Source organism: Zingiber officinale, chromosome 3B (assembly GCF_018446385.1).
Source record: "Zingiber officinale cultivar Zhangliang chromosome 3B, Zo_v1.1, whole genome shotgun sequence".
Classification (NCBI taxonomy): domain Eukaryota; kingdom Viridiplantae; phylum Streptophyta; class Magnoliopsida; order Zingiberales; family Zingiberaceae; genus Zingiber; species Zingiber officinale.
Window position 1 is genome coordinate 34,239,666 of NC_055991.1, and position 72,089 is coordinate 34,311,754.

The 72,089-nt window shown below is 37.9% G+C and overlaps 1 protein-coding gene and 1 long non-coding RNA gene across 5 annotated transcripts; one reads left to right on the plus strand and one right to left on the minus strand.

Moving 5' to 3' along the window:
- Nucleotides 1-18,286: 18,286 nt before the first annotated feature.
- On the plus strand, nt 18,287-20,812 carry LOC122054799. Its single transcript, XM_042616230.1, has 7 exons — nt 18,287-18,548; nt 18,597-18,874; nt 19,243-19,312; nt 19,373-19,634; nt 19,733-19,908; nt 19,996-20,014; nt 20,101-20,812. The coding sequence occupies exons 1-7, from the start codon at nt 18,287-18,289 to the stop codon at nt 20,810-20,812; spliced, it is 1,779 nt and encodes a 592-aa protein (XP_042472164.1).
- Nucleotides 20,813-40,494: 19,682 nt separating this feature from the next.
- Nucleotides 40,495-41,543, minus strand: LOC121968195. 4 transcript variants are annotated; one of them, XR_006107990.1, is made up of 5 exons: nt 41,241-41,543; nt 41,083-41,175; nt 40,885-40,991; nt 40,733-40,798; nt 40,495-40,538 (listed from the first exon to the last, which is right to left on the minus strand). It is a non-coding gene; the product is annotated as an uncharacterized LOC121968195 (long non-coding RNA). The 4 variants fall into 4 exon arrangements; XR_006107991.1 differs by having other exon boundaries at nt 40,510-40,538; nt 40,733-40,809; XR_006107993.1 differs by having other exon boundaries at nt 40,512-40,538; nt 40,880-40,991.
- Between the last annotated feature and the right edge of the window lie 30,546 nt (nt 41,544-72,089).

Below are 72,089 nucleotides of genomic sequence, written 5' to 3' on the forward strand. Positions count from 1 at the left end.
AGAGTTATTTTTGTAAATAAACACAAATAAAAAAAAAACTAAAAAACAATTCAACTCCTCGTTATGTTTTCTAAATGATACCTTTTACATAAAAATTTATATATTTAATTAAAACTATTTAAAAATTTAAAAAAACATAAAATAATAAACAAAAATTTAATTATATATATTACTATTAATAATATAATATTATCATTATTAAATCAAGGGTAATATGATAAAATATCACATTAGGTTATGTACTAAAACCTCCAAACAAACGAAATTTTACTGGATTACCTAAATTGAACCAAACAACCAATGGTTATGTTTTATTCCCTATAACCTTGGTTATATGATTACTTGATAATTACATACCTAGGGTGCGTTTGGTTCAAGTCATCATCTATAACCTTGGTTATAAAATTACCAGGTAATCATATAACCAAGGTTATGGGAAATATAACATAACCTAATGTCGTTTGGTTTAATTCCAAGTAATGTAACACAAATTTATTTGTTTGGAGGTTCTAATGCATAACCTAATTTTATATTTACGGTATTATCCTTTGTTCCATCAAAGATATTTTATAACTAAATCAATTTAATATTTGATTATTTTTTAAAATAAATTAAATTAATAATACTAATATTCAATAATTTAAATAAAAAAAAATTAGATAATATTTTATTTTTTATTTTATAATCTATTTAAATAATTTATTAAAGTTAATAATGAAGTTTTACTTACAATTTGTTTTCATTTAATAAAGTTTTAATTAAAATAGTAACATTTAACTTAAAATAGCAAAGTAAAAAAAAGGTTGTAGATAAAAGTAAAGTTGTTCTTCTTCCTCGCCTCGCGTTGCCCACCGCCGCAAGCCGCTTCGTTCCCCCCAAGCCGCCTTCGCTGCCCACCGCCCGCCCATCTCCCCTTGCCTACCGCCCACTGCTTGCCTCCCGCCGACCTTTTCCCACCGCCACAAGCCGCTTCGTTGCCCACAAGCCACCTTCACTGGCCACCGCCCGCCCGTCTCCCTTTGCCTGTCGCGCCGCCATCCAACGATCTGTTGCCACGTCCGACGACGCCGACCGCTGCCCACCGATCGCACCCCGACGCCTATTGCCTGCCGCCCACCGCTGACCTCCTGCCGATCTGCAATCTGCTGCCACCTCCGACGAAGCCGACCGCTGCCCACGCCGCCCGACGCCTTTTACTGCAGCCTACTACCGCCACCTTCGTGCTCTGGTCATATCGAAGGATAATTTCGGACAAAAAATTTCATAACCTCAGGAATCAAGAAAAACCAAGGCAGCCAAAGGTATTTCTATTCCGGGTTGGATGCCCCAATTGATGACGTGTGCTGACGTTTCGGAATCGAGGAAAACTTAGGAATTCAAAAAAACCTCGAACCAAACATGGTTATCGTAAATAACCATAGACAGATAACCAAGGTTATCCACGATAACCCCGAACCAAACACGCCCCTAAGGTTATGTGTTATAACTTGAATCAAACACACCCTTAGGGTGCGTTTGGTTCGGAGTTATTCTTGATAACCTTGGTTATCCATCTAAGGTTATCAACAAAAACCTTGTTTGGTTTAGGTATTTGATGATTCCCAAGTAATGTTACATACTCGACACGTCAGCAAAAGGGTCATGCAGCCCGGAATCGGAAAGCCTCAGAAAACTAAGGGTGCGTTTGGTACGCGCGTTTTCCATTTTTATTTTTTGAAAAACGCGCGTTTTTTAGAAAACAGAAAACGACTTTTTGTCGTTCTCTGTTTTCCTAGAAAACGTTAGCTATTTTTTTAGAAAACAAGAACGAAAAATGCAAACCAAACACCATTTTTAAGAAACGTGCGTTTTTCATAAAATGAAAACGAAAAACGTACGTACCAAACACACCCTAAGGTTTTTCTTGATTCCGGGATTAACAAATTTTTTTTACCAAAAATATTCTCCGATAAGAAAAAACATGAAAAAAAGAGAAAAAATGTAAAAAAAAATATTAAAAAATGTAAAAAAAATAAAAAAATGTTTTAAAAATTTTAAAATTTTAATTTTTTTTTAAAAATAAATAATTTTAAAAATAAAAAAATATAAATTTTAAAAATAAAAAATAAAAATTTTAAAAATAAAAAATAAAAAATTTAAAAATGTTAAAAAATTCTAAAATTTTTTTAAAAAATAAAAAAAAAATTATAAAAATTTAAAATTTAAAAAAAATAAACATTTTTTTAAAATTTTTAAAAAATTTAAAAAATTAAAATAAAAAAAATGTAAAAAAATAAAAAATATAAATATAAATAATATAAAAATATAAAAACATTAAAAAAATAAAAAAAACACATTAAAAAGTAAAAAAATATACAGGAAAAAGAAAAATAAAAAAACATTAAAAAAAAAATAAATAATAATAATAATATTATGTATAATTAGTTTTGTAACTGAGGGTAATACGGTAAAATATTGAACTAGAGTATTCATTAAAACCTTCAAACAAACAAGTTTTTGTTACATTACCTAAGTTGAACCAAACAACATTTGGTTATGTTTTATTCCCTATAACTTTGGTTATGTGATTACCTTAGTTTTGTTACATTACCTGGTAATCACATAACCAAGGTTATACATGATGACTTGAACCAAACGCACCCTTAGGATTATAGCTGGCGAAGAGGAAGAGGGCGGTGAGAAGGTCATGTGATTAAGAGAAAAGAAGAAAATGAAAAATAGCAAAAAAAAAAGAAAATTAGTATAAATAAAATTAAGAAAAAAAATTAATGAAGATAAAAATAGGAAAAAATAATATAAATAAAATAAAATTTTCATAATTTAATTATTAGTTAATAATTAATTTATAAATTAATTTTTATTTATTATAATAATTATCTACTAAATTTTTACCGATAATCTTATTAAACTTTATCATAAAATTTTAAAAATTAAAAAAAATAAATGATCAAAATTTCATAATTTTTAAAAATAATATTTTAAATTTTTTATTGGTTATAATAAAAATAAGTATTGACTATTGATAAATTATTTTATATTTATTATAATTACTGATTAATTATTTTTGTTAATAGTTTTATCAAATCCTATCATATTTTTTAGTTAAAATAAAAAACATTTTTGTTAATAGTTTTATCAAAATCTATCATATTTTTAGTTAAAATAAAATTAACACAGTGAGAAAATTTTGCAATAAAATAAAAATCAATTTATATCATATTTTAATTTTTTAGATTATTGGTTATATTGTAGGTTAGGGGTGTAATCGAGTCGAGCCGAGCCGAGCCGAGCCGAACTCTTGGATGTTTGAATTTATCTCGTTTATAATCGAGTCGAGCTCGAACTTTATTTAACGAATATATTCATGGCTCACGAACTTATTCGAACTTTTATCAAGCCTAAACGAGCTTAATAAATATAAATTATAAATTTAAATATTCATTAAAAACTAAATTATATATTTTTAAAAAATTATAATATTATTGTTAAAATTTATAATTTTATTCTAATAAATAAATTTAATATATTTATTTATGTTTTTATAAGTAGAGTGTGAAATCTATAAATTTAATATCAAAACTATTATTTTTTTATTTAAAAGTTGATTCATGAGTTTAACGAACATGTTCACGTGCTAACGAGCCGAATATTGTGAAGCTTGAGCTTAGTTTGTTTATCTTAACGAGTCTCATTAAACGAGCCCAAATGAACTTTTATCGAATCGAACTTCGAATAGCTCACGAGCGGCTTGGCTCATTTACATTCCCATTATAGGTGAAAAAAAAGAATGAAAGATATATTATTTATTATAATAATCCTGATAAATATTATTACAAAATCAATTATCTAATTCTAAATATATTTCATCTAACTCAATCAAATAAATATTCATATCAATTCAATCAATATGATATTGAAGAAAAATATTATGAAGATTTAGGCTCAGGATATTATTGTATGATAATTATGTATTAATTTTTTTTTTATGAATTCATGTATTTTATATTTTATTACTAATGTAATTTATATATTATTCAAAATATTTTATTATTCTCCCTATTTTTTTTTTATATAAATTTGTGTTCTATAAAATGATATTTAAATTGGAAACGTTTCTTTTTTATCTTCACGTTCTCCCATTTTATTTTGGGCGCACATGGTGACGGCCAACATATCATATTTCATTTTTATAAAGTCTTTATTTCTCTTTTATTTGTACTATAACTAATCTCTTATTTAGTTTTGTTTCTCTTTTATCTTCCCGTTTCCCCATATTATTTTGGAATATTTCATCTGCGGATAAATTTAGAAAGTGCAGATGCCCACAATTTGATGATCAACATCATTAGTAGTTCAAGCACCGCTGTGTGAGAATCAACCTCTCTTGTTTGGGTTATCTTTTTTGTTGTTTTGCTTTTATTAACTTTTAATTATTATTATTTTTTCCAAATATTTGGTGCTTTTACATGTGTTTTTTCTTCAAGTTAAAAGGTCTCCGTCTCGTTGCTTAGCGCCCAGTGCAAGTTGAACCATTCTGAGCGCAGACTCGACATCCATTCACCGCTGCAGCAGCAGCAGCAGATCATACGACTCGTTTCTCACCATCGACCATCTCACAAACCTCCTCGTCGCTTGCAATCTCACCCGACCCTCGAATCCAAACCATGCCCACCAGATCCACTCCCTCCTCCTCACGTCCAAACCTCCTCCCCTCTCCACTCCTCCACGCCCAGCTCCGACCTGTCATTCCTGCCTGCGCAGCCACCGGCGCAGACTGCTTCGGCCGCCAGGTCCACGCCCTTGTGCTCCGGCACGGTGCCGCAGCAGCCGTCTATGTCGCCGGCGACTTGACCGACATGTACGCAAAGTGCGGCCGCGTCGAGGATTTCCGCAAGGTGTTCGATGAAATGGCTGTGAGGAGCCTCGTCTCTTGGAACGCGTTGATTGTGGAGCTCGTCCGCAACAAGCTGTACTGCGACGCGATGGATGCTTTTCGCTAGTTGAACGATGATGGGTCCTTGACCACGAATCAGGTGAGCTTGTCCAACGTGCGTCCTCAAATGCGTGCAGCATCGGCTTCAGGAGAGCGACCACTATAACAAAAGTGACCTTCCGCAGCGCATCATCAACGGCACGCAGTTAAAGCACGCCGTTAATAATAGTTTTTACGGCGCACCTAATTATATGCGCTGCTAATAATATAATATTTATACAAATGACGGCGTGCAGAAATAGTACGCTGTCAATAAATTTTTCTATGACGTGCAAAGTGCGCTGTTAGAACGTAATATTAACGGCGCGCGGAGCGCGCTGTTAATAATTATTATACACATATAAATGACGGCATGCAAAACTGCATGTTGCTAATAAATATTATAAAATATTAATAGCATATAATATGCACCGTTAATAATCTTCAAACTTTTTTAATACTTTCCGCTGAAACAACTCCCCTTCCTAATTATTTTTCGCCAAACTTTTTATGCAAAAACACTTCCACAATTATTTTTCCACCAAAGCACTTCACTCCCGAACCAAACTCCTCACCTATGAAAACCCTCGTGCGAACCTCTCTCACGCAAAACCTAAATCGCGCCCTCCTCACGACAACTCCCTCCGCCGAAGCTTCTTTGCCGCCAACCCTAAGCTTCTCCGCCGAACATCTCTGCCCATCCTCTCTCAGCCGAAGCCCTCTTCAGCGAAGCCCTCTCCACCGAAGCCCTCCACTAAATTGAAGAACACCTACTTCCTCCCCGTCGCTGACGAGCCTCCGCTTCCTTCCAAGTACGCAAGCTACATAACCTTCATCTATCAAATTCGAGCTCATCTGCCACTATTCGATCTATCGTTGCCAATTCCTTCCAGGTAACCTTCATCTATCAAATTCAAGCTCATCTGCCACTATTCGATCTATCGTTGCCAATTCCTTCCAAGTACTGCTTTCTCCCCCTCAGTCCATGAAGATACCAACTTTTCCTTAGTAAGCGATAGTCGCATTGTTTCCGATCAAGTTGTATTACAAAGATGTGTTTTTTTTGTGCCACCATGTTTGAAATTGATCTATTTCTGATTTTTTTAATGTTTCTTATTCATTTTGGGAATCTCCTACAGAAGAGGATAAACGAAGGCAGAGAAGCGATATGTTGTTAGGGTTTTTAAAATTCACCATCATTTTTTGATTTAGGGATCCATCTTAGTCTAATCCTTCGACCTCTATTTGCAGTTAAAGGCTATTGCTTTTGGAATTGTTTCTTCACAATTCAATATGCATATTCTCTTGTGAGCATGTTCCAAGCACATAGATATGTGGTTACTTGAAACATCTATTTTCTTGTGAGCATCTTCGTGAACCGTTTTTCTCTTGCACTCGTCTCTGTTCTCTCCTTCCACAGCGAAGATTTCTTGCGCTCTCTCCTTCAGCGGCAACAGATTTCTGCGCTTGTCATCAACAAACCGCCAAATCCCTAAAATCCCAAAATCTCTCGCGCCCCTCTCTTTTCTCTTCTTTAGAAATCGCGTCGATCTTTTTTCTCTCCGCGTACCCCTTTTTTCTCTCCTTCAACGGCGAAGATCATGCCTCCAGCCTTGCAAAGTAGGTAAGCAATGAATCTCTTTGATCCAAACAAAATTCTAGTCCCTCCTTGGTTTTCCATCTGTGGTCTGAAAGCATGCTTTTTCTTGTGCATGCTATCCTTTTAGTTCTTTGTGTGTGATTGTATAATGAATTTGGGAACCTGGTGATTATTTACTTTAGATAAGTATGTAATATTTCCAAGCTATCTTAGGAATTTAATTTCTTTTTGAGTTGGTACTAAATTTCAATACGCCTCTGAAAACTCTGCGTTTGAGGTTTCTTTGCTTCTAGACATGTTTTGGTTCTGGTTATTTGATGATTTGTGCTAGGGAGTCATGGAAACTATAATTTTTTTTACCTCACTTCTATTTACTAGCTACCTCTAATTCAACAAAAAATACTACTTGTGGCATATTACTTAGTATTCGTGAATTGATATTGTAATACCCTCATGTTTATGTATTCATGTAAACATAATTAAGATATTGGATGTGAATTTACACTTTGATTTACAACCTTTGGAAGTTGAACACAATTGGTTGATTTAGTATAAAATTTATTTACTAGGTTGCTGATACTTTTATTTATGTTTTTGAGTTGAGCAAAATATGTAAGTTGATAATACTGAAATATAATTTTTTTATTTTGTTGTATATCATTTTTTTTATAAGTCCATCTTTTCCAAAAATTTGATGGATTAAATATTGTAACACTAAAATTATTTATAAAAAAGGATAATTTTCTTTTATTTATTTTTTTCAGGTTATTTTATTAGTATCAAGGACCATTTTTTTACAAAATGGATAAGGAATGGATCCATCTTCCTTCAAGGCTTGTACCCCGAGTATGAAGAAGGAGTTCAAAAATTTCTTACACAAGCTAGGAACTATGCCAAAACACGTGAAGTAATCTTATGTCCTTGAAAACATTGCAAAAATAAGAAGTATATGAATTTGACCAAGTGTACGATCACTTAATTATTAACGGGTTCAATCCTTCTTACACAATTTGGGTCTTCCATGGTACTTCAAATTTTCAAGGTCAAAGTAGTTCAAGAGGAGTTCAGGAAGAGGAGGATGAAACTAGAGAGGCATATAACTTATATAAAGATGTCTTTTCCTCTGATGAAAGGGTTGGTCCCACTATGTCTGAGGCAAGAGATTATGAATTTGTTGATTTATTAGTAGATGCAGAAACTCCTCTCTTCCCTAGTTGTACAACTTACACGAAGTTGTCAGCAATCGTTTCATTATACAATTATAAGTCTACAAATGATCACACTGACAATAGTTTCAATGAACTCCTTAAGATCTTAGGTGACATGCTTCCCGAAAAAAAACACACTTCCAAAAGATGTTTACTCAATGAGAAAGTTGTTAAAACCATTTGATTTAGGATATGAGAAGATTCATGCATGCCCAAATAACTGTTGTCTATTTAGAAAGGAGCTTAAAGATTTGGACTCATGTCCAAAGTGTGGTTCTTCAAGATGGAAGGTAGACAAAGTCACCACCAAAGTTTGTAAAGGAGTTCCTGAAAAGGTGCTACGGTATTTTCCTGTGATACCAAGATTGAAAAGGATGTTTAAATCAAAACAAAAGGCTGAAGACTTGATTTGACACTCTAACCATAAAAGTCATGATCATATGATGTGTCATCCAGTTGATTCAATTGTTGGAGTGTATACTTAAAAGTTTAGCTTTTGTACACATTTATTTTGAAATAAAGAATCACATTGGTCAAATGTTTTCATTTATTTGTTAAATGTAATTGTTCAATTAATTTATATAGTAGATAACATGGAGTGTGGAGTCACACTTAGAAGATCATGTTGTCGGTTCTCTATAAATTATAAACAGTTGCTCACGACTAAGATGGAAAGGAACAAACCATCAGAATAGACGTAGTGTAATTAAGTATTAGTTTATCTTGACTAATAAATTACACTGATACACTTTAAGTGTATTGAGTAGGATCATTTAGGTAAGTTCTTTTTGTACTGACTTAGTAAAAGAACTAGACCTTAGTTATTATGGAAGTGTGTGCTCTTAATCCTAATATAATAACAAGCTTGTATATTTAATATTTATTTCTTTGACTTATCAAAGGGTGAGGTTTAGCACGATAAATCAATATGCCCGATAAGTTGGGAAATGATATTACTTATAGTATGTGTTGTTGATTATAGAAGGAATCTGTGTCCTAGTTATCTAGGTTGAGAATGTCCCCAAGAGGAGCTCATAAAGATTGCCATGTTAAACCCTGCAGGTGGACCTAGTCCAACATGACAATAAAGTTGAGTGGTATTACTCTTGGAGCTAGATATTAATTAAATGAGTTGTCAGTAACTCACTTAATTAATGGACATTCATAATCTTAAACACAGGGAGACTAACACACTCATGATAAGAAGGAGCCTATAATGTAATATAGGATTGGTGCGGTAGTGCGGTAATAACTCTCTAGTGGAATGAGTTATTATCGATGAACTTGAGTTGTGTGTTCGGGGCGAGCACGGGATACTCAAGCTCATCAGAAGGCCAAAACCAATTTCTCCTCTAGGTCCCTGTTGTAGCCTCAATAAAGCCTCAAGTCCATCCAAAGAAAAGCCTATCTTAGTGTCCAAGAAGGGGTCGGTTCATTGCTTGGTGACCAAGCAATGGCCGGCCACATATTCTCTAGAAATGGCCGGCCCTTGCCTTGGGCAAGGGGGCCGACCGTAATATTTAAATTAGGAATGTTGTTTTTGAATTTTTAAATTTCCTCAGATATTTACAATTTGTAAAAAGAGAGATTTAAAAAATTTATAAAATTTTCCTAATTTAAATTAGGCCACAAGGTTTTAAAAGAGAGTTGTAAAATTTATAAAAACTTTTTTTTAAAAAGAAATATTATTAGAGATGTTTTAAATTTTAAAACTTTCCTTTTAAAATCCACATTAGAAAAAAAAGAGAGAGTTTGTAAAATTTTATTAGAAGTTTTCTTCTTTTAAAATCTTATAAAATTTTTTTTTCTTTCTTTCCCTTTTAATAAGTGGTCGGCCACCTTGCTTGGTGCCCAAGCAAGGGGCCCCAAGCAAGGGGCCGGTCAAATAATTAAACATCAACAAATAGTTGTTTAATTAATAAATCAATCTAGGATTGATTAATTAAAAGGAAAGAAAAAGAAAAAAAAAGGAAATAGGAATGAGTCTAATTTTTTATAAAACTCTTTCCATAATTTTCCGTTGGGAAACTAATATAAAAAGGGGGGAAGGGGAGGCCTTGAATAACATAACAATTGATATTGTGTTGTTGGAGATCATCAAGTGGCCGTCCCCTCTCCCTCTCTTCCCTTTGCTCTCTTTTGCTCCTTTGTGGTGGTGGTGGCCGAATTCTAGAGAAAGAGGAGAAGCTTTCCGGGTGGTGTTCGTCTTAGAGGATCGTTGCCCACACGACGTCCAAGAGGAGGCGAGGGATACGGCAGAAGATCTCGAGGTTTTTAGCATACAAGGAAGAGGTACAACTAGTATTTAATTTCCGCATCATACTAGTTAATTTTTCTTTGTATAAATACCAAATACAAGAGGCATTCGATTCTTGTTTTTCGAATTTAATTTCGATGTTGTGTTCTTTTTCTTTTTTTCCTTGTGATTTGATTGTTCCTTTTGGTTAACCTAGAGTTATATAAGGAAATTAAATATTAACTTTCCTTAAAAGGCTTTGTCTAGTCGGTGGTGGTTGCTCCCATATCCAAGAAGGCCAAGTGCCTCACCATGCAGTACTGGAAGCCAATTTTGGAAACTAATATTTAATTGAATTTATAACCTAGGTGATTTGGATCAAACGTGTTAAGTTTCGCAGGAGATCCAAATCTAAACCTAAAAGAACATATAAGTTAAACTTGGAATTAAACGTGTTAAGTTCCGCAGGAGATAAAAGTTTAACTTAAAAGGACACATGATAGCTAGGAAAGGTTCAGATCACGTACAAAATTTTTGTACAGTGGAGCCATTGGGTTTTCCGAGTAGCAACCAACAAGTGGTATCAGAGCGAGGTTTTGCCTCTATGTATTTGGTATTAGTTTAATTATGCACATGTCATACATAATTTAGGCAGGTTAATAGTAGGATGTGCTAACTTTGTGGATGCAGGATTCAACTATTATGACTTATAGTTATTATGTGTGTGATTGGACCCTTGGACATGTCAAGGGCATTTATTATGTGTGCATGATTGTATTATGAATTACAGCAGGAGCTGTATTTAGTTTTATTAGGATTTTATTTTTGATCTAGTTACATGTACATTCCGTTTATGGAATATAGGATCGATGGATGTAAATTTTTATTTTATGTTCGATCTAGTTCACATGTACATTCCTTCGAGGAATATATGATCAAAAAATGTAAAATTATATTTATGTCGCGGATCAAATCTTGCAAGGCGTGGAACCTTTTTGAGGACCAGAGATGCAGCGGAACAAGGGGCAAGATGGATGTGACAACTAGACCCGGTGGCAGTGGCCAAAGATGACAGCAGCTAGGGTTGGCGACACACGGAGGACAACAATAGATAAAAGCCATAATAGTTGAAAATTAGTTTTTCTATTTATTGCTTTTTATGCTGTGACTGTGTGTGCTTGTTAGTATGCATGTTTAGTAGGCTAGCATAGTCAAAATTCATCGCTTTAAATAACTAAGTGGGAGAGGGATTTATTTTTAAACAAATTCCACGGTCTCCATTACTGGTTTATAAGTGATGCAACAAGCTTGCACGTTGGCTCTAAGTGCCTTCCTCCATATCGGATGAGCTTGTTTGCGGATCATTAGATTAAACTTCCATTCTTAGGATGACTATAGGAAGTTAATTAAGAGCGTGTGATCTTCCCCATCGGAAGGGGCACAATCTTATTAATGGACTTAGTGTCAAGTAATGGTACACACTTAGGCACGTCTAATAGTATCCTCCCCATCGGAGTCACTGCTATTATTCGTGTGACCAAAGTAAACCAACTATTAATTTTATTTGTCAAAAAGTTAGGTTGACAAGATAATAAAATTAATGGGTAAAACCCTCCTTTTACAAATGTTGAATTTGTATACGTCCACACTATCGTGGCATACAAAATTCACGGTGTTTTGAGGTGTTGGTTAATTTAAAATAATATTGTTTGAGGAATCAATATTATTCTAAATTTAGAGTTCTGACCAAAAGTTATTTGTGATTCTTAGGATGACTTTCAGCCCACTGGCCATCATATTAAAAGAGAACAGACTTACTGGTCCTAACTACATAGATTGGAAAAGGAATCTGGACATTGTTCTTACTACTGAGGGCTATAAGTTTGTACTGTCAGAGGAATGCCCAGAAACACCTAACAATGATTCTACCCCAGAGGAGATTCAGTATCATAGTAAATGGGTAAAAGCTGATGAGATGGCGCGGTGTTACATCTTGGCTTCGATGTCAAATGTATTGCAACATCAGCATCAGGACTTACCAACAGCCTATGATATAATGAACAATCTCAAGGAACTCTTCGGACATCAGAATCGGGCTGCTAGGCGAGAGGCAATGAGAAAACTGATGACAGCCACCATGACTGAGGGGACTCCCGTGAGGGATCATATTCTCAAGATGATGGCTTACTTAAACGAAATACAAGTTCTTGGAGGGGAAATTGATGGGGAAACCCAGGTCGATATCATCCTCCAAACGCTGCCCAGAAGTTTTGAGCATTTTCGCCTGAACTATAATATGAATAAAAGGATGTATTCATTGGCGGAACTTCTGACAGAACTTCAGGAAATCGAAGGGTTGTTTCGTCAACATTCTCAAATTCACTATGCTGAAAATGGTTCTACTTCTAAGCCGAAAGGCAAGAAGAAGAAGAAACAAAATGGCTCAGCAAAGAAGGTGAATAAACCTCAAGGTGCAAGATAAAAAGCTGGAATAAAGAAGCCGAAGGGCAAGTGCTTTATTTGCAAGCAAACTGGACATTGGAAGGCGGACTGTCCTCGTAGGAAACAGAACAATAAAGGTATATCTCATACTCTAGTTGTTGAAACATGTTTAGCGGTGTTATCTACCAGCACCTGGTGTGTAGATACGGGAGCCACTGATCATGTCTGCAATTCCTTGCAGGGGTTCCAGGAAACCCGACGACTATCTGAAGGAGAGATTACCGTCTACATGGGCAATGCTACTAAGGTGGCGGCTGTTGTAGTGGGAGATGTCTACTTATCTTTTAATAGGAATAGAAATTTGGTTTTAAGAAATTGTCTTTATGTACCTAGTTTTAGAAAGAATTTAATTTCAGTTTCTAAACTGTTTTTGGATGGATATTCAGTTTCCTTTAGTAACGATGTAGTTATTAAGAGAAATAAAGTGATTATCTGTTCTGGTGCATTAGTTGGCAATTTGTATACTTTAAATCCAATTTCTCCCACAAAGCATAATATGGAAATTAATAACACATCTTCTAACTCAAATAAGAGAAAAAAACCTTCAGAAATGAACCAAGCATATCTTTGGCATATAAGGCTTGGTCATATTAACTTAAGTAGGATTCAGAGGCTTATAGCCGATGGACTCTTGGGTTCATTAGAGTTGGAAAATTTTCCAACTTGTGAATCTTGCTTGGAAGGTAAAATGACCAAGAGGCCTTTTAAGGCCAAGGGGTATAGAGCCAAAGAAGTGTTAGAATTGGTTCATTCTGATTTGTGTGGTCCTATGTCTGTCCAGGTATGAGGTGGTTTTGAATATTTTGTCTCTTTTATAGATGATTATTTAAGATATGGATACATTTACCTAATGCGTCGCAAGTCTGAGTGCTTTGATAAGTTCAAAGAGTACAAGGCTGATGTGGAGAAACGTCTAGGTAAAAGTATCAAGACACTACGGTCTGATCATGGTGGCGAATACCTCTTAGGAGAGTTTAGGAATTACTTATCAGAGGCTGGGATTCAATCCCAATTATTCGCACCTGGTACACCCCAACAGAATGGTGTGGCAGAACGAAGGAATATGACTCTTATGGAGATGGTTAGATCGATGATGAGTTATTCAGAATTACCAAATTCGTTTTGGGGATACGCTCTGGAAACGGCAGTGTACATTCTGAACTTAGTACCTTCTAAATCAGTTTCTTCTACTCCCACAGAATTGTGGAATGGGCGAAAGCCCAGTCTAAGACATTTTCGGATTTGGGGTAGTCCAACACATGTGCTGAAACCAGATGCTGATAAGTTAGAATCTCGTACAGAAGTTCACGTGTTTGTGGGGTATCCCAGAGGAACGAAAGGTGGTTTATTTTTTAGTCCTAATGACCAGAAGGTCATTGTTAGCACCAATGCCCAGTTTTTAGAAGAAGACTATATAATGGATCACAAGCCCAGTAGTAAAATTGTTCTAGACGAACTTAGAGAGGACACGTCTACTTCAGTACCAACATTACAAGATGAAGTACCACAAGAGACTGCAACACGTGTCACACATGATACACAACCACAGACTGTGCCTCGTCGTAGTGGGAGGGTTGTAAGGCAGCCTGATAGATTCATGTTTTTGGGAGAGTCTTTGGACTTGATCCCGGGTAAATATGAACCTGATTCCCGAACATATGACGAAGCACTCCAAGATATAGATGCAGTATCTTGGCAAAAGGCAATGAATTATGAAATAGAGTCTATGTACTCTAATAAGGTCTGGGAGCTTGTAGAACCACCCGATGGTGTAAAAGCCGTTGGATGCAAGTGGATCTACAAAAGGAAAAGAGGGACAGACGGGAAGGTAGAAACCTTCAAAGCTAGGCTTGTTGCGAAAGGGTACACTCAGAAAGAGGGAATCGATTATGAGGAGACCTTTTCACCGGTAGCCATGCTTAAGTCTATCCGGATACTCTTATCCATTGCTGCTCATATGGATTATGAGATTTGGCAAATGGATGTCAAGACAGCTTTCCTTAATGGAAGTCTTGAAGAGAACATCCATATGAAGCAACCAGAAGGGTTCATTGAAAAAGGCAAAGAGCATCTAGTGTGCAAGCTCAATCGGTCCATTTATGGACTGAAGCAAGCTTCAAGGTCTTGGAACATCCGGTTTAATGAAGTAATCCAGTCATATGGATTTATTCAGTGTCCGGATGAGTCTTGTGTATACAAGAAGTGTAACGGAAACGTGGTGGTATTTCTTGTACTATACGTAGATGATATTTTGTTAATTGGCAACAATGTCAAGGTATTATCGGACGTAAGGGTATGGTTGTCCAAACAATTTGATATGAAGGACTTAGGAGAATGTGCACACATCCTTGGGATCAAAGTTATAAGAGATCGCAAGAAAAGAATGTTGTGTCTGTCCCAAGCTTCATATATAGATACAATCCTTGCTCGTTTTAGCATGCAGGATTCCAAGAAAGGTTTCTTACCTTTTAGACATGGAGTAGCTCTATCTAAAGAGATGTCTCCGAAGACATCAAAGGAGATAGAGGACATGAAAGCAGTTCCTTATGCTTCGGCTGTAGGAAGCCTAATGTATGCAATGCTATGTACGAGACCTGATATCTGTTTTGCTATGGGCATGGTTAGCAGATATCAGAGTAACCCTAGACAAGGACATTGGACTGTGGTAAATCATATATTAAAGTACCTGAGAAGGACTAGAGATTATATGCTAGTTTACCAAGCAGACGATTTGCTCCCTGTAGGTTACACGGATTCAGATTTCCAATCAGATAGGGACAACAGTAAGTCTACATCAGGCTATGTGTTTACTTTAGGAGGTAGAGCCATTGCATGGAGGAGTGTTAAACAGAAATGTGTTTCGGACTCAACCATGGAAGCTGAGTATGTAGCAGCCTCTGAGACGGCTAAAGAAGCAGTATGGCTCAGGAACTTTCTAATGGACTTAGATGTGATTCCTGGTTTGCCCAAAATCATCACAATTTATTGTGATAATAGCGGTGCAGTTGCAAACTCGAAGGAACCACGAGCCCATAAGGCAAGTAAACATATAGAGCGCAAGTACCACCTGATACGAGACATCGTCATGCGAGGAGAAGTTGTCGTCGCCAAGATAGCATCAGCAGATAACCTGGCAGATCCTTTCACTAAGGCCTTTCGGCGAAAGCTTTTGATCGGCATGTGGAGGGGATGGGAATCAGATGTATGACAACAGATATGGCAGCTTAGACTTTTAGTATAAGTGGGAGATTGTTGGAGTGTATACTTAAAAGTTTAGCTTTTGTACACATTTATTTTGAAATAAAGAATCACATTGGTCAAATATTTACATTTGTTTGTTAAATGTAATTGTTCAATTAATTTATATAGTAGATAACATGGAGTGTGGAGTCACACTTAGAAGATCATGTTGTCGGTTCTCTATAAATTATAAACAGTTGCTCACGACTAAGATGGAAAGGAACAAACCATCAGAATAGACGTAGTGTAATTAAGTATTAGTTTATCTTGACTAATAAATTATACTGATACACTTTAAGTGTATTGAGTAGGATCATTTCGGTAAGTTCTTTTTGTACTGACTTAGTAAAAGAACTAGACCTTAGTTATTATGGAAGTGTGTGCTCTTAATCCTAATATAATAACAAGCATGTATATTTAATATTTATTTCGTTGACTTATCAAAGGGTGAGGTTTAGCTCGATAAATCAATATGCCCGATAAGTTGGGAAATAATATTACTTATAGTATGTGTTGTTGATTATAGAAGGAATCTGTGTCCTAGTTATCTAGGTTGAGAATGTCCCCAAGAGGAGCTCATAAGGATTGCCATGTTAAACCCTGCAGGTGGACCTAGTCCAACATGACAATAAAGTTGAGTGGTACTACTCTTGGAGCTAGATATTAATTAAATGAGTTGTCAGTAACTCACTTAATTAGTGAACATTCGTAATCTTAAACACAAGGAGACTAACACACTCATGATAAGAAGGAGCCTATAATGTAATATGGGATTGGTGCGGTAGTGTGGTAATAACTCTCTAGTGGAATGAGTTATTATCGATGAACTTGAGTTGTGTGTTCGGGGCGAGCACGGGATACTCAAGCTCATCAGAAGGCCAAAACCAATTTCTCCTCTAGGTCCCTGTTGTAGCCTCAATAAAGCCTCAAGTTCATCCAAAGAAAAGCCTATCTTGGTGTCCAAGAAGGGGCCTGTTCATTGCTTGGTGACCAAGTAATGGCCGGCCACATATTCTCTAGAAATGGCCGGCCCTTGCCTTGAGCAAGGGGGCCGGCCGCAATATTTAAATTAGGAAGGTTGTTTTTGAATTTTTAAATTTTCTCAGATATTTACAATTTGTAAAAAGAGAGATTTTAAAAATTTATAAAATTTTCCTAATTTAAATTAGGCCACAAGGTTTTAAAAGAGAGTTGCAAAATTTATAAAATCTTTCTTTTAAAAAGAAATATTATTAGAGATGTTTTAAATTTTAAAACTTGGTTTTAAATTTTAAAACTTTCCTTTTAATATCCATATTAGAAAAAAAAAGAGAGAGTTTGTAAAATTTTATTAGAAGTTTTCTTCTTTTAAAATTTTATAATTTTTTTTCTTTCTTTCCCTTTTAATAAGTGGCCAGCCACCTTGCTTGGTGCCCAAGCAAGGGGCCGGTCAAATAATTAAACATCAACAAATAGTTGTTTAATTAATAAATCAATCTAGGATTGATTAATTAAAAGGAAAGAAAAAGGAAAAAAGGAAATATGAATGAGTCTAATTTTTTATAAAACTCTTTCCATAATTTTCCGTTGGGAAACTAATATAAAAAGGGGGGAAGGGGAGGCCTTGAATAACATAATAATTGATATTGTGTTGTTGGAGATCATCAAGTGGCCGGCCCCTCTCCCTCTCTTCCCTTTGCTCTCTTTTGCTCCTTTGTGGTGGTGGTGGCCGAATTCTAGAGAAAGAGGAGAAGCTTTCCGGGTGGTGTTCGTCTTAGAGGATCGTTGCCCACACGACGTCCAAGAGGAGGCGAGGGCTACGTAGAAGATCTCGAGGTTTTTAGCATACAAGGAAGAGGTACAACTAGTATTTAATTTCCGCATCATACTAGTTAATTTTTATTTGTATAAATACCAAATACAAGAGGCATTCGATTCTTGTTTTTCGAATTTAATTTCGATGTTGTGTTCTTTTTCTTTTTTTCCTTGTGATTTGATTGTTCCTTTTGGTTAACCTAGAGTTATATAAGGAAATTAAATATTAACTTTCCTTAAAAGGCTTTGTCTAGTCGGTGGTGGTTGCTCCCATATCCAAGAAGGCCAAGTGCCTCGCCATGCAGTACTGGAAGCCAATTTTGGAAACTAATATTTAATTGAATTTATAACCTAGGTGATTTGGATCAAACGTGTTAAGTTCCGCAGGAGATCCAAATCTAAACCTAAAAGAACATATAAGTTAAACTTGGAATTAAACGTGTTAAGTTCCGCAGGAGATAAAAGTTTAACTTAAAAGGACACATGGTAGCTAGGAAAGGTTCAGATCACGTACAAAATTTTTGTACAGTGGAGCCATTGGGTTTTTCGAGTAGCAACCAACATCAATAGCTTGGGATATGATAAATCATAAGTGGCCAGCTTTTGCATCAGATCCTAGAAATCTCCGGCTTGGTCTTGCAACAGATGGATTCAACCCTTTTGGTGATCTTTGTTATAGATATAGTTGTTAGCCAGTTATTTTGGTCAATTACAACCTTCCTCCGTTGATGTGCATGACGACGGAAAATCTTATGTTGACATTATTGATTCCAGGCCCGAAGCAACCAGGAAATGATATAGATGTATACTTGGAACCCCTAGTGGAGGATTTGAAGGAGTTATGGGGCATTGGTGTGGAGACGTATGATGCATTTAGCAAGTTAGTGTTCAATATGAAGGCTATTTTGATGTGGACAATCAATGATTTTCCAGCTTATGAAAACTTAGCTGGATGTGCCACAAAAGGGGAATTTGGTTGCCCAATATGTGGTGAAGGCATATCTTCTATGTGACTTAAGTATAGTAGAAAGTTTACATATTTAGGGCACAGGAGATTTCTTGCTCCTAATCATCCATTCCGTCAGAAAAAGAAGTGGTTTGATGGGAATAAAGAGACAAAAGGAAAACCTAGTCCTCTGAATGGATTAGAAATTCTTAATGTAGTGAAAGACATTGAAATTGACTGGGGTAAAAAGAAAATGGGTAAGGATATCAATAATACAAAGAAAAAGAGGAAGGAGTGTGATGGTTCAAAAAAAGTTCAAAAACTAGTTCAAATGTGGAAGAAGAAGTCAATATTTTTCAATTTGCCATACTGGAGTGTAAGTTATTTTGCACTCTATTAATTATCTTTTATAAATTTTTTATATTTTATGCACAATTTGTTTTGAATCTTGAACTAATATATGAAATGCGTTGATAGTTAAACTTGTAGGGGTTCCTGCTACGTCATAACTTAGATGTTATGCATGTTGAAAAAAATGTTTGCGAGAATATCATAGATACAATGTTAAACTTAAAGAAAAAAAAAAAAAAAAATCAAAAGATGGTGTTAACGCTCGCAAAGATTTGAGGCACTTAAATATTAGAAAAGAATTACATCCTTAAGAAAAAAAGGAGAAAACATGTATCACTTGCCTGTTGCACCTTACACATTGTCTAAAAAAGAAATGGACGTATTTTGTTCTAGGTTGAAGAAAAAATAAAGTTACCTGATGGTTATAGCTCAAATTTTGGTAACTGTGTTTCTTTAGAAAAACGTAAGCTTATTGGGTTGAAATCTCATGATTGTCATGTACTTACGCAATAATTGCTTTCAGTAGCATTGAGAAGTCTTTTACCAAAAGGTCCACGTAATGCTATATTTTTGCTTTATGCATTTTACAATGAGTTATGTCAAAGAGTATTAGATAGGAACCGTTTAGAACAACTCGAGGAGAATATTGCTGAAACTTTATGCATGTTGGAGAGGTATGTTCCACCTGCTTTCTTTACCATCTCTGTTCATTTGACAATTCATTTAGCAAGAGAGGCTCGCCTGTGTGGGTCAGTTCAATTCCGCTTGATGTATCCATTTGAAAGGTAATAAATAATAATCTATCTTTTTACTACTTTAATATCATACAACAACTTAGATTTTTCTATCAACATTTATTTCATGTGATTTTTTTATTATTTAGATTTATGAAAATGCTTATAGGCTATGTGAAGAACCGAGCAAGGCCAGAGGGTTGCATAGCTGAGTATTACCTTGCAGAAGAACGAATGCGGTTTTGTAGTGCTTATATAAAAAAAGCTGCTTGTATTGGTCTCCGATCTAATCGGAATGAGGATTTGGAAAATGGAGTAGTGGAAGGTCGTCCCATTTCTCAAGGAAAAGAAATTATTTTAGAAGAACATCTGTGACAAGCAGCATATCGATATGTGTTGTTTAATACTGCAGAAATTGATCCTTACATAAAGTGAGTATTAAATTGCAACCCTAATATTCTTGGTGTATTGCATGATTCGTATATTTTAACAATCACTTTTCAATGATTTTAAATAGGATGCACATTGAGGAGCTTAAACAAATAGATCGTCGTTTCTCAAGTAATGAAACATTGTTACAAAAACGACATATGGAAACATTTGCTCAATGGTTATCAAAACATGTTCTTGATAACTCTTCAGATCGGATTCAATGGCTAGCACATGGTCCAAGAAAGCATGTTATATCATATACAGGTAATATTATAAATGGACATCGGTTCCACACAATTGATGTTGGAAGATCGACACAAGATAGTGGTGTTTCAGTTGAAGATGATACTATTTGGCAATCTAGTTCTACTGATTCACATACAGTAGAAAGACTATCGTACTATGGGGTTATACGAGATATTGTGTTACTAGACTATTATTTTTTCAAAGTACCTGTTTTTAGGTGTGATTGGGCTAATCCTGGAACTGGTATCAAAATGGATGATGGTTTTACACTTGTTAACTTACACCAAGGACTAAGGACTTTTGAAAATGATCCTTTCATTTTAGCATCAAAAGCAAAGCAAGTTTTCTATTCTAGGGAAAATGATGAATCAAATTGGTATGTGTTGCTAAAAGCGTCACCTCGAGATATTCATAACATGGATTTGCTTGAAGAGGATGCATATACATCATCAAAACCTCTTGATGTGTCCAGACTTGATATTAACATTACTGAGAAAGAACCATATTCAAGAAATGAGTGTGAGGGAATTGATGTTATTGATATCCCATGACTGAACTTTTCAGATGTAGATTTATAGTTATTTATTTCAACAAATAAATGTTCTTTTCAAACTCCACTACTCTTTATTTACTTTTGCAATATATTTTTGTTCTAGTTTATAATCTTTCAGTGGTGCATCATGTCATATTATATATTTTATCAGGTCATTATATAGCATTCAAATGATGAAAAGAAGGGGCAAAAAACGCAGTAAAGAATCTATAGTTGAAGTTCAGGTGATATATTGTATCCTTTTTTAATTCTTGGTTTATTTTAATAAGTACACTTATGCATTTCAACATCTCTTTATGCTATTTTGTAGGAAAAAATTGTTAATCAACTATCGAGAATGGACTCTAACACTGCTCCTGATTCTTCACAACATTTGCATGGTAAAGAGTCGGTTGATGATAGTAAAATTGATGGGAAAAAGGGACGAGGTCCATCAAAGTTGATGTTGGTTAGTGGCCAACAAAATCCCAAAGTGCTAGATCGTAATGAGTTCGAACAATCAATTGGAGATAATTCGGTGAAGTATGCATCTTTTCTAGGTTGTATGGTAAAAGAATTTGTTCCATATACATTGGATGGATGGAATTACGTAGATGAAGATTTGAAAAGTAAAATGTGGAGTTGTCTTCAGGTAATGTCATCTGTCATTGAATTATTATTTTCCAATTCTATAACAAAATTTAGTCATATATTCATGCTTTATATTTTACAGCTACATTTTAATGTCGAGGAGTGGGAAAAGAAAATAATCTTTCAAAAGTTAGGTAAGTTGTGGCGTGATAGAAAGTCCAGGCTGCAGATACTTATACGAGAAGTTAATACTGGTCAAGTAGCTTCACGAGATCTTAGTCTTTTGAAGCCCAAATTTATGGACCAAAATCAGTGGGACATTTTTGTAAAGAAGACACTGTCACTTTCCTTTCAAGTAAGTATTAATTCACTGTTATGGACCAAACTCAGTAAGTAGTATCATAATTTACAATTTCTTCTTGGTTCGGAAGAAGATTATCATATCATGGTACGTTACTTAAATATGTGAATTTCCCAAGGTCAACCTTTTACTAGTTTATAAAGTAGGCAAAAGAATTACTCCCAGAAGTACTGAATGCTCTATTCTTTGCTAGCTTAATATTGGGTTTCTTTAGTCTTGAATCCAATTAACAACTGCTGAAGTATCATCATATTCTCACTCACTTTAATCATTTGTAGTAATTCTGGTTAACTATATATTCTAAACTCTCTTACATTGGCAGTGTATTAATCATCTTTAAGCTCTTTATTTTCCTTCAAAGAAGTTTTCTGTTACGGATTTGATTTTGCTCCATTTAGAATCTATCTCAAACTTGACTACTGCATTGTAATCCAAATGGGTGTTCTGTGGGCTGGTATCACTTGACACGGGATGCATGTGAAGTTTTTGTAGCATTAAACAATATCTTCCTTTTGTCTAAGGTGGTCAAAAAGGATTTTTTAAAGCATTGCAAAATAATACAGTGGTCATAATAATTGTATGTTTGAGTATTCATAGTTTCATATTCTAGGTGTGCCTTTCCTTTTATGTCAGAATTTTTCCTGTTAGTTTTGTTTCTTGGAAATCCTTTTGATTATCATTAATGGTTGCTATTTTCATGTTGGTTATGGTTTGTGTCCTATCATTTTATTGCTTGTAGTTTTTCCTTGATTATGCCTACTCATGGTTGTATTTTTCCTTGTTGGTTATATTTTAATTCTCAGGAGAAGAGCGCCAAATTTAGAGAAATGAGGGTAAAACAAGACCATAATCATACAATGAGCCAGAGAGCTTATGCCCGCTTGACCAACATGATGGTAAATATTATTATTTATACAACTTTATGGATAGTTTGTTTTAAAGTTTTCTTATTTAAGCAATGATACATCTTTTAAATTTCTTTTCTAATGATTTTTTATATATTCTATATGTTCCATACTTAAGGAAAAAAAAGTCTTACAGATACACCAATTACAAGATCAAAAGTTTGGATTGAGGCTCACAAGAAAAGAAATAGGCAACCTAGTAGTGAAGCTGTTGGAAAGAAAATGGTAATAAAACTATCTCTTTGAATTTTGTAAAAGGTTAGAAAAATTTGTTATTTACTAAAAAAATTATCTGTTTGTTCTATTTGATAGAGAAAAATAGAAGAATGTCCACCTGAATATCTAAATACAACTAGCATTGTCGATACGCAATTAGCATTGTATTTGGCAAGGAAGCTCGAGGTAGAGTGCGTGGGTTGGACTTTGGAATTACACCATCAAAAACTGGAGCATGCATTCAACAAAATGAAACTATTAAACAACTTTAAAGTATGATGAATAACTTTCAACAAGAAATGCAAGAAATGAAGTCCATATTTCTCCAAAGTATGAGGCAATGAAATGATGAAGAACAGGTTAGTAAATTAACCATCATTAGATAAAATAAGTTAAGTATGTATAGTTAAATTATTCGATTTAATTACATGATGACATTACTTGACATAATTTGTGTGTCAAATTAGGTTGCTAGTGGTGGCATTAGTAACGATATTGGGAATGATATTGTCAATGATATTGATATCAATGGTGCAAAAAAATTTCAGATAATTATATTTAAATTGTATGCCTTATAAACCAAAAGTTCATTGTTTAAGCATCATGTCATATTAATAATTTTATCTTGTTTAACTATATGTAGTCAAAGTCGAAGAATGTGAATAGTGAAGTTGTCCATGATAATTATAAATGTAAGTTACTTCATTGGTGTGGTGAGGGAGTTGTTGCAGAAGGTCGAGTTGCATCCACAAATCCGAAAGCAAAAGTGCATCACATTCCTCTTGGAGGATCTAGTTGGAAGGTTTGGGTTGATAAAGTTTTGGTGGAGAAGGTAGACTTGATATGACCAAATGATGAAATGTTTTATCTCGACGATGCAATAGGAAGCACAGTAGCATGACTGTCTAAACTTGTAGTTTTGTGTGAGTGAGAGAGATTCTACTTATTTGAAAGACATACATTTCTGTTGGATCCAAATCATGTTACTAAGTGAACTCTTGCTATGTTATGTTAAGTGTGGTGCATTTTATGTTTCTGCAAGTTATGTTTGTTTCTGCATTTTGTGTGTCTACATTTTGTGTTTTTGCACATTATGTTTCTGCGTTTTGTGTTTCTGCTACAAAAAAAAAAAATCAATTGCGGTGTGTATTATTGCACGTTGTTGATAACTCTAACGACATCATACATTGCATGCCGTGAATACTATCTATTGCGGCGTGCATTGCATGTCATTGATAATCCTAATGATAGCATGCATTGCACACCGCAAATACTATCTATTGCGGCGTTTATTGCACGCCATTGATAACACTAACAATAGCATGCATTGCACGTCACGAATACTTTAATCGCACGTTTATTGCACGTCGTTGATATCTTCAGACTTTCAACAGCTTATCATTGTACAGGACGCAATGCACGCCGCGGATAGCATATTTGCGCGCCGCGAAAAGCTATATTTGTTGTAGTGGGTGTTGTTTGGCGATTAAGCTTGCGGTGGATTTATCGTTGTCCTATGTAAGAAACTCGCTCATTGACATGTACTGCAAATGTGGGTGCCTGGAAGCAACTGCGAAGGTGTTCGACAGATGCTCCGACAGAGATTTGGACTAAATTCAATGTTATGATTATGGGTTAAATAAATGTGGTTGTTTTAAAGAAGCTTATGGTTGTTTGAATGCTAAACTTATTAAGTTTTGCAAATGCGAAACTAGATGAAAATCATAAAAAAAGAATTTTTTTTTTTATTTTTACAGCTTTCGCATTTCTTATATGTGAAAGCTATAGTTTCACATTTCAAATAGCTTTTACATTTAAGAAATGCGAATCTAGGGAAAAAAATGGAAATGCCAAATGTTCTGTAAACGTAGCAAAAGAATTTGTTATTTTTACATCTTTCGCATTTAGCTTTCACATTTAAGAAATGTGAATCTAACAAATGCAAAAAATGATGAAAATGACGTTCTGCAAATGAGAAAAAAGAATTTTTTAAAATATTTTTACAGCTTTCACAATAGGAATATAGATGGGGCTTGTGCAGGTTTAAAATCCAAGATAGCTCCATTTTCAAAACTACTACCAAACAAAGATGATCCTAGAATCATTGACATCGGATTTACTATCAGTCAAGAAGAAATTCCAACTGAGGCGCACCAGAAAGCAAGGCTTGGAATCACCGAAGCACCCAGGGCAACCAGACAAAGATTCATTAGGGCTTCCGAAGCAGAATGCATTTAGTTCTTTTTGCTCCATCTCTTGTGATATCTTATTCATCAAACGAGAGAAGAAGCATAAACAAATCTTTTAAAAAAAGCTAATCTTTGATTGCTAGAATAGCTGATGAGAGGTATCAGAGTTAACTTAAGATCATAAATAAGAACACAGGAGTACTTCGATTCAACTTTTTTTTTTAGTTCAATTCAGTACCATCATGAAATATTTGCAAGAAACAAATACCATAGTTTTAACTCAGATATACAAATGTTTAGATAAAAATATTTTTGATCACAAAATCAAACAAATGATCTCGTCTTCAAATGTACCCCATAAAAGCAATAGATCAACTGTCAAAAACACAGAGGCATAATCAACTACAATGTATATCTTTAGTACTACCAATTAACAATATCCTTTTGTAAACATATGCTAGGGAGTAAAGCATATAATTAGGCAGTTCCTTTAGAGCATTCTTTTCTTATACAACTTAAGAAGCACATTGCTACCAATTGAAACCATCCAACATAAGTTAATCTCATAATACATTATTTTCCAAAAAACAAATATATTTTGCTAAGTAATAATTAGTGTTTCATTGCTAACCTCCCATGTGTATCGCAACTGATATGTTTCACTGTTCTTTTTTGTTTGCATAGAGCTATGGGGAGATCGCCATGATCTTCGAAGGTAGCGTCATTTTGCTCATCCAGCTCATTATCATTTACTTGCAATTGACTAGATCCATAATTGTGTGCATTATCATTGGTTATGCCGGAATCAAATGTTTGATCAAAAAAGTGAATTGGAGTAATAAACAATGGACAAGTTGTGGGAGTCTGGGTTGGTAATGCATTATCAGAGTGACTACCATGTTCGAAATTACTTGAAGAACCCCCAAGACCAATATTTGAAAAATGAGATTGAGTAGGTTGAGTTTGACATCTCGTACCAACTTGTCTTCCTCGTTGAACATTTCTTTGTTCTTTATGAATCTTTTGTGTAAGTGGACTTTGGTGACCATTGACCAACTTGTTCAAGTACATGCGAATGCCTAATATCCAAATGTTGATGTCCTCTGGCATTGTGCATGTAGTGGCTAGCTATGTCTCGAATTTGTACAAAATATCTAGCATGTCTAGCATCACTGACAGCCATCAAGTCTAATGATGTGTAGAACACTCGACACATGCCATCTATCTAACAATATATATTATATGAATTAGTTAGTATGAAAATAATAAATGAGAATTAATAGATATTAATAAAAATTTAATATAGGAAAATAATACCAAATACTCAGTAGTCTCTCCATCACCCTGAAAGCTATTAGAAGAAAATCGTTGACTCAGATTTGTAATGTATATAACTGTCTACTACTAATACCAAGACATATATTCTAAGGAGACATGTATTGGATCATTCACTAACTCACCGTTTTCAACATGGTTAAGTGAATCATGCCAATGATCAATGTTCTATTGATGCGTCTCTATCCAATTAGTGTTGGTTCTACCACTGCATGTCATTTTATGCAATGCAACATGTTTATCTAACAGGCGAGGCGAGGGATAGAGATTGGTTGATGCATACCAAACTATCGTAAAACTCTGTTAGGTAAGTGAGCTTCAACAATCTCCCAACATATCAAATAGGTGACAGATCTCGAACATGCTCAACCTCTTGCACAATACGAAGGCAATAATTCAAAAGCATGTTCTTCATATGGAAGCTAGATAAACTGAAAAAATTATTGTAGAATTTTTATTTATATGAATGCTAAGAACCAATATTATTATATCATCCTAATAAAAAAAACATATAGCATATTATCGTTCATTTATACCTGATCAGGTTATAGACCGACAAATGCATCTCAATAGGCAAGCAAAACATGCATCGGAACTCTAGTCACTCCAAACTCTACATTCCACCTTAAATATATATGGATGGAAGGTTATTAAACTTAACGTTGCATATATAAAAAAATTTAATACATAATTTAATTCATTGTATTGAAGTAAACAAACCTCGATCCATAAGGGCGAGTGAAATCAATTTCATCAGTGCGTCAGATGGGTTGAATGGTGGGTAACCATTCCCAAGCCCACAACTAAAAGGAAATAATATGTATTAAAAGAATATAATATAATACAAGGCATCATTAAGTTATATTCGATTACCTACAATAATACTAGCAGACCACATATCTTATTCATCTTTGAATATGACGCTTTGCACAAACATTATATAAACAGGCCAAAATAGCACTCCCAAAACTCATACATGCACTAACAAATATATCGATCAAATTGATGAGGTGATGCATGTACACAACGCTACCAGATAAATTAGATAACAAATTACCACCCAACAAAAAAAAATACAAAATATAGACTCTCGCCCGTTGAATACATGATTTGTCTGATGCATTATGAGGTAGAGGTCTGCGATATCATACAAAACCTTAGTAGTATTCGATTATTTGATATGACACCATCTGGAGAAGTAAAATCCATCATAGTCTCACATATATCTATCCACTGCTCTAATGATTTGTTAATATCAGCAGCACACACAGGAGATCCTATAACTTGAAGGCCCCACAAAACCTCATCATCCTGTAGGGTAATTGTCACGTCATCAATAGGGAAGTGAAAAGTATGAGTTTTTGGACGCCATCACTCCACTAGAGCAGTAATAAGACCATGATCAAGTTGGATATATTCACATCGAATGACACCCTCAAATCCAACTTCTTGTATGTGATGCATTACACCCTCGGTATATCATCAACATGTCTCCAAAATCTAATGTCACATCTTCTTACTTTAAGTGGATCATCCTTGATTTTCTCATAAAATAGATCCGAAGATCTATGCTCCTTGTGTAAGAATAACAAGTCTGGTATCAATGGGTTGGATTTAAATTATAAATTGGAAGTGAAGTCATTTTAAACACCCTACAAAATTTAAAAATTAAACAAACAATATTTAATTTATTCACAGCAGCATAAAGAACTTACATTAAACAAACAATATTTGTAATGAAAAAACACAAATAAAGACAAAAGTACAAAGTCTTATATCACAGCAACAACATGAAATAGAGTATAAATAAAGTTGTATAAGGTTTAAAATCCCAAATAACATAAATGTACAAGACATAATCTTATAACTACAAAAATTAACAAAATACTAACTCCCATCACATGGTATTCACGTATTGAGATACACTATATTAAAAACATCAACTATCGACTTCATTATCAACCCTGGGGTGTGTATTTTGACAATTTCTCATATCGTGGCAAGTTTGGTGACACCTTCCACATCTACAAGGTTCATCAGGGTGCCTCAAATCCATCTCATTTTGTATTCGACTTTCACGTCGCCTACCCCACCCATGATTGATCAATCTTGAGTAATCTACTTGAATCTCCCAACTTAGATTTGTCCAATAATCCTTATGACAAATAGGATAAAAATTGCCAGAATATTATACCATGTAAGTCTTTGTGGTGTGAACTTCATCCACAAGGTCAATAGCATTACCTCCTCTATGTCGGCAAATAGTAATTGCATGTGAACATGGAAATCTATGCATTTGCCACTTTCCACATGTGCAATCATTTTCATAGTAAAGAACCGTATCTACATGACCACCTTTACCATTTAATTGTCTTATTATCACAATCTTGAACACTCCATCTGCATAGTTAAACTCATCAATGTGAAGTCCTTGTGCATGTCTTTCAGCCTCCTTGAATTTACTCCAATAATATGGCGGGACGACTGTATTACAATGATGGGCTACCTGTTTATACCTTTGAAAAAGTTGAACAATTCTATGAAATGACAAATCAATGCATGCCTTAATTGGAAACAATCTAGCCCCCGTAATACATTGCTCAAACTCTCATAACTATTTGTTGTGAGACATCACCATCGATAGTTACCATCGTAAGCAAGACTCCACCGACTTATGTCACTATCTCTCAAATATTGCCATGCCATTGAATCAAGTGCCATTATCTATCTCCTAAATTTGTTGAATTTTCATCTTTGAGTAGTACTTCCAATAGCCCAACAACAATGTTTCAAAGTGACATTCTTAAACTTTGTCATGAAATTAATTCGAACACGTCGAAGGAAAAATCTATGATCTGCAATTGGTTCCTTCCATTCCTCTAAATTTGACATAGCATGAATAATACCACGGTGTTTATTAGAAATAACACATAATTGTCTATCTTGTGCCACATAATACCTGAATTGTTCAAAAAACCAACACCAACTAGCTATAGTCTCCTCATCCACTATAACATAAGCGACATGTAACATACGATTGTTTGCATTCTTAGAAACAACTACAAGCATCTTTCCCTTATAAGATCCTAGCAAATGTGTACCATCAATACTGATAACCGGTCTACACATGTGGAATGCATCAAGTGTTGGTCCAAATATCCAAAATATATATTTGAAGACTTTAATATTTTTAGTGCTACTTGGGTGATGATACCACTTAACAATAGTATTGGGATTAGAATGCTCTAAGGCGGAAGGTACCTCAGCAAAATTACTTTCCCAATTTCCATAACCAATCTCTATGGCTTTTCTCCTCCCATGTCATGCCTTCTTGTATGAAACATCAACATGGAATGATTGTTTAATATCAGCCTGGAATTTTTTACAGGATATCCCAGGTTTACCTCAATTCGATGGATAAAATGAGACACAATAATAGATGGAGTCAAATTTCTATTATTATTACTGTTGGACAAACAATCTGTTGTCAGACATTTTTGGGAACTTAGCTGAATTTAAATACTCGAATTAAATTCAACTTACAGTTGAAATGACCTGAGCGGATAATCTAAGGCTGCCAGTAGGGGTTGGTTTCTGATACATGCTGAATAGTGGACTTAGTCGCCGAGCGGGCTAATCAGCTGAGTAGTAGGTCTGTATTATCGAGTGGGCAGGTCAGCTGAACAACAAGTCTGTGTTGCAGAGTGATAGGTCTGGCAGATTTGCGTTGCAGAGCAACATGTTTGGCATATCTACGTTGTAGAGTGGTAGAGCGACAGAGCGAGCAGATCTGTGTTGCAGAGCGACAAAGCGATAGATCTGTGTTGTAGAGTGGCAGAGCGAGCAGAGCGGGTAAAGCTGTGTTGCAGAGGGACAGATCTGTGTTGCAGAACGACAGAGCTATCAGATCCGTGTTACAGAGCGACAAAGTGAGCAGACCGGGCAGATCTGTGTTACAGAGTGACAAAGCTGTTAGATCTATGTTGCAGAGCGACAGAACGAGCAGATCTATGTTGCAGAGTGACAGGTCTGCCAAGTGGACGGTTGGGTTTTAAGCTGCGGACCAAGGCTTGCGATTGACGCAGTTTCCTTGAAACAGATTCGCCCCACCACCGGCTATGCTTCGAGGCTTACTAGGTTTGTCTATTTCCTAGGATACAATGGCTGACCATGATTCCCACCAAGCACTGGTGGTCACGGTGAACTTAGTGGCACCTGACTGCTATCACGGGCTCTCGGCCGAGCAGGAGTTGTGTTGGCCTTTTTGCATGTCACGTGACACATCAAATTAATTAAAATTGAAACTCATTAAAATTAAAACAAACATTGTAGTATGGAGTCCCAAGTCATATTTTTCCAAGGATCACTAGTAAGTGTGTGTGAGAATTCTTGTAGTGGTTCCAATTGATATCTCATTTCAACTTGAATACATTTAATTCCCAAAAGTGCACTAGAACTATCCAAAATAGGAGCAAAACATTATTGTTCTCATCTTCACATGATTCATTCCCTTCTCATCAAATCTAAACTCGGATTCTAATGCCTCATTGAATCAAATAGATCAATTATTATCTTTTCAATTCAAAATCACAGTATCATTAAACTCAAGATCTCACTACACTTCTAGAGACCGAAATAGCATCTAAGTCACAAACACAATCAACTTCAACAATGAATTCAATCACCAAATCTCCAATTCCTTCCCTCAATCAACAAAGTGTGTCACGCCCCCAGAGGAGTCCCTGTCCGAGAAAATTTCGGCAGCATCTCCCCTGTACGGCGGACAATCCAAAAATTTCTACAAACACTAAATACTCAGCCACAGGCGGTTGGAATCATAACAGACAATAAAGTAAACAATCACACGCAGTTTATAATAATATACAGCCTCTGGCTGTCACAACCACGCAATTAATATATAGAACTCTGACTCGAAATCCACCCTACTCAACTACACTCGTAAAGCCCAAATCCGATTTTTTTTTTCTTACCTCTTCTGCTGTCCAGGCAGGCATGTAGTAGAATAAATCCAATAACCAAATCCATCGACACAATAAAATCCATACAATATCCATGAATAGAAGAGTTCAAAACATAACAAGTTCAACAGTCTAAAACAGAAAGAAACCAAAAGAAAACCAATAATGACCAGAGGTCTGCAGGGAACAGCATCTGGAATTCTCTCCTGACAGCATCAACCTGAAAATAGCATCAATGGAGGCGGGGTGAGTCCAACACTCAGCAGGTACAATTGATATGCAAAGTAAAGAAATAACACCTAGCACTAATCATGCGTACAGTCTCCTGATGCAATAAAGGTGAATACAAACTGAAGTAAACAGGAGAATACTGTACTAACCAGGACCCGGTATAAGGACAAACAGTCCGAAGGGTATAGAAAACCTGTATGCATGTCAAACATGGTATCCAAACAATATGCAGCATATAAATGCAACAAACACAATCACAAACAATCAATGCATCATGCATATGATGCCAATGTCATGGTCACCCCTGACGCCAGTCAGCCAACTCATAACAAAAGTGGGACCGAGTGGGTAGGGCTGTGACAACCGTGCACTCTGCATCACTACCCCTGATGAGTAACCGAGTGGACGGGATGCTGTCGGAGTACACACATACTCCTACCCCAAATCATAAATGGGGGAGCGCAATGCCCTCATCTCCCGGTACACTATGACGGGGAGGGATCTCTAACGTGCTACACGCTGCGTCACACTACCCATGAGCGGACCAACGAAGCACCGGAAGAGCCAAACTGACGTGCTACCACGCTGTGTCAAGCTACCCATGAGCGTCACAATGGAGCACCGAACAGTGATGAAAACTGGCAAAGTGTTCAACAATAATGGAGCAATCTATCGCACAGCATGCGATCATGCAAATGGTGCATGTCACTAAGCATGGTAATAAACTAAACCAACCTCTGGACATATAATAATGGCCACCATAGTGAATAAATCATATCATGATATACTGATCAAATAGGGTATCAAACCTAGGTCCTGACATGGTAAAATGTGGTTATATCACTACCCATGGGCATGAAAAATCAGGTACGATATGTAAACACACAATCAAACAAACAGGTAATATATATTGGGCAGTGATTAACCGAAACAAATAAGAAACACAATTAATGCAACACGTTAATTCCATTACTAAGCATATCAAAGACTATAAGTCAAAAGTACCCGCCTCCGATAAAATAGAAAGGTCCAAGCTGACTCCGAGATACTCGTCTCGCGTCAAAGTCCTGAATCAATTCGCACAGTTTAGCTAATTTAATTTTTAAACAAATAGCTAAACTAATTTCTAATCCACTGATCATTTAGGGTTAGTTTCATTAATCCTGATTACACTATTATATAACTTATAAACTTAAGTTATTAATTATTGCTAACACAACTAGCAATAATCTACCATGAAAATCAAAACTCTAAACCTTACCTCAATTCACGGCCGTGATTAATCCATAATCAAGGAATGTGTTTGCTGCTAGAACAAGGTGAGTGGCTGGAAATCCACTTGCAAAACAATCAAGAAGGAAACTCACTAATCAACAAAATAACTCAATTCAAAACATAACCTACTGACCTTACCTCTTCCTTGATGCCCTCAACCAAAGCAAGATTGCCACGACAAGTTCCAACAGCCCCAAATCAAACCTACTGGCCAGACGTAACAACCTACTGCCCTGATCAAGTTGCTGTCCACCAACCGGATCAAGAAGAAATGATCAAGAAATCACAAGACACTCTATTAACAATTAAAGTCCAGTAATAATTTGTTCCCATTACCTCTTCTTCGATGATGACAGCGAGAATCAGAAGTTGGTGAAGCCGCTGTCCACCAAACCCTATACACTAAATTAGCCATCCCACACCCAAGTGCTGCTCACGGCAGGATAAGAATCAAAGCACAGAATTGAAAACAAAAACAAACCCTAAGCCCTCACCTTCAGTCCCACTGGCCGGGTTACAACTACCCCCTGTCACCTTCTTAAGCTCTTGATTTCCGGCGACCTAGGCATAGTGTACAGAGGCGGCGTCGCATAGGGCAGAAACAAGGCCGCAATCACTCTAGATCAGAGACACAAGGAAGGGAAACTTCGGCCGGCGCACAGGGAAGTCGGAGAGGTGGCTCGTCACCTGCGGCAGAGGGGGTCAGCATCGCGGGCAGAAGGCCGGCGCTAGAGTAAAAGGTGCGACGGTGCTACGGTGGTCAGTGGCGCTTGGCACCTAGGGCACGGCTACGGCGATGCTAGGCAGAGGCGACAGCGCTGCTCAAGTCCAGTGAGGGCAGCGGCTTCGGCAGGGCTCAGTGGCGGCCGACTGTCGGCTATGGTGGCGGCGTGAGGTGGCTAGGGTAGAGGACACAGGGGGAAGAAACCGCCGGCGCCGGCGGTTAGGGCTTTTTTTTTCTCGGAGTCGGGTTCGGGAGTGAGCCTCGGGAGAGAAGGAACACGGGGAGAAAATAAATGAAAAAGAAAAAGGAATTAGGAATTTTTATAAAAGAAACAATTCCTCGCTTAAATGGGTCGTCCAAACAGGCTTTTCCAGGCCCCATTTTTATCCCGTTAACTCGTCCGTACGAGCTTCGAAAAATTCCCGAAAAATATCCAAAAATTCCGGAAAATTCATTTATTAATAATCGTCATTTTTTCCGGTATTTTACATTCTCCCCCACTAATAAAAATTTGGTCCCCAAATTTCAGTATCTACCATCAGCAAGTACTAATAACAAATAACAATAATAAATGTTGAACGGTAAATAAATCACATACCTCAAGTGAAAAGATGGGGATACTGAGCTCGGATCGTATCCTCGAGCTCCCAAGTAGCCTCCTCATCCGAATGGTGTTGCCATCCGACTTTAACTAGCCGGATAGTCTTATTCCGCAACTGACGCTCTTTTCGATCGAGAATCCGTACCGGAACCTCCTCATAAGTAGCATCAGGCTGAAGGGAACTGGAATATCTGTCAGCACATGCGTCGGATCGGGTACGTATCTCCTCAGCATGGATACGTAGAATACATCGTGGACGCCTGCCAGGGACGGCGATAGTGCCAACCAGTAAGCTACTGCTCCAATCCTTTCCGAGATCGGGAAAGGTCCAATGTATCACGGAGCTAGCTTACCTCTGAGGCCAATCTCTTCACCCCTTTCTTGGGTGAAACTCGCAAAAATACCTGGTCACGAATGGAGAACTCTAAGAGTCTCCCACTCCGGTCAGCGTAACCCTTCTGGCAGTCTTATGCCTCTAACATCCTCTGTCCGATAGTATGTACCACTTTGCCTCACGTTGAGCTCTATGAGGTCCCAACAACTGGGCCTCTCGGATTCTCGTCCAGATTAACGACTGAGCAACTATGGTAACAAAAATACCCTGCTCTGTCTGTCCCTGCTCCTCAAAGTCTAACTCGGAGAAACCCTAAATCCAGTCTGTTACCACTACTCGGTGGCAAACTAAAGTCCCTTTGGACTTCTGGTCAAGTACATCGGCAACCACATTAGCTTTTCTCGGGTGATAGCTAATGGTACACTCATAATCCTTCAGGAACTCCATCCATCTCCTCTATCGAAGATTAAGTTCCTTCCAAGTAATCAGATATTTAAAATTCTGATGATCAGTGAGAATCTCAATGTAATATCTTACAGGTAATGCCGCCAAATCTTCAGGGCAAAAATAATAGAGGCCAACTCCAGATCATGAACTGGGTATTTCTTCTCATACTCCTTCAACTACGGAGAAGCATATGAGAATACTCTACCGTGCTACATTAGAACAGCACCCATATCCTGTAGAAACGTGTCGGTGTAGAGGACAAATCCGTCCTCTCCAGAAGGTAAAAACCAAAAATCGAAGCCGACATTAGTCTCCGCTTCTGCTCCTAGGAACTAGTCTTGAAATCCTCAATCCAAGTAAACTTCACACCTTTCATGGTCAGGCGTGTAAGTAGCGTAGCAATCCGTGAGAAACCCTCAACGTATCTCCGGAAATATCGAACCAAACAGAGGAAGTTGCGAGCTTCCTGTATAGACTCTGTCTACTCCCAACGGTAACAACCTCGATCTCATGTGAAACCACGGTATACTCCTATTGGTGACCGTGTGGCTCAAACATCTCACATAAGACAAACCCAAAACGCACTACTGAACTTCGTATATAGATATTCTCATCGAAACATCTCTATCCTATGCAAAGATGATGTGCGTGACTCACCGCTGATTCGTAATAGATCACATCATCGTCTACAAAGACAATGGAATCCGATCCAAACATCCTGGAAATACCAAAATCATCAAGTCTCTGTAAGCCTATATGGCCAAAAACCAAAACACATAATGTCCGTATCACAGACATTTCTAACCATAAGATCTATGATAATAAGTCAAAAATCTGATCATCAATAACATAAATCACCATAGAATAAATCCTCCAGTGTGAGAGCAACGCTCCATCACAGGAAACATCACATATGTGGGAGCAACGCTCTACCACAAATAGTCTGAAATAGGTATCTGCAATAAATATAGGAGCTATGCTCCGCTACCAGCAATCCGTAATATGTGAGAGCAACGCTCCACCACAAAATAATATATAAGTACCCAAAGGCACCTAACTATCCAGCTAGAGACTGTACAAGATCTCTCTACCACAAATCACTGTGGTTAACCTAGGCTATAACAACCTAGTAAACTAAGCAAATCCATCATCAACTCTATCAGTATCCTAGTGGGTTATCCCCTGATAGAAGAATTAGTTGATGAGTTAATCCAACAAATGACATAATGCAGTCACTCCACATTCTGCATTCAGCATAAGTAAAATCATCATGCTGCTACCAATATATACCTAGCACACATGCTCACACAACATATGTATGATCGACATATTCCTCCAATTAATATACACCAAACATACTCACAACATAGGTATAAATCATCTTGATACCTCCAACAATGCATACCGAACCCGTGTACAAAATCAACATAGGTAAAATCAACAATACACCTCGAACAACACTCATATGACATATATACACCTATGTCAAGAGTATAACCAACATATACTTCCAATAAAGCATACTAAATCCAGGTGCGCTCACAAATCAAACATAATCAAAAAGATACCTCAAATACCACACCAAACACATATGTACATATCACAACTCAGATTAAATCGACAAAATGCCTCCATCAAAACACCACCGATGTACTTATACTACATCTCGGATTTAATCAACAAGACATCTTCAATAATACCTCCCGATACATACACCGAACTACATAGCTATAATCCATAAGAAACCTACAAACCATATCAGAACATGGATACATATACTATTTGCAAATCGACAGTCTTCCACAAGACTCTTACAACACATAACAATCAAAATTACATGCAACATAGACATGTAAAATGAGCATACCAGCTCAATCAAAGAGACCAACCTTATGCTACCAACACTCATGGATTACGGGTACATCTAAACAAGATTCATGCATATGTATCAAGCATGAATACATCACTCAAAAGTAACCCAAAATAAAGTAGCCTAATCATCCAGTAACAACCCTGCTCTAAGTTCAAAGGAACTAGTATCGGACAAGAAAGGTATACACACCCTGGTATAACATTGCAAGTCAATGCCATATGCTACCAAGACTATATCTAATGGGAAGATTTTATCATCATAAATCCAAATGTACTCTTCCAGTATACACTAGTAACGAGTGTATCCCATAAGTGTTAAGCAATTAGCTCTACACTTCCTTACATCAGCGGGGCCATATACCCCAATGCACCCTCTAAGTTATCCCACCAGATATATAGAGTCCATGGTCAAAGTCTTCATGGAATAGGATACATCGATCCGCTATAAACTATCCAAGCCGACAATGATATACGGTTGAATCCGTCCTTTCCACGTCAGTACAAAGCATGTACTCAAATGTGCTCTAGATACATAACTAAGCACAAACAACCTAAAAGGTCAAACCTCTAAAAATAGAGTATGACAATCCTCTACTGATCAACCAACAAAACTAAATCATTCATCTACTAACTAATCAAGAATACCTTAATCCTCCACAAGCAACTAAGGTATATCAAACCACGATCAAATGGTATACTACATTATCAAATAACTAAATCAGTTCATGGGTCAATTCAACACTAATACATCATCTCAAACTAGAGAATGTCAATCCACATAATATCATATGAATAAATGTGTACGACCCAAAAGAAAAAACTAGAATTCAATATCATCGAGACACCCTCATTTTTTTTTTATCCTCAAAAATATCAGCCCACTAATATCAGATGAATAAGTCTCTACTCTCCATGAGGGTAAGTTAGCATTCAAAACATCAAATCATTATTTATCCACATAGTTCAATATCAGATGAAACAAATATCAATTTTATCATCCTGTTAACTAACCACAATTAACCAGATTTATTAAAATCAAAAATCTCATAGGCACATAAACTCTCTAGCTTCCAATTTATAATCTGATCATCAACTATAAACATCAACCTGTGAACACCATACATGATACTCACTATATCACCATCAATGACAACCCAAATAAAAGATCATCAAAATAGTTATCCCCTAAAAGATCATCAACAACCACATAACATTTACTCTCTTAAATCATTAGAAATCAACACATCAAAATATCTGATCTCACAATATCCCTCAACCTCAAACCATTCTCAACAATGATCAAACATGGTAACTCCCCAATAAACAATTTTCATCGTATCGGGTACCCTAATATCCAAAAGATATGAGTATAAAAACTCAACTGACTAAGTCAACAGGAATAGGTAAGTGTCATCCACTACCCAACTAACAATAGCAGAGACTGGTATGTGCCTCCATCTCCTACTAGTAGTAACAGAAGATAAAACTACTGATGCTATGATAAGAAAATCACTAGAGATAATAATCCTTGATATCTATTAAGGTCAATCATGCTCAATGGATAACCCATCACATGTAATATGTGCTACAACATCCAGACAAGTACTAAATAAAGAATGCTAATACCTGTCATAAACTATAAAATTAAACATCATACCTATATGCCGTCTGGAGATGTTCCGTCGCTGTCCAGTCCCCAACTTCTGACCTCAAAATTCCGAACATGAAAATCACCGAAAATCCATATAAATCCGAAACAAAAAGTCCAAAACATATACGTAATGGAAAATCCGCGGAACCAAAATAACTACCCAGTCTGAACCGCCAACTTGGGCTAGCACAATATATCCAGAATACTAAAAGCAGGTATCATAACCCGCTCTGATACCAATAAATTGGTATCAGCCAAATCTCAAAAATCTGTATCACACAAATAAAAACAAGTATCGCCCAAACCTGGCGCTTTGATACCAATAATAAATTGGTATCAGATTTTCCCAAAAATCCAAAATACGTAAACAAAGAATCGCAAAACATGCGCTCTGATACCAAATAAATTGGTATCAGATAAATCTCAAAAATCCAAAACGTATAGCAAGTATCGTAACCTCGCTCTGATACCACTAAATTGTCACGCCCCCAGAGGAGTCCCTGTCCGAGAAAATTTCGGCAACATCTCCCCTGTACGGCGGACAATCCAAAAATTTCTACAAACACTAAATACTCAGCCACAGGCGGTTAGAATCATAACAGACAATAAAGTAAACAATCACACACAGTTTATAATAATATACAGCCTCTGGCTGTCACAACCACGCAATTAATATAAAGAACTCTGACTCGAAATCCACCCTACTCAACTACACTCGTAAAGCCCAAATCCGATTTTTTTTTCTTACCTCTTCTGCTGTCCAGGCAGGCATGTAGTAGAATAAATCCAATAACCAAATCCATCGACACAATAAAACCCATACAATATCCATGAATAGAAGAGTTCAAAACATAACAAGTTCAACAGTCTAAAACAGAAAGAAACCAAAAGAAAACCAATAATGACCAGAGGTCTGCAGGGAACAGCATCTGGAACTCTCTCCTGACAGCATCAACCTGAAAATAGCATCAATGGAGGCGGGGTGAGTCCAACACTCAGCAGGTACAATTGATATGCAAAGTAAAGAAATAACACCTAGCACTAATCATGCGTACAGTCTCCTGATGCAATAAAGGTGAATACAAACTGAAGTAAACAGGAGAATACTGTACTAACCAGGACCCGGTATAAGGACAAACAGTCCGAAGGGTATAGAAAACCTGTATGCATGTCAAACATGGTATCCAAACAATATGTAGCATATAAATGCAACAAACACAATCACAAACAATCAATGCATCATGCATATGATGCCAATGTCATGGTCACCCCTGACGCCAGTCAGCCAACTCATAACAAAAGTGGGACCGAGTGGGTAGGGCTGTGACAACCGTGCACTCTGCATCACTACCCCTGATGAGTAACCGAGTGGACGGGATGCTGTCGGAGTACACACATACTCCTACCCCAAATCATAAATGGGGGAGCGCAATGCTCTCATCTCCCGGTACACTATGACGGGGAGGGATCTCTAACGTGCTACACGCTGCGTCACACTACCCATGAGCGGACCAACGGAGCACCGGAAGAGCCAAACTGACGTGCTACCACGCTGTGTCAAGCTACCCATGAGCGTCACAACGGAGCACCGAACAGTGATGAAAACTGGCAAAATGCTCAACAATAATGGAGCAATCTATCGCACAGCATGCGATCATGCAAATGGTGCATGTCACCAAGCTTGGTAATCAACTAAACCAACCTCTGGACATATAATAATGGCCACCATAGTGAATAAATCATATCATGATATACTGATCAAATAGGGTATCAAACCTAGGTCCTGACATGGTAAAATGTGGTTATATCACTACCCATGGGCATGAAAAATCAGGTACGATATGTAAACACACAATCAAACAAACAGGTAATATATATTGGGCAGTGATTAACCGAAACAAATAAGAAACACAATTAATGCAACACGTTAATTCCATTACTAAGCATATCAAAGACTATAAGTCAAAAGTACCCGCCTCCGATAAAATAGAAAGGTCCAAGCTGACTCCGAGATACTCGTCTCGCGTCAAAGTCCTGAATCAATTCGCACAGTTTAGCTAATTTAATTTTTAAACAAATAGCTAAACTAATTTCTAATCCACTGATCATTTAGGGTTAGTTTCATTAATCCTGATTACACTATTATATAACTTATAAACTTAAGTTATTAATTATTGCTAACACAACTAGCAATAATCTACCATGAAAATCAAAACTCTAAACCTTACCTCAATTCACGGCCGTGATTAATCCATAATCAAGGAATGTGTTTGCTGCTGGAACAAGGTGAGTGGCTGGAAATCCACTTGCAAAACAATCAAGAAGGAAACTCACTAATCAACAAAATAACTCAATTCAAAACATAACCTACTGACCTTACCTCTTCCTTGATGCCCTCAACCAAAGCAAGATTGCCACGACAAGTTCCAACAGCCCCAAATCAAACCTACTGGCCAGACGTAACAACCTACTGCCCTGATCAAGTTGCTGTCCACCAACCGGATCAAGAAGAAATGATCAAGAAATCACAAGACACTCTATTAACAATTAAAGTCCAGTAATAATTTGTTCCCATTACCTCTTCTTCGATGATGACAGCGAGAATCAGAAGTTGGTGAAGCCGCTGTCCACCAAACCCTATACACTAAATTAGCCATCCCACACCCAAGTGCTGCTCACGGCAGGATAAGAATCAAAGCACAGAATTGAAAACAAAAACAAACCCTAAGCCCTCACCTTCAGTTCCACTGGCCGGGTTACAACTACCCCCTGTCACCTTCTTAAGCTCTTGATTTCCGGCGACCTAGGCATAGTGTACAGAGGCGGCGTCGCATAGGGCAGAAACAAGGCCGCAATCACTCTAGATCAGAGACACAAGGAAGGGAAACTTCGGCCGGCGCACAGGGAAGTCGGAGAGGTGGCTCGTCACCGGCGGCAGAGGGGGTCAGCATCACGGGCAGAAGGCTGGCGCTAGAGTAAAAGGTGCGGCGGTGCTACGGTGGTCAGTGGCGCTCGGCACCTAGGGCACGGCGACGGCGATGCTAGGCAGAGGCGACAGCGCTGCTCAAGTCCAGTGAGGGCAGCGGCTTCGGCAGGGCTCAGTGGCGGTCGACTGTCGGCTATGGTGGCGGCGTGAGGTGGCTAGGGTAGAGGACACAGGGGGAAGAAACCGCCGGCGCCGGCGGTTAGGGCTTTTTTTTTCTCGGCGTCGGGTTCGGGAGTGAGGCTCGGGAGAGAAGGAACACGGGGGGGGGGGGGGGGGGAAGAAAATAAATGAAAAAGAAAAAGGAATTAGGAATTTTTATAAAAGAAACAATTCCTCGCTTAAATGGGTCGTCCAAACAGGCTTTTCCAGGCCCCATTTTTATCCCGTTAACTCGTCCGTACGAGCTCCGAAAAATTCCAGAAAAATGTCCAAAAATTCCGGAAAATTCATTTATTAATAATCGTCATTTTTTCCGGTATTTTACAAAGTGATACATAGGTAAACAATGAAGAACATCAAGTGATACATCTGACATCTAAATTAATTCACAGTCACTAAGATCAAGAACCAAATCAACACTGATAAAGAAAACCAAGCTAGTAGCTAAACAATCAAGGCAAAACACTAGCTAAACATGAGTTACTATAAACTGAAATAAAGAATTCTAAATAGGAAATAGATTGCAAAACTAAGTAGTAGCTGAACATGTGGTTGGATTGCAGTAATTTAAACAAATCAGATTTGCAAATAAGAGTTCAGAAATTGGATGGCAAAAGGAATTCAAACCAGAACAAAATAGCAACGAAAGTAAATCAGATCAATAGATTTGAGCCAAGTGATGAACAATTCAAAGTAAACCTAAACCTAAAGCATTCCACAACCCCAAACCGTAACCAAACTTCATCAATCTGCTGTCAACAGATATGTCTTTGGAAACCTCCACTCCAACATCCAACAAACAATCAACTAAGCTCCCAACCATCACTAGAGAACGATCATAGCTCTTGGAAACCTCCCCTCAAACTCACATATGACTGGTAACCCCATCAAACAAAGAACAGAGCATGAATCTGTAAATTCGTAAACCGGATCGAATGGCCACATCGTCCAAGTTTTGCTGTGGAATGGAGATCGGAAAGATGATCAGAGACTCTCAGAAACCTCCCTTCGAGCTCTGGTGGATGCGAAGATCGCTGATCGAGAAACCTCCCTCTCACAGGATCGCGGCGATGAAACAGACTCCAAGTCGTGCCGAGAAACCTCCCTCTAACACTCTCCGATCTCGGAAGATGGACGCCGGCAGCTCAGGATCGCCGTCGGAGAAGAAAGTCTACTCTCGGATATGAAATATGGAATGGGAACTCGGCGTCGCTGAGGAAGAAAACGTAGGAACAGTGGAAAATCGCGAACGCCCGAGCCCAAGCTCACTGTAGCTTCTCGCGGCTATTTAAATCCTCCCAAATCTGATCCAATGGTCAAGAACTCTCAGAGCTTGATCAACGGTAGAGAATCGCCTAAAATATGATCCAAAAGTACTGACCTTTATCGACGGTCCAGATCTACTCTTCATTAGGTTGGATGAGCCGGATCTTCAATGGATGGCTCCGATCTGCTTGATCTTCAATGGACGGTCCAAAACACTCCAAGGCTTGATCGACTTGTTTAGCCCTAGATTTGAGCCCAAATGTGGCCTGATCTGATCGGGTCCATAACCCTTTTGATGCCTACAAAATAATAATCAAATATTAGCATCAAATACCATGATAATTGGCTAATTTGCAATTAAGTTCAAAATCAAATGTAATTTGTAAAATGTAATGTAAATGTGAGTTTAAGCTATGAATAGACCATCAAAAATATGCATTATGAATCAAAATAATATAGCTAAATCATGGTTATCAAATCCCCCACACTTAGTCTTGGATGCCCCGTTCAAATAAGGAAAACTAAAAATCACTTCCACACAATTTCCCCTAGCAATACCTAGAAGATAGTAAAAAGAATTTAACTAAGATCATCTAAAGATCACAAACAATCATGAATACAATCCAAATAATAATCCGTATGTATGATAGTTTCAATCCAATTGAAAAATTAAGCAAGTTGCAATCTCACAAGATATTCACCTATTCTAGCCCTCATACTAAAAAATGCATATTAGTGGAGCTCACTCAATGCCACTCACAATATTTCACTACCATAAGCTTGCTTATTTTCTAATTCTCTACCACTATAAACATAGCATACATGAATCAAAAGGATTTTATCATGAAGAATTGAAATGGAATAAAAAAAATAATAGAAGGGAATGAAATAGACAAAAGAAAAGAATTTCATGAAGAAAATGAGAAGATAAGAGCTTTGGAGGAATATACTTGATGAGTTGACCATTTTGATGTATAAAGAGATGAATACCATTTGTTTTTAACAATTCAACATATCAAGCTAATCTCTCCTTCAATTTGATAGCCAACAAAAAATCTTGATACTCTATCTTCACTCTTGATACTCTTTTGATTTGCCATTTTTTTTTCTTTCACTATTTTTACCCTCAATTCCATCACTTAGAAACTCAAATAATCTCAACTCAACTTATGGAGAAGAGTTCCCTTCCCCACACTTAAAATTTTGGCTGTCTCGGGCAATAGAACACACCACTATCCAATTCTTGACACACTTTAATCATTGCTTTATATTCATTCTGCAGATTTTCTTACTTTCTCTGTTTCTTTGTCAATCTGAACATTCCCTACTGTTAACTTCTCTTCTTCTATACTCATAAATATTAGCTTCATTGATCACCTGCAGCAGTATCTGTTAAGACAACTCAATAATCTTTGCTCAATTAACCAATACAGATATCTTCTTTCAGATTCACATCCAATGAATTCACAAAAACTACATAACATGAATTGACTTTAGCTTCAATAATTCTAGTTGATGCAATTACAGTTTCAGAATTGAAGCAATCTAAGTTTCAGAGATCAGAACCTACTAGAACCTTGCTTAAGGAATTAAACTTGATAAAGAATTCATTCATCAATGCCTTGATTAGAACTTGAGTACCCATTACCGCTAATCAACAACTACAGATTCATTCTGTAGAATTTCTGTGTTGTTCCTTTCTGTTCTTGCAGCTTTGTCCATCTCTGAAATCAGATTCCATAAACCAATTCTGTTAAACAAATCAATACCATTCAACATATAATTTCTTGGTGTATCAATTCAATGAGGTAAAAATTCAGCTTCAATCAATTCCAACTCTAACTAAATTAACAGCTGGCTTTCAAATTTTTCATGAATAAATAGCTTTGAATTCCACATTGCATTGCCAATTGCTGATTTAAGTTTTTCTTCCTCCTCTTGTGGACTTTGTATCAATTCGTCACCATTCATCCCCAATAAACTTCTGTACTTATTTATCTTGTCTCTTAAAACCCTTTAAAATGCAAATTTGAAAGCTTTCTATATCCCAACAACTTTTACTCATCACAATTCTCTTCCTAAATTGGCACAAAAAAACCCAATTCATTTCTGCAGAATGCTTCTATATCCATTCCTGTCATTTCAACATCATTTCCTTTGTTTTCATTATTCCATTTCAGATCTGAAATTCCATTCTTTGAATTGAGTATCACTTCCCATCAACCATCACTAGCTTCATTCATTCTTCTCATTCAACCCAAAATGCAGCCTTCAATTGCTTTTAAGTGTCACTACTATTTTATGCATTTCAGTAACTGAAATGAATCTTGATAGAAGCTGTTGATGCCAAAATCCCATTTGCTGCTTCACGATACAAAACTCCATCCAAGCTTCTCCTTTCTTTGATGTCATTTTTGGTTTCTGGATTTGCAAAGCTTTCAACTCTTTCAGAACTTCACACAGAATTCTGAACTTTCTGCTCCTTTTCACTTCAAGCTTGAGTTTGCCATATAATGCCAAAGAAACTCACTGTAGTTTCATTTATCAATTGGCAAATCTTATTAACTCATGCTAAAATCCAGATTCAAAATTAAACAGGGATACCAACTCAAGTTATAAAGAATTCAACTTACACAATTCTGACTTTACTTGAACTCTTCACTGATCAAGAAACATAGTAAAAACTCGATGCAATTTAGAAAATTTCCAGCTACAAATCTGAGCACAAATTAAATCCATCTCGAACAATAACTCATCAAGATTAATCCAAGTTGAGACATCAGTTCCCAAAACTGATCTGTAGCATTCTGTTTTTCTTTTTCTGTTTTGTGATCAGCAATTGGTTTAAAAGAAGCCTACAAATCAGAATTAGTGTCAAAAGCTTGGAACAGGGTTTCATTTGGCACTGATATGAAAAAGCTTGAGGTCAGTTCCTAGAAAATTCAGCAACAAAATTTTATATTTTTCCAGTGCTTTATTTCTTACTGAAATGGATGTATCAACTTAATATGATGCGTATCAAACAAATTCTGCATTTTCAGAATTATGTAGGGTGTCAGCAAATTGCAATTTCAGTTCCCTGAGCTTTTCAATTTCAGCAGCTTGTAATATACAGAATCTCAACCTTCCTTTCCTTAATCAGGACTTGATTTTTAATTCCTCTATTTCTGTGTTTTCCATGGTTCACTTCAGTACTTTGATTCATTTTCAGTTTCTAGATTTCAGTTACGTACAAAAATTGTGAGTATTCAGAATTTCAAAATCCATTTTCAAACTTCACCCGAGCATTTATGTTTTAAACTCAGTTTCACACTTCTGATGGTCATACACAACATTAGCATCTGGCACCGAATATTTTCATTTCTAACTTTCTTGCTTTCAATTTCCTGCAGATTCATGCTTCTGCATCTGCAAATTCTGATTACTGCCTTTATACTAGCCTCCAACATTCTGCTTCATTTATAGCTAATCATTACACTTTCTACAACTCTCTCTCGTGTTCATCAATATAGTAGTATAATAAAATCCAGCAACTTTCTGCTCCTTGCATTTCTTCTTGGAAGCAATTGCATTGTAGAGAAAGAAACACCAAATAATAATGCTAGAACAAGAGCTTCACTTGGTCCTTTCTCTGATTAAATTGCTACTCTTGATTCTAGATACAATCTGATACAAAATGCATCTCCATATTCCAGCTCTGCATTTCAATATCCCTTCATTGCTGAAACTCTTCTTTTCACTGCACTTTTACTGTATTCCATAGCATTAGTGATACTCCTTATATACTCATTTTCATTAATTGCAACTTAATGTCATTCAATTTAGAGAGAACCTACAACCCTTCCATTACTATGGAATTCTTGAATTAATTAATAAAAATTCCATCTTGAGGAGAAGTATCATTCACTACTGGACTGGCAGGAGCTTGATTCAAAGTTTTGGTGGTAAAGAGCTTAAAAAGAACTTGCACAGGAGCTTAAAATGAATTTTGAACTCAGAAATTCAGATTATGGTTTCATCTTTATAATTAACTTCCTGGAAAAATGGCACATTGGTAACAGCTCTTAAATGCCTTTCCTTCCTTCTTTTTAGATTAAATGATACTTCCTTCAAATGCTTCATAATTGAAATGATGCTTACCAAATCAATTTCGAATCTTGCTCCCCATAACAGGTTACCAGCAGATCAAAATCACCTTGCTCAATCATTCCACAGTATCCAATCAAACCTTGTGATACTTTCATTATTGAAGCAGAATCTGAATAGTTGAAGACAGATTCACACTATCATTGTGCAGAATCTATAAGTTATCAGGAATTTGATGTTTCAATGATATTTCAGTAAAATTTTCTAGCTAATAAGCCCTGGAAGATAGCTGGTAGTAAGACTTAACCTCTTCTCTTGCAATAGCACAAAAATTCAGCTCAAATTTAACTTCCACTTGCTGCAATTACCGTCCAAAACCCAAGCTGCAGAATTGTTTCAACTTCCAGTTTTAGCTTTATGTTTCTGTTGGTATCAAATTCCCTGTCTAAAAATATTGTAAACTCTGAAAAAGGAAGATAACCATTTATCAATGCTAAAATATCAGCTGAATTTCAAATTTTCCATGAATAACTGGATTTTCCAAAGTGGCACAGAATTTTGGTTAATGTTCAGCATTGAACAACTTCATTATGTCAACTCAGCAGCTAGATATTTCCAAAATTTCATTTTTTTATCACCTTGATCTTTAATTCCTCTAGATTTCCTCATTAAGCCTCCAATTAATGCCAACCTTGAATTTCATAGTTTTCTGATGAGAACACTCATATTGGACAAGCCACCAACATTTCAGAAATTGTATTAATTACTGCATTATCAGATTTTGGTTAAACTCTTTGTATTCCTTCAACTTTTCTCCATCTACACCTAATACTCCTCTCTTGACAGCCGGAACATGCTCCCATTGGTGATTTGAAAATAACAGATTTGATCCCAACAAATTCTACACCAAACATGTGTTAACCTATTCCTTCAATTTTTTCCTTCACTGTTATAGTATCAAGTAACCAAAATTGTCTTCATTTCTTCAAAACTACTGCCTCAATCTGACTGTACAGATCTTTCAACCACCCAATAGTTACAATTTAAATTCTGCAACAATTCCATCATCAAGTAATTGTGACAAAATATTTATCATCTCATCATCTCTCCCCCACACTTAAAACCTTGTCCATCTTAACAATCTAACTCATCAAGAATTCAACCAAACTCTCAATAAAAGAAGAATGACAAGCAAAAATGATCAAGATTTAGAATGCTAGATAAGAATGTTTCAAGAAAATTAGGAGGAAAGAAATTGGAAATTATGAGGAAGCAAGAATGATAAATGCCCTTCATTTCCATGCATACATATGATATTGTGACTTTGAAAAGAAGCTAAGCAAGTTCTAGAGTTTAATTGTTGTGAGTACATGCCACACAAAAATATAATAGAGTATAGGCTTAAAGTGGTCCTCTCTAGGTATTATCATGCAATCAAGCTCAATTAATCAAATTGGAATCAACCACCATTTTAACCAATATCATTAAGTAGAGTATCCAATCATGTCACATGACCTAAAATTGATGATCAAATTTAAGACACTTTTACCATCTTAAAAATATTACTAGAAGATTCCACGGAGAATTTTATTCGAATGACATGCTATGAAACCTAACTAAATGCAAAGTATGGAAGTAAAATGTAATTGCAAAGTATGAAACTAAAGAAAACGTATAAAGAATTTATTAGATACAAAACAAGAATTAAAATGCAAGAAAAAGTAAAATTGGAATCAACTCCCCTTTAATTCCTGGTGGTTGAAGAAGGTTTAGAAGAAGAAGCCACCCCGGAAGTGGAGTAATCAAAGTTCCACTGAAATTTTTTTTATTAATCCTTTTTCCCTTCAAAATTCTCTCTAGAGGTCTGAGGCGGTTCAGTTCAAGCATCCACTCTGGAAGCTTGTATTCTCCTACAACATCATTAAAAGAAAACACCTCCCACACACATGTGGGATAAAAAGAAAATAGGAGAATATTAGTGTGAGTAAAAGATATTTCAAGAAATGAATCACATATAATAAAATCAATGAATGATACCTCTATTAAATTTTCTGATGAATCACAAAGAATACTCACCTTGTCATCTTGAAAGGTACCTGGAGTGGTGATTGTTACCTCTTTTTCATCAAGAAATGGCTCAAGCTCTGGTTCTAGTGAATGTACATCTTCATGTGGTGATTCTTGGGTGCTTGGCTCAATAGCACAAGTCCCTACACTTACACCTTCAATTCTTGGTGATTCTTGAGGTAATGCTTCTAGTAAGCAATCCCCTACACTTAAATCATCTTCAACATCAATTAAATCTTCATTTCCTACATCTTCAACAACATCTAAAGCAACTCTATTAGTAGAATCAAAATTATGTTCAACTACATCATCACAACAATAAAAAGTACTTAAAGAATCTAATGAAGAAGTAGATGCAGTGTCAGGCCTGACAAGATCTCCACAATCCATCTCTTCACTGGCACTTTATGCTTGTAACTAATGAATGGATGATGTAATTTGGTCTAACTGATTCTGTATGTTCTGTATCCTTGAGAATTACTGCTCTTGATGCTCACTCATTTGTTGCATAATCTCCTTGAGTTTCCATGTTGTCTCATCCATCTGAGGTTCATTTTGTTGAAAAAATTGTGGGATAAAATTTGTTGAAACCTCTTGAAATCCATATGAACTCTGGTAAGTTGGATATGACTCAATAAATGGTCCTTGTGCAATTTCATACCTGAAACATGAATTATCCACCCAATTAGCATTAAAACCATTTGAAAATGACTCATACCTATTTTGTTGATCCATGTTTGGGTAATATTGATACTAAGGCTGAAAATACTGATTTTTCATTCCACCTCCAAAATTCTAAAAATATGGATTCATGCTAAAGAAATCTCCTGTTCTTACAATTCAACACTAAAAATCAAGATTAGAAGACTCAAGAGTATAAAGTTTCAATCACATGAAAATATGAACAGTAAAAACACTTAAAAATTTAAGAACAAACCAACATGAAAATACAAAAAGAATAGTAATCAAATCAAGAAAGATGCTACTAATAAAATCCATTCACAATCTAAAATAAACACACACTACTAGTTAGTTGTTCCTCGGCAACGACGCCAAAATTTGGTGTTGGCCTTTTTGCATGTCACGTAGCACATCAAATTAATTAAAATTGAAACTCATTAAAATTAAGACAAACATTGTAGTATGGAGTCCCAAGTCATATTTTTCCAAGGATCACTAGTAAGTGTGTGTGAGAATTCTTGTATTGGTTCCAATTGATATCTCATTTCAACTTGATTACATTTAATTCCCAAAAGTGCGCTAGAACTATCCAAAATAGGAGCAAAACATTATTGTTCTCATCTTCACATGATTCATTCCCTTCTCATCAAATCTAAACTAGGATTCTAATGCCTCATTGAATCAAATAGATCAATTATTATCTTTTCAATTCAAAATCACAGTATCATTAAACTCAAGATCTCACTACACTTCTAGAGACCGAAATAGCATCTAAGTCACAAACACAATCAACTTCAACAATGAATTCAATCACCAAATCTCCAATTCCTTCCCTCAATCAACAAAGTGGTACATAGGTAAACAATGAAGAACATCAAGTGATACATCTGACATCTAAATTAATTCACAGTCACTAAGATCAAGAACCAAATCAACACTGATAAAGGAAAACCAAGCTAGTAGCTAAACAATCAAGGCAAAACACTAGCTAAACACGAGTTAGTATAAATTGAAATAAAAAATTCTAAATAGGAAATAGATTGCAAAACTAAGTAGTAGCTGAACATGGGGTTGGATTGCAGTAATTTAAACAAATCAGATTTGCAAATAAGAGTTCAGAAATTGGATGGCAAAAGGAATTCAAACCAGACCAAAATAACAACGAAAGTAAATCAGATCAATAGATCTGAGCCAAGTGATGAACAATTCAAATTAAACCTAAACCTAAAGCATTCCACAACCCCAAACTGTAACCAAACTTCATCAATCTGCTATCAACAGATATGTCTTTGGAAACCTCCACTCCAACATCCAACAAACAATCAACTAAGCTCCCAACCATCACCAGAGAATGATCACAGCTCTTGGAAACCTCCCCTCAAACTCACATCCGACTGGTAACCCCATCAAATAAAGAACAGAGCATGAATCTGTAAATTTGCAAACCAGATCGAATGGCTACATCATCCAAGTTTTGCTATGGAATGGAGATTGGAAAGATGATCAGAGACTCTCAGAAAACCTCCCTTCGAGCTCTGGTGGATGCGAAGATCGCTGATCGAGAAACCTCCCTCTCACAGGATTGCGGTGATGAAACAGACTCCAAGTCGTGTCGAGAAACCTCCCTCTAGCATTCTCCGATCTCGAAAGATGGACGCCGGTAACTCAGGATCACCGTCGGAGAAGAAAGTCTACTCTCGGATCTGAATTGTGGAATGGGAACTCGGCGCCGCTGAGGAAGAAGACGCAGGAACAGTGGAAAATCGTGAACGCCCGAGCCCAAGCTCACTGTAGCTTCTCGCGGCTATTTAAATCCTCCCAAATCTGATCCAACGGTCAAGAACTCTCGGAGCTTGATCAACGGTAGAGAATCGCCTAAAATATGATCCAAAAGTACTGATCTTCATCTACGGTCCAGATCTACTCTTCATTAGGTTGGATGAGTCGGATCTTCAATGGATGATCCAAAACACTCCAAGGCTTGATCGACTTGTTTAGCCCTAGATTTGAGCCCAAATGTGGCCTGATCTGATCAGGTCCATAACCCTTTTGATGCCTACAAAATGATAATCAAATATTAGCATCAAATACCATGATAATTGGCTAATTTATAATTAAGTCCAAAATCAAATACAATTTGTAAAATGTAATGTAAATGTGAGTTTAAGCTATGAATAGACCATCAAAAATATGCATTATGAATCAAAATAATATAGCTAAATCATGGTTATCACTCCACCTCCGGCTATGCTTCGAGGCTTACTAGGTTCGTCTGTTTCCTAGGATACAATGGCTGACCATGATTCCCATCAAGCACTGGTGGTCACGGCGAACTGAGTGGCACCTGATTGCTATCACGGGCTCTCCGCCGAGCAGGAGTTGCATGACTGAACACCAATGGAGAGCTTTTGCTTGTGTTTTTTCTGTGTGTGTAATCTACATGTGATCGTAGCCTCCTTATATATGAGCTCAGATCAACGATAACGTTATGTTGGGTTCTTCGGGCCGCGAAAACCGCTTTTTCGCGTCGCGGAAACCCCGAGTCACCCAAAGCCGTAGATCCGTGCAAAGATTCGTAAACAAAAACTTTTCGAAAAACCTTTTCTTGTACGAGTTTGTAAAACCTTTAGATCTACACTAGATAAGGGTTATACCTTCGAAGCGTGCCTTTCGCTTATCCCGCTCGTCTAAGGAGTTGCCGGATCTCTAGACCGTCAAGCGCCGGTCCTCTAGAAGTATCCACACGGACACGTAGGTGGAGAAAACCTCACATAAAGGTGTGCTAGCACCTTGGTGAGATTCGGCCAAGCAAGGAGGAGAGGGAGAGGGAGAGCTTGAGAGGAAGAAGGAGGAAGATTCACCACACTTGAATCAAAATGAATGAAAATCAATTCCAATTCAAAAGTGGCCGGCCACTTCTCATCAAGTGTAACTCCCCATTAAATGCAATTAATATGAAGTTAATAAGAAAATGGCTTTGTAACTTCCATGAGGTGGCACTCCATGATGATGTGGAACATCATCATTGGTCCACCTAATGCCAACTCACCAATGAGGTGGCAAAAGGTCAAGTCAAAATTGACCTTTGGTCTTCCTTCTCTAGTCAAGTCAAACTTGACCCAATCTCTACCATGGTTGATCTAATCTTACCATTTGATTCGAGCCAACTTAATATAATGAATCTAATTCATTAAATTAAATTGATTTAATAAGTCATAATCTAAATTAGACTCATTAAATACATGAATCAACTTGAGTCGAACTCAAGTTAGCCCAATTAGGATTACTCTTAATCCAATTTGATTCATCAAATGAATCTAATCCTCTTGGTTCATCATATGAACCTAATCTCCATCTAATTGTCCTAAGTGTGTGACCCTATAGGTTCTTGTAACGTTGACAATGCCCTAAACCCATTTAGGAGCATAAGTAATGAGCGGTATCTAGCAACACATCATTACTACCTAAGTTACAAGAATGTCGAGATCCGACATCACCTTGGTGACTACTAATTGTGACTCCTCACAATATGTGACATTGTCCTTCTATCCTAGACATCTAGATTGATCAATGTGAGGCATAGACCGTGTCATCCTCTAATCAATCTAAATCTTGAACTCCAAGTAGACTCACTCGATCAAATGAGCTCAACATCTAATGTTGACTCATTTGGGCATAACCATGCGCTTAGTGGTCTCACTCTATCAAGAATAGCGATGTCGCTCCCGTCATATGGGAGGGATAGATCCCATCTACATCACTCACATCCCTCTGCATAATTCGTTACATACCCAATAATCGCCTTTATACTCCACCCAGTTACGGGTGACGTTTGATGAAACTAAAGTACATAACTCCTTATGTAGGGATCCATGGTGACTTGGTCTAAGGACTAATAGTCATACTAATAGCCACATGAGAAAGTATATGACACTCATATAACGATCCATGATACTTTCTCATGGCGGGTCATTCGATATACATTCTCTAATGCATACCCATGTGTCAGCTTGATATCTCTATATCCATGACTTGTGAGATCAAGTCATCGAGCTGACCTACATGCTAGTCTTATTGTATTAACATTGTCCCTGAATGTTAATACTCGACTAGGAATGATTTAGAGTAGTGTTCCCTATATCATCTCACTATCGATTCAACTAATCGATTGATATAGGTATGAACCTTCTACTCAAGGACGCTATTATACTTAGTCTATTTGGCACTAATATAAATAAGTATAATAACCAAACAAATGCCTTTATTGATATACAAGAATATGATATACATGAGTCCATACAATCATCAAATGATTGGCTCTAGGGCTCTAACTAACAATCTCCACTAGCACTAGTGCCAATCAGTATAGGCTCTAAGGCCTAAAGACCTAGTGTGACCATCATGCTTCCTCTGTGCCAAAGCCTTGGTCAAGGGATCTGCGATGTTAGCCTCTGTAGGTACTCTGCAAATCTTCACATCTCCTCTATCGATAATCTCTCGAATGAGATGTAAGTGCCGTAGTATGTGCTTGGTCCGCTGGTGTGAGCGAGGTTCCTTCGTGCTATAGCTCCATTGTTGTCACAATAGAGCTCAACTGGTCCGATGCTAGGAACCACCCCAAGTTCGATAATGAACTTGCGGATCTCGCTCCTTTCCGCCTCGATGCGCAAAGAATATACTCGTTGTAGAATCAGCTATTGTATCCTGCTTCGAACTCTTCCGGGACAGCACCACCATTAATGCAAAATCCGAACCCCGACTGCGATCGATATCCTGATCGGTCTGAAAGTTGGCATCACCGTAACCCTTTACGTTAGCTCATCATTGCCTCTATATATCAAGAAATATTCTTTAGTCCTTCGTAAGTACTTAAGAATATTCTTGACCGCTATCCGATGACTTTCACCGGATCTGATTTCCGCTCGTCATGCTCAAAGCATACGAGACATCGGGTCGAGTAACATGGCGTACATGATCGATCCTATGGTGAGGCATAAGGGATCTGATCCATGCGGTCTCTCCTCTCTAGAAGAGGGACCTTGAGTCTTCGAAAGACTCACGCCATGTGACATAGGCAGAAATCCCTTCTTGGAGTTCTGCATGGCAAACCGAAGGAGTACCTTGTCAATATATGTACTCTGACTTAGGCCAAGCAATCTCTTAGATCTATCTCTATAGATCTGTATCCCTAGAATGCGGGATGCCTCACCTAAGTCCTTCATTGAGAAGCAACTCCCTAGCCAGGTCTTGACAGACTGAAGCATAGGGATGTTCTTCCCAATGAGTAGTATGTCATCCACATATAATATGAGGAAGACAACTATGTCCCCTACAACCTTCTTGTAGACACAAGACTCATCTTCGTTCTTGATGAAACCAAACTGTTTGATCGCATCATCAAATCGAAGATTCCAGCTCCGAGAAGCTTGCTTTAGTCCATAAATGGACCTATGCAGCTTGCATACTCTGCTAGTATGCTGTGGATCTACAAAACCCTCAGGTTGTGTCATGTACACATCCTCGAGTAGGTTTCCATTTAGAAACGCGGTTTTGACATCCATCTGCCATATCTCATAGTCATGGTAGGCTGCAATAGCAAGCATGATCCGAATGGATTTAAACATCGCCACTGGAGAAAAGGTTTCATCATAGTCAATACCATGAATCTTCTTGAAACCTTTAGCTACCAAGCGACCCTTATAGATAAGTCCATCCATGTCAGTCTTTCTCTTAAAGATCCACTTGCACCCAATAAGTTTTACCCCTTCAGGTGGATCAACCAAAGTCCATACTTGGTTGGTGTACATGGATTCTATCTCGGATCTCATGGCTTCTAGCCATTTCTCAGAATCTGGTCTCATCACAGCTTTTTGATAGGTGGTAGGCTCATCCTCTATGAGCACAATGTCATCATGGTCAGACAAGAGAAATGAGTATCTCTCAGGCTGACGACGTACCCTATCAGACCTGCGAAGAGGTATGTCTACTTCAACTGGTTGTTGTTCCTCAACTCTTTGTGGAACATCATCCACAACACTTTGTGGTTCCAGTTCAATTTCCATTTGGGCATCAGTGCTATTGTTCGCATCTTGAACTTCTTCAAGATCGAACGCGCTCCCACTAGTCTTTCTAGAAACAAAGTCCCTTTCTAGAAAGACCCCAGTCTTTGCCACAACTACCTGGGAATGTAGAAGTAATATCTCTTAGTTTCCTTGGGATATCCAATGAAATAGCACTTGTCGGTTTGGGTCCTAATTTGTCTGAGACTTGGCGTCTTACGTAAGCCTCACACCCCAAATCCTCATGAAAGACACATGGGCATCTCCCGGTCCATATCCTATATGGTGTCTTTATCACGGCCTTTGATGGAACTCGGTTGAGTATGAAAGTTGCCGTGTCTAGAGCATATCCCCATAGATATGTCGGAAGATCTGTGTGACTCATCATAGATCGTACCATATCTAATAAGGTACGATTCCTCCTTTCGGATACACCATTCCACTGTGGTGTTCCAGGAGGAGTGAGTTGAGATAAAATCCCACACTCAGCTAAGTAGTCACGAAACTCATGGCTTAAGTATTCACCACCTCGATCTGATCGAAGTACCTTAATACTCTTGCCAAGCTGGTTCTGTACTTCATTCTTGAATTCTTTGAACTTTTCAAAGGATTCAGACTTATGTGTCATCAAGTACACATAACCGTATCTACTGAAATCATCAGTAAATGTGATGAAGTACCTATAACCGCCTCTAGCAGCAACATTGAAAGGGCCACATACATCACTATGTATGAGTCCTAACAAATCAGTTGCTCTCTCGCTATGCCCACTAAAGGGTGTCTTGGTCATCTTGCCTCGTAGACATGACTCGCATATCTCATATGATTCAAAATCAAATGAGTCCAGCAAACCATCCTTATGGGGCTGGGATAAGCGCTTGTCATTTATATGACCTAAGCGACAGTGCCAGAGGTAGGTTTGGTTCATGTCATTTGACTTGAACCTCTTGGTACTAATGTTATAGATAGGGCTCTCAAGGTCTAGAATATAGAGTCCGTTTATTAGAGGTGCACTACAATAGATCATATCTTTTAAATATACAGAACAACATTTGTCTTTTATTATAAAAGAGTATCCTTTCTTGTCTAAACAAGAAACTGAAACTATGTTCTTAGTAAGAGCAGACACATAACAACAATCATCTAAATCTAGTACAAGCCCAGAGGGCAGAGATAGCTGATAAGTTCCTACAGCAACAGCAGCAACCCGTGCTCCATTGCCTATTCGTAGGTCCACCTCGCCCTTTGCCAATGCTCTGCTATTTCTCAGCGCCTGCACATCAGTACAAATGTGAGAAGCACATCCGAAAGTAATACCCATGAAATAGAAATAGATTTTCAACATATATAGATCTACTCCTAGATCTCATTCTTAGATCCTTACCCTTATCCTCTTCCAGTGCCCGGTCTGACCGCAGTGGAAGCAGGTAGCATCCTTGGCGACCCCTCCTTTAGGCTTCAGTGCCTTGCCTTTGCCCTTGGTTTGGGACTTTCCCTTACCTTTGGGCTTGCCCTTGCCCTTGTGCTTCTGGACCATTAGAATGGGCTTAACCTTCTTAAGGTTAATCTCAGCAGTTCGTAACATACTAAGTAACTCGGGCAGTGGCTTGTCAATCTCGTTCATGTTATAGTTGAGAACGAATTGACTATAGCTATCTGGCAAGGACTGCAAGATCAAGTCAGTGGCCAGCTCTTGGCCAAGTGGGAACCCCAGTCTTTGTAGGTTCTCTATGTACCCAATCATCTTGAGTACATAAGGACCTACAGGAGCCCCGTCTGACATCTTGCACTGAAACAGTGCCTTAGAGATCTCAAATCTCTCATGCCTCGCTTGTCCCTGATATAGTTGGCGAAGATGCTCAACCATATCAAAAGCGCCCATCAACTCATGTTGCTTCTGAAGCTCTGAGTTCATGGTCGCGAGCATTAGACAGGACACATCTAATGCGTCGTCTTGATGCTTCTTGTAAGCATCTTTGTCGGCTCGCGGGGCATTGGCAGGAGGAGCCTCCGGAATGGGCTGCTCCAGAACGTACAGCTTACGCTCCTGGGTGAGAACTATTCTCAAGTTCCTGTACCAGTCCAGGAAATTCGCTCCGTTGAGCTTGTCCTTCTCAAGGACAGATCGCAGGGAGAAGGAATTCGTGTTCGACGTCATGGTTATCTACAATAGAAAATTTGCAGAAATAAATATCATATTCTTTAAAAATCATTTAATTAGGCCTTTAATTAAATGATGCTCCCACTGAATTCTATAATTCTTGTGGGACAAGATCCACATCATACTAACCCTTGAGTTAGCTTTGGCTAATACGCCCAAGGCTTAGTATGATCGGTAGGTAACGATTACCAATTACATCTCTATGCAACTCTTGGTTATAGAATCAATATCCGCATTTATATTAAAACTCGAGTTAGCTTTGGCTAATACGCCCGAGAGTTAATATAAACGTGATTTTGTCCTACCTTTCCAACTATTGGAAGAATGCCTATAGTTGACTCGATCCAACCGAGTAACTAGGAATACTCAATCTAATTGAGTTTGTATTCACCCATGCGTTGATAGGCGGGACCAAGATTGTCCCTCCGTACCCTACCAAGATAATATGTATTGCTCTGCTTTGGCAGATTCAACAATACATGTGATCGAGGTAGTGATAGGTATCACGGCACGGTTAGGCATTTAGAGTTGGTTCGATCTAGATCTAATCTAATCGAGAAGGATGCATCTTGTGCATGACTTAGATCTAATCTAATCGTAAGGGTGCATCATGTGCACGACTTAGATCTAATCTAATCGTTAAGGCACTAATTAATTAATTAATTATTAAACATGCATCAGATACATAACAATTAATTAATTAATCTATTTGTGATTTAGTCATGGCCCTACTACGATCTTCTCAAGCCAATGAGAAGATCGATTGGTCAACCTAGGGTCAACAACTTCTTCAAGCTCCTCCCTTTGACCACCTTGTGTTGCTCGTGCCCGCCTCGGAACTCCATCTCGTGTGGACCCTCCACCGCTCCAATTTGTACATTACAATTTGAAACTCGAGTTACATTCGAGTCTAAATCTAATTTACAACAAGAAAATAAGAGAAGGCACGACGCGCAGGTCGCGAATATAATACAACACTCGCAAACACATAACGGCACGCAGGCCGTATTATGAATTACAACACAACCAATCATATTGGGCTTTGGGCCATGACTATCACAAAATTAATATATAATTCAAAATTATATATTTTCATAATTTTCTATAATTTTAAAATTAATTTTTATAATTTTTACGAATAAAATTTCCCGGCGGTCCCGTTTAGCGGTTTCGGGCGCAATCGCGAAACGGATCCCCTTGCGGGGCCCAGGGGCATCGCCCCTACCCGCGATCTAACCATCGCGAGGGTTCCTTTGCGATCCAACAGCACCTAAACCCGCTGTCCCAAAACGATTTGGGTCGAGACATTGCCGTTTCGGAAAAATCTTCTCGGCGGGTTCGTTTTTAGCGATTTCGGGTGCAATCGCGGAGCAAATTCCCTTGCGGGGTTAGGGGAAATGCCCCTACCCATGATCTAACCATCGTGAGTTGCTCCTTTGCGATCTAATGGCACCCGACCCTGCTGTCCCAAACGGATTTGGGGCAAAACGAAGCCGTTTAAAAGAAAACTTTCCGGTAGCCGAAGCCTACAAGTGCCGAGACACTTGTGCTTCGCTTCTACGGAAAAATTACTCATAAAAACTCTAAAAACTCAATTTTTACAGAAAATTACAGAAGGTTTATTTTTCATAAAAATACAAACGAACTCGTATAAGTCTTTGCACGTGGCTCTGATACCACTGTTGGGTTCTTCGGGCCGCGAAAACCGCTTTTTCGCGTCGCGGAAACCCCGAGTCACCCAAAGCCATAGATCCGTGCAAAGATTCGTAAACAAAAACTTTTCGAAAAACCTTTTCTTGTACGAGTTTGTAAAACCTTTAGATCTACACTAGATAAGGGTTATACCTTCGAAGCGTGCCTTTCGCTTATCCCGCTCGTCCAAGGAGTTGCCGGATCTCTAGACCGTCAAGCGCCGGTCCTCTAGAAGTATCCACATGGACACGTAGGTGGAGAAAACCTCACATAAAGGTGTGCTAGCACCTTGGTGAGATTCGGCCAAGCAAGGAGGAGAGGGAGAGGGAGAGCTTGAGAGGAAGAAGGAGGAAGATTCACCACACTTGAATCAAAATGAATGAAAATCAATTCCAATTCAAAAGTGGCCGGCCACTTCTCATCAAGTGTAACTCCCCATTAAATGCAATTAATATGAAGTTAATAAGAAAATGGCTTTGTAACTTCCATGAGGTGGCACTCCATGATGATGTGGAACATCATCATTGGTCCACCTAATGCCAACTCACCAATGAGGTGGCAAAAGGTCAAGTCAAAATTGACCTTTGGTCTTCCTTCTCTAGTCAAGTCAAACTTGACCCAATCTCTACCATGGTTGATCTAATCTTACCATTTGATTCGAGCCAACTTAATATAATGAATCTAATTCATTAAATTAAATTGATTTAATAAGTCATAATCTAAATTAGACTCATTAAATACATGAATCAACTTGAGTCGAACTCAAGTTAGCCCAATTAGGATTACTCTTAATCCAATTTGATTCATCAAATGAATCTAATCCTCTTGGTTCATCATATGAACCTAATCTCCATCTAATTGTCCTAAGTGTGTGACCCTATAGGTTCTTGTAACGTTGACAATGCCCTAAACCCATTTAGGAGCATAAGTAATGAGCGGTATCTAGCAACACATCATTACTACCTAAGTTACAAGAATGTCGAGATCCGACATCACCTTGGTGACTACTAATTGTGACTCCTCACAATATGTGACATTGTCCTTCTATCCTAGACATCTAGATTGATCAATGTGAGGCATAGACCGTGTCATCCTCTAATCAATCTAAATCTTGAACTCCAAGTAGACTCACTCGATCAAATGAGCTCAACATCTAATGTTGACTCATTTGGGCATGGCCATGCGCTTAGTGGTCTCACTCTATCAAGAATAGCGATGTCGCTCCCGTCATATGGGAGGGATAGATCCCATCTACATCACTCACATCCCTCTGCATAATTCGTTACATACCCAGTAATCGCCTTTATACTCCACCCAGTTACGGGTGACGTTTGACGAAACTAAAGTACATAACTCCTTATGTAGGGATCCATGGTGACTTCAGGTCTAAGGACTAATAGTCATACTAATAGCCACATGAGAAAGTATATGACACTCATATAACGATCCATGATACTTTCTCATGGCGGGTCATTCAGTATACATTCTCTAATGCATACCCATGTGTCAGCTTGATATCTCTATATCCATGACTTGTGAGATCAAGTCATCGAGCTGACCTACATGCTAGTCTTATTGTATTAACATTGTCCCTGAATGCTAATACTCGACTAGGAATGATTTAGAGTAGTGTTCCCTATATCATCTCACTATCGATTCAACTAATCGATTGATATAGGTATGAACCTTCTACTCAAGGACGCTATTATACTTAGTCTATTTGGCACTAATATAAATAAGTATAATAACCAAACAAATGCCTTTATTAATATACAAGAATATGATATACATGAGTCCATACAATCATCAAATGATTGACTCTAGGGCTCTAACTAACACGTTAATGATCGATTTATGACCATTACTTGTTGAGCAATGAAACGACCACTGTTTCACTCATTATCACTCAGCTATTTTGATTAATCTCGAATTTAATACATCCGTTACACAGCAATAAAAATATTTACATGGTAAAATGTTGGTTGTTCCACTTGGATAAATTTTGCTCCGATTGGTATGGCATTCTGCGCACGTAGGTCATGCCCGCACAAGAGTCAACATGGTTCAATGCAATCCAGGCCCTGGATTTGCACCCCCCTGCGCACCCACGCATGAGAGAGAGTCTCTTCCCATGCATTTGTTCACATCCTTAATGCATGTGAATCAATATAAACTAACCAACATACCTTGAAATTTCCAATGTGGGACTAAAGTCCCATTCACAATGGAGCTTCTATCCTCTTCCACCTCTTCTCCATTCGCACATATTCAACAATCCCCCATATGAATGGAGATAGGGTGTGTGATAACATTCAACAGTTGAGTCATGTATAGAATAGGTAGGTTTTACCCTTTGAACATTCCCTTCTGAAGATTCGGTTGCTTACTGGCTAATAGTAGACACGATGTCCTTGAACTATACTGCCGTTTGTGTAAGCAGTGACAAATCTCACCCAAGACTCTCCCTGATGCAACTCATTTCTCATGAGTGTGTTTGTTCTTGGACATGAACAAGCTTGGTTCTATGAGAAGCTCTAAGAATTTTGCCTCCAACTCTCTTCGAAGCAACCCCACTTCTTTCTCACATAGGTGATCCCTCAAGAGTTGCCATATACTCTTCTTGATCATTAAAAGCCCATCGACTTACCTTGGTCTAGTCACTGTTTTATTGGGCTATCTCCCACAATGTGTCTAGTCAGTGCAAATTAGTTGTCCCTTTGAACCTAGTTCTTGGGATCTCCAGTCAGCATAGGTTGGGTGTCCTCTGCACTGATCGCTGACAACAACATCAAGCCTATTTCTTGTGATGAGATTGTAACTAACTCTCGATTTAACCCTTTGGTTAGTGGATCCGCTAGGTTATCCTTTGACCTCACATAGTCAACAGTGATAACTCCTGTTAAGAGTAGTTATCTAATGGTATTATGTATATAATGTATATGTCTAGACTTACCATTATACAGATGGCTTTGTGCTCGACCAAGCACTGATTGACTGTTACAATGTATGCAAATTGTCGGCACAGGTTTCGACCATCGTGGAATATCTTCTAAGAATTGTCATAACCATTCAACCTCTTCACCATATTTGTCAAGAGCTACAAACTTAGATTCCATCGTGGATCTGATTATTACGGTTTGCTTAGAAGATTTTCAAGAAATGGTTGCACTCCCAGAGTGAATACATATCCACTCATAGACTTAGAGTCTTTTATGTCAGATATCCAACTTGCATCGTTGTATCCTTCGATCACAGTAGGATATCTCATATAGTGCATACTATATTCACGAGTATACCTTAAGTACCTTAGTACTCTTGTTATCCCTTTCCAGTGGTCAACACTGGGATTACTCATGTATCTACTCAGTTTACTTACTGTGTAGGCCAAGTCTGGTCGTGTACAACTCATTAGGTACATCAGACTTCCAATCACTCAAGAGTACTCTAGTTGAGAGATACTTTCACCTCAATTTTTTAATAGATGTTGACTCATATCTATCAACGTTCATACCAACGCAGTATCACCCTTAGTGAATTTCTCAAGAATTTTGTCCATGTAATGGGATTGACTAAGAACAAGTCCTTTTATTTTTCTAAGAATTTTGATTCCTAGAATTACATCAGCTAGGCCCATGTCTTTCATATCAAATCTTAAGCTCAGCATACCTTTTTTGGATTTTATTATCTTATCATTACTTCAAATGATAAGTATGTCATCTACATAGAGACACAAGATGACATAGCCACTCTCTGTAGCTTTCATGGCATTATCAAATTTTTCATGCCACTGCTTTGGTGTTTGTTTCAAACCATATAATGACTTCACCAATCTACATACCTTATTTTTCTGTCCTGACACAGAAAACCCCTCAGGTTGCTCCATGTATATTTCCTCTTCAAAATCTCTATTTAGAAAGGCAGTCTTTACATCCATTTGATATATTTCGAGATTCCATAGAGCGATAATAGCCAACAATACTCTAATGAAAGTTATTCTCGATACCGGAGAATACGTATCAAAGTAATCAAGGGCTTCTTGTTGTCGGTATCCTTTGATTACCAATCTGGCCTTACACTTATCAATTGTGTCATCTGATTTCATTTTCTTCTTGAAGATCCACTTGCAACCTAGTGGTTTACTTCCCGAAGGAAGATCCACAAGTTCCCAAGTGTGATTTTACAAGATACACTCTATCTCAGATGTAATTGACTCTCTCCAGTGAGGTCCATCAGATGAGCTTACTGCTTCTGAGTAACTTCGGGGCTCACTTTCCAACATAAAAGTGATAAAATCTGATCCGTAGGATTTTTCTACCCGAGCTCTTTTGCTCCATCTAAGCTCAGCCTCGACTGGTTCATCATCATCTTCTTCACCTTGTGTTTCATATGCCCACTATGAAAAACTAGCATCCTCTCAGGTCTTATACGAAAATATATTCTCAAAGAACAAGACATTTCTCGATTCTATTATCGAGTTCTTGTGTATCTTCGGTATTTGTAATTCATACACAACAAACCTATAAGCATTGTTGTTCTGTACATATCCAATAAATATGCAATCAATAGTGTTTGATCCTATCTTAATCCTTTTTGGTTCAGGCACCAACACTTCGGCAAGACACCCCCACATTAGTAAATATTTGTAGGACGGTTGTCTTCCATTCCACAACTCATAAGGGTTATTATCTATTTTCTTCCAAGGTACCTTATTTAAAAGGTAATTAGCTGTTAACAAAGCTTCCCTCCACATGGACTCTGGCAATCCAGAGCTCAATTGAAAAGCATTCATCATCTCCTTTAGAGTTCGATTCTTTCGCTCAGCAACTCTATTTTGCTGAAGAGTATAAAGAGCTGTTGTTTTGTGTCTGATCTCATGTTCAACACATAACTCAGCAAACGGTGATACATATTCACCGCCTCGGTCACTTTGAACCATCTTAATCTGTAAGATATCGTAAAAGTAAATAATAAATATTATTAGACGAAAAATCTTATCAGATTTTTCGAGAAGTTTTAGAAATTTTCTGGGAATTTTTCGGAGCTCGTACGGAGGGGTTTGAGGGGATCAATCGGCGGGTGCGGATAAAGCCTCTTTGGGCTACCCTATCTAAGTGAGGAAATGTTTTAATTATAAAATTCATTTTCTTTTATTTTTCTTTTATTTTTCCCTCTTTATCGCCGAAAACCCCCTCCCTCGATTCCCTTCCTCCCCGATTTCTTCTCTCCCTCGCGCGAGTTCCTCTCTCCCGAGCCCTCTCTCGTGACTTCTTCTCGCTTGATCGCCGGTCGCCACGAGCTCATCGCCGGCAATAATCCCTCCTCCAGCGTGCCTAGGCCGAGTCTCCCTCCTCCCTCTCCTTCTCGAGGCATGAGGTCTTCGTCCTCTTTCTTTCTTGCGGGCGATCGACGATGATCCGGCGGAGCTAGGGCACAACAGGGGGGAGTTGATTCGCATCTTTCTTGGTGGATCAAGCCCCTCTCAGCTTTTCTATTTGATCTATTCATTGGAGGGGGTTGCGGATCGTCTCCAGTTGAGGTGGATCGCGCGGATCGATTGAGGTAAGGCTTCGTCGGATGATTTTGTGAATTCAAAGACCTTGCTTAATTGGGTTTGTTTGTGATGATCTTCCTGATCTGGATTAGAGGAAACAGAGGATCCGCGTGCTGTGGACGTTCCCTGTTGCCGGCCACTGTCAATTCCACTTCTTGAAGCTGTGGAGGGTTCCTGCTCGGGTTCACTACTGGAAAGGTCACTAATTTCGGCAAAGGTTAGCAGCTCGTGTTCCTTACAGTTGCATTTGGAGGGGAAGTTGCGGCAGAATTTAGTTTGGGGTAAGATGTATATTAATTTGGATTAATATTGGATTAAATGCATTGATTGTTTGGCTGCATTGGATGAATTTCATTCTGGAATTTAAGGTGTTAATTGTGGATGGAGGATTGATTGATTATGGGTTGGAATTTGTGGATCAGTGGTTTATTAGGTGTTCTTGCTGGGGTGTATGCATCTGATTTAGTGTTCATAAATTTAGGTGAGTTGTTATTTAATTTTGGGTTGGATTAAGTGTGGTAGATAAATTATGTAAGATTGATTTTGGATGTTTAGTAGAGATGATATAATGGAGTTTATGATCGGTTATGGATTTGAGATTCATTTGTGGATGGAGTTAAATCTAGTTAGATTTATTTGGGTGTGATTAGGGTGTTGCAGGTTGAATTGATTATGGATTGATTAGTTGAAATGGATGAATTGTGTGGGATTGATTCATGGTTAAGGAATTGGAAATCGGCTGTGATATATTGATTTGGTTGAATCTTGGATTGATTGTTGGATTTAAGAAGTGTTGATTAGTGAGTTTCAGATTGATTAATAGATTGTATATTTTGTTGGATCTAGAAGGAGTTGGATTAAGGATTGTTTGGAGGATCAATCAGAGATCAAATTTGAGTGGAGTTATCCAATTGGGATAGAGATTTTATTTAGCTATCTTAATTCATATGAATTTAGCTAGATAAAATATAAATATATTGATTTCTACAGGACTTGGATTCGGGACGAGCGTCTCGACACGGGATTACTTGGCACGATCTACACTTTAAGGCGGGTATTTCTTCCTTGGCCTCTTTGTAGGTCTTTGAGCCTAGTGCATGGTTGTTATTTGATGGATTAGGTTACTTTACCTTATATCGTGTTCGGTTGCTGTTTTTCCTGCTTGTTACTTTTGCTTGAGCTTAGAGATGATCTATTTAATTCATATACAGTCTCTACTCTTGATATCTACTCTATTGTGATTTCACGTGTAGAGTATGTCTTGTAGGGATTGTCGGGTTGTTGGTATTACCTTGCGGATTGGGTATATGATGTTGACTGTACATAGGTGGGGATGTGTTATAGGAGTCATCTTGTTGACCGTGCATTTGCATGTTGTATGTACACACGTATTTGTCTTGTACTTTTGGAGGAGTTGTGTTGATTGTATGTTTAGGGTATATACACATGTCTGTTGTGTTTTTATTAGAGGATACATGTTGATTGTACTTATGTTCTGTGTACATGTGTCTTGTGGGGTTATTGGAGATCTTTGGTCGATTATACATGCGTAGTTGTGCGCATGTGCTTGGTGGTATATATGGAGGTATCATGACGATTATACTCATATTGTGGGGTACTCATGTGGTTTGGGGGTTGCATTGATGATGACAGTGTCGATATCATGATTATATATGTATATATATCATGTCATCATTCATTGCATACTGACGACTATTGTCTCCCTTGTGGTGAGAGAGTTGTCGGTTGTTTATAGCTGCCCATTCGGCCACTGTTGGAGAGTGGTAGCTAGGAGTGGAGCTAGTCCTGTCGTGCTCATTCAGCCGCTCAGTGTTCTGTCAGCCTCGACCACTCTGGAGCAGTGGATCTTGAGGGTACAGTAGTCAGAGGGCTTGAGTTGTGAGTGGTCAGGGATCCTTAGCTATGTAGTTATATAACTGCTTAGCTAACCGTCCGCTTCGGCCGCCTATAGCGGTGCATGTACTGGAGGCTTGTACGGTTTGTCACAGACCCAAGCCTCTCGACCATACAGGGGTCGTGGTGTCTAGAGAGGTGGCGGGGGTGACCATGGAGCATGCATGCACATTTGCATTTGATGCGCGGTGCATCGTTGGAGATATATTTGCATACATGCCTAGTAGATACTAGTTGCATGTGTTTGTGGTATGTTGCATTTGTTTGCGATATGATTGTTGCATATGGTTGTCATGCTGCATACATGTCATTTATTTTACATGTATATGCAGTCGTACTTATATTGCACAGGTGTCATGGGTGTATCTGTTGCAGATCTGGTGAGTTTACTGATCATTGTACCATGTGTCGATTCCAGATTGGGTATGTATCTATCATTATGTCGGTTGTGGTTTGTACAGTATGTATGTCAGGTTAGTAGGTCTGATATGTTTAGGTGTATTGATTATGATAGTATGATCATGTTCTTTATTCCCTACTGAGACTGTATACTTGTGATCTCCATGTTGTTTATGGACCATGCACTATCTTGTCTATTACCCGCTGAGTTACCTATACTCACCACCGCATGTATGCATTTATGTTTTCAGGTAGCTTGTAGATGGTTGGTGTCGCTCGGAGTATCCTGTCTGCCGGGTCCTACGTCACATCTGAAGACCATGCTTGTTTTCTTTTGTATGTTCTTTTCTTATTTTTGGCATTGTATTTGTGTATAGCCATGTGGCTATCCTATGGTTTTGGTGTTGTATTTGTGTTTAAGCCGTGCCGGCATGCATTATTTATTTGTGTTGTGTGGGCTTTCCTTCGTTTTTCCGCTGTGTTTTGGTACAGCCGTGTGGGCTGTTATATATATAACTGCGTGGTTGTGATTGTTTCATTCCAGCCGTGTGGGCTGTTATTATAACTGCGTGGTTGTGTATATAAATATTCCAGCCGCATGTGGCTGATGTATTTTGCTTGTAGTGATGCTTCAGATTGTCACCGGTACAGGGGAGATGCTGCCGGATTTTTGTCTGGCAGAGACTCCTTTGGGGGCGTGACATAATCTTTCTATTAAGTTGGTTTTCAACCTCATTCTTATAGAGAGTAAATTTCTCTATAGCTTCATCCTTACTTTTGAGAAGATACACATAACAATATCTTGTGTTATCATCTACACAAGTGATAAAGTATTTATTACCACCACGCGTTAACATACCTTTTAGGTCGCATACATCAGTGTAGATTAGGTCAAGTAGTTCATTACTTCTTTCAATATGTTGAAAGGATGACCTTGTCATTTTCGCTTCAACACAAATCTCACACTTGTGTTTTGGGTCAAGGTGAAATGTAGGTATGCTTTGCATATTAATTAATCTATGCAATACATCATAGTTAACATGTCCTAGTCTACCATACCACAAACACGAAGACTCAAGCATATAAGTGGAAGAGCTTTCGATTTTATTTATCTTAGGCCTAATCGTCATTACATTGAGCTTAAAAAACCCATCAAATACATAGCTCCTTCCTACAAATACTCCATTCTTAGACAATACAACTCTGTCTGACTCAAAAACAATGCGAAAGCCATGCTTGCTTAGCAGTGATCCAGACACTAGATTCTTCTGAATCTCTAGAACATACAACACATTATTCAGAGTAAGGTCCTTGCCCGAAGTTATCTTTAGCACCACCTTTCCTTGGCCCATGATGTCCGAGGTTGCTGAGTTCCTCATGAACAGTTTGTCCCTAGTGACTTCTTTGAAGTTGTGGAACAACTCCTTGTTGTAGCACACATGTCTGGTGGCTCCAGTATCGATCCACCATTACCACGGGTTTGAACTGACCAGGTTCAGTTCTAAGACCACTACACATAGGTCGCCCATTTCTGGTCCCTCGTTTAGGTTGGTCTCCTGCATCTTCTTCGGCTTCCTGCACTCCGAAGATTTGTGACCCACTTGGTCACAGTTGAAGTACTTCCCAGAGAACTTCTTTTTGTTGATGCCTCTTCTAGGTCCCATCTTGGAAGACTTAGGGTTCTTTCATTTCGATCTTTGACCATGCTCGAGCACGTTGGCTTTCACAATAGCCTGAGAGAATAATTTTCTCTTTGAACTCTTATTGTCTTCTTCGATGCGAAGTCGAACAATGAGTCCTCCACATTCATCTCCTTCTGCTTGTGCTTTAGGTAGTTCTTAAAGTCCTTCCAACCGGGAGGTAGCTTCTCAATGATAGCAACCACCTGGAAGGTTTCACTCAGAACCATCCCTTCTGAGTGGATCTCGTGCAAGATCACATGAAGCTCCTGGACTTGGCTAATCACCGTCTTGGAGTCAACTATCTTGTAGTCCAGGAATCGACCCATGATGAACTTCTTGGCCCTTGCATCCTTCATCTTGTACTTCTTGTCCAGGGACTCCTACAGCTCCTTAGTCATTCTCTTCATGCTATACACAGCATACAATGAGTCGGCAAGGCAGTTGAGGATGTAGTTTCGGCAAAGAAACTCAGAATGAGTCCATACCTCCACTGCATTGATGGTCTGCGCATTAGCATCCTTAGCATACTTGGGAGGGTTCTCGGTCAAGAACCGAGCCAGGTTGAGCGTGGTCAGGTAGAAGAGCATCTTCTACTGCCACCTCTTGAAGTTTAGTCCACTAAACTTCTCTGGGTTTTCCCCGTGGTTGATTGGCACAGTTCCAATCGAGGCGGAGGGGGCCTGCACGTGTTGAGTCTATTACACCTCAACATTTTGTTCTGTGGTCATCTCAACAGAATCAAATCGGTTTCAAGATTGTTGGACAAACAATCTGTTGCCGGAGATTTTTGGAGACTTGGCTGAATTTAAATACTCAAATTAAATTAAACTTATAGTTGAAATGACCTGAGCGGATAATCTCAAGCTGCCAGCAGGGGTTGGTTTCTGATATGTGCCGACTAACGGACTTAGTCGTCGAGCGGGCTGATCAACCGAATAGTAGGTCTACATTACTGAGTGGCCAGGTCAGCTGAACAGTAAGTTTGTTTTGCAGAGCGATAGGTTTGGTAGATTTGCGTTGCAGAGTAGCAGAGCAACAAAGCAAGTAGATCTGTGGTGCAGAGCGAGTAGATCTGTGTTGCAAAGCAACAAATCTATGTTGTAGAGTGGCAGAGTGACAGAGCGAGCAGAGCTATGTTGTAGAGCGAAAGATCTGTGTTGTAGAGCGGTATAGCGACAGCGCGGGTAGATCTTTGTTGCAGAGTGATAGAACGAGCAAAGCGGGCAGATCTGTGTTGCAGAGCGGCAGAGTGGGTAGATCTGTGTTACAGAGTGACAGAGCTGTCAGATCTGTGTTGCAGAGTGATAAAGCGAGCAGAGCGGGCAGATCTATGTTGTAGAATGATAGAGCTATCAGATCTGTGTTGTAGAGCGATAGAGCGAGCAGATCTATGTTGTAGAGTGACAGGTCTGCCAAGTGGTCGGTCGGATTTTAAGCTACAGACCGAGGCCTGCGATTGACGTAGTTTCCTTGAAAAAAATTTGCCTCATATCAGGCTACGCTTTGAGGCTTACTCGGGTCGTCTATTTCCCAAGGTACAACGACTGATTGTGATTCCCACCAAGCATTTGTGGTCACGATGAACTGAGTGGCACCCGATTGCTATCACGGGCTCTCCGTCGAGCAAGAGTTGCATGACTGAACATCGGTGGAGAGCTTCTGCTTATGTTTTTTTTGTGTGTGTCATCTGCCTATGATCATAGCCTCCTTATATAGGAGCTCAGATCAACGACAGCGTTAATGATCTATTAATGACCATTACTCATTGAGCAATGAAACGCCCACCATTTCACTCATTATCACTTGACCATTTTGATTAATCTTGAATTTAATGTATCCGTTACACAGCAGCAAAAATATTTACATGGAAAAATGTTGGTTGTTCCACTTGGACAAATTTTTCCCGTCTAGCATTCGACGTGAGCAGGTTATGCCCGCACACGAGTCAGCATGATTTAGTGCAATCCAGGCCCTGGATTTGCACCCCCCTGCGCACCCACGCATGAGAGAGAGCCACTTTCCATGCATTTGTTCACATCCTCAATGCATGTGAATCAATATAAACTAACTAATATGCCTTGAAACTTCCAATGTGGGACTAAAGTCCCATTCATAAACAATGGAGCTTTTATCCTCTTCCACCTCTTCTCCATTCACACATAGTCAACAATTGCTACTGATGGAGCTAAGACAATCGTGTATATTCACCCATTGAATGATTTACCACATCTTATGCATCTTCTTATGAACTGCACGAATGCACCAAAGAAACGATGACCTATAATTCTCAGGACCACTTTTAGAATCTATGTCTGACGACAACTTTGCATTATGCAACCCATATGTTGATTCTGCTTTCAACTACCTTAAACTCCCGATTTTAACTGATAGACCATAATGTCACGATTTTCCGCAATTGAGACTTGCTGTTAAATAGCATTCTTAGCCGAATTTGATTTTTTGATTCACTCCAAATATCAATATGAACATTTTCTTCTCAATCTACATTGTCATCGCCATTTTCCTCCCTTATAATATTCATGAAGTGCATCACCCTTTCATTATATGGAGAAATCCCACCACGATTAAGATAAGTATCACAAGCACCATCATCAGGAGAGTCATCATGCATTGGAATGCTCAAAATGTGCCCGCCATCTTCAGGAGATTGAGAATGAAAATATTCACTGCTCTATGCCTCATCATCCAACTGCCCCTCCGGCGGCAATGGAAAAGGAATCATGGTATCATACATTGGAGATTCTACATGAGGAAGCTCAACAAAAGCTTGAGATGGTAATGGAGGACCCATATTGGTGTCTTCACCTACAGTCATCTAAATAATAAGTTTAGATATCAAACTTTGTATATAATTCAGTTTA

Bases quoted from the DNA above. Each gene is read 5' to 3' on its own strand.
- LOC122054799 (XM_042616230.1), top strand. From the start codon at position 18,287: ATGACGACGGAAAATCTTATGTTGACATTATTGATTCCAGGCCCGAAG. The intron at 18,875-19,242 runs GTAAGTTATTTT...ATTTTGTTCTAG, and splicing joins TCAATTTGCCATACTGGAGT to GTTGAAGAAAAAATAAAGTT. The intron at 19,635-19,732 runs GTAATAAATAAT...TTTATTATTTAG, and splicing joins TTGATGTATCCATTTGAAAG to ATTTATGAAAATGCTTATAG.